The sequence below is a fragment of the Eumetopias jubatus genome, unplaced genomic scaffold, assembly GCF_037043125.1.
Source record: "Eumetopias jubatus isolate StellerSeaLion01/CBP00866 unplaced genomic scaffold, mEumJub1_p1.0 scaffold_3, whole genome shotgun sequence".
NCBI classification, from domain to species: Eukaryota; Metazoa; Chordata; class Mammalia; order Carnivora; family Otariidae; genus Eumetopias; species Eumetopias jubatus.
In genome coordinates, this window is record NW_028274809.1 from 84,465,002 (window position 1) to 84,537,090 (window position 72,089).

Sequence of the window (72,089 nt, forward strand, 5' to 3'; positions counted from 1 at the left end):
TTAATACAGGTTTTCATCACCTCTGCAAAAGACCCATTTTTTTTTCTCCCCAGTGAAAAAGATGGATTGGTAAGAGGTCCCACAGCCTATAAACTGTTTCCTTTTAATTCAGGCCCTAGCAGTTTGGCCTGGCTCACGTTCAGATAGTACTATAACTTGTCTGAACCCTTTCTAAAGGGCTTTCTGCTAGTGTATTTATGCCTGAGCACTTGGGCAAGCCTTGAAATAGCTTTCTCTAAAGAGTGATGGGATCTGTTTGCTCACCTCCAGTCTACATTGTAATGAAGCATGACACTTGCTTTTAAACTCCTGAGGTTCTGACCTCACCAGGTGAGGCTTTCCCTGGAAATGGCCCCCTGAGGCTATTCCTAACTGCAGTTTATGTGTAGGATACCAATAACGGTATTCACTCTTAAGGGTTTTCTTTCTCTTAACATTATCAGCTGCTTTCATGGACAGCCTTAAATCTCCACGTAGGAAGTATTAGGAGGAGATTTCTAAAACTCTGAAAACTCAACCTGTTCAAGTTTTCCTTTAACATTCACAATAGTCAGGATTTCTGGGCAAATTGCAAATTTTGCAATAGTGTGTTCATCTTAAGTGGGGTGGTAGAATATGCAAAAGAACAAAAAAATCATTTCATCATTAATGTCACAGCCAAGAAGAGGAACTAATGTCATTTGAGCTTTGATCTTGGTTTTCTTCCCCTCCCCCCATGGCTTAATTCAATTAGGGACCCTCGTTTACATAGTACAAGCACCACTCCTACACAACTCGTCCTTAATTACAGACCATTCAGGGATACTAGATGTCCTGAGAGGGAGCTGGTGTATTTCGGCATTGTTTTCTTCCAACCTCCACCAGGTACTGCATGTTCCAGAGAATTTTCTTTTTAAGGTCCCCAAATATCAGACTGCATTGATAATAGCTCATTCAGTAATCAGTAGATTATGAAGTGGTTGAAACGTGAATGAAAATTAATGGATAGATTGAGACAAGGGGCTACTTAGATTCCTCTGATGAGATGATACAGCAACTTACATCTAACCTAACTGCTACTCCCTGTCACCCAATTAACTATGCCATTGCAAATTTATAAAAACATTTCAAACTAAATTCATATCATACACCTTGTCAAATATAGTTTTTCAATCATTGTGGGCAAAAATTGAAGATTTTAAAGAAAATTAAAACTTCTTTCACCTTTCTACCTCACTTCTTTACCTAACACTTGCACTTGCATCAATTATTACACTCCTTTAGGAAAAAAACAAAAAAAGTAGACAGAGGTATGGATGGATAAGTTTAGTAAAGGGAAATGGCTGGCACATCATGATAGAGTTGGAAGTATGTCTCTGTGCTCTGCCTAGTACAGAGCAAACTAAACTCAAGAAGATTCCTGTCTTCTAGAAGTTTACCATCTGTCACTGGGGAAGGAAGAAGAAACAAATAAAAAAGCGGGGCACCTGGGTGGCTCAATCAGATAAGCTCCGACTCTTTATTTCGGCTCAGGTCATGATCTCAGGGTCATGAGATAAAGCCCTGCCTAAGGCTCTGAGCTCAGGGCAGAGTCTACTCCAGATTCTCTCTCTCCCTCTCCCTCTGGCCCCTCCCCACTCCTGTGCATGCTCTCATGCTCTCTCTCTCAAGTAAAAACTAAATCGTTAAAAAACAAAAACAAATGAGAAGGCATTAAGCAAGGATTTGTATAAGCCATTAGATGTAAAAAAGAAAAAAACAGGGAGAGATAGTAATAAAGTGTTAAAGGGAAAAGCTACCTGGAGAATCAATTGCAATTTCTCTTCCAGAGTGTTGTGGAAAAGGGGTTTTAATTGGGATGACGAAGTAGGAGCGTAATGAACCAAAGCTGGGAACTTCTTCCAGACATGCAGTCTTGTCTGAGAGGAAGACCAGAGGATGCACGGGTCAAGATGCGTCTTCCTTCTGGCACAGTGAGCCAACTTTATATTACCATTTTTGGTAGCAGTATTTTGATTTTCCTTTGGTTCAAAACATTTTCATAAATTGCAATTACTTCCCACAGTGTCGAATACATTTTCCTTGACAAAGGTGATTATTAGGTATTAAAGCCTAATCCCATAAGAAATTTGTGAATTGTTAAGCCTATTTCTTAACTAGTAAAGAGCAAATCCTTCTTTCTCATACTTTTCCATGCTAATGTTGCATGTTATCACCTGCATGTCAGGAGAAAATTCTTCAGGCAAAGACTTTTCCCTCCAGAAAAAAACAAGGGCAGTCACCTTGCTCTAAATATATCATGAGGGACTTTGATCTTTCAGTTCTTTTCACATAACTTTTATTTTTACCAAGAAAAATTGTCCATAAGTTCAATTGTAGGGATGAAAATACGAGTGCAAAACCAACATGTATTTGAAGGAAAAAGTAATCAGATTACAAAAGGCCATTTATACAGAAAAAGTGGACTTTACAATAAAGTTGTAAAAATGTCGTAAATCTTTATGTGCTAAATAAATAGTATTGAAAAACATTATTTAAAAAAATGGATAGAGACAGAACTTCTGTAGAAGACTTTGTTAAAAAAGAAAAAGCAAACCCAAAATGAAGTCATTTCCCTCCAAGACAGCAAATCAAGACTTAATTACAGTTTCAACCTATTCTAGGAATGTGACCTTTTAACAGTCAGTCTTAAATTTCCTGATAAGCACTTGTGGAGTTAGCTGCATGATAGAAACCCTACGGATCCCTTCTCCCCAGAAGAGGTGTCCTGGCCTGAGACAATCTTTTCTTTTGCTAATAACTTCTTGCCCCACTCTCCTATAAACACTTTCCATTGTGTACAACTCCCAGGAGTTTCCCCTCTACCTGCCAGATGAGATGCTCCCTGATCCATGAATCACTTAATAAAACCAATTAGATCTTCAAATTAATCCATTGGATTTTGTTTTTTTAACAACTTTAACACAGTTCTCTGTCTTTGATGTTTCTAGTAGTCAAGAAAAAATATAAATTGTTCAAAAAAATAATATGGTTGAATTAATAAATATATTTTAACAATAAACTCTGCAAAAATATAAAATATATAATATTCACGTAACATGTATAAAAAATAGTCATCTATAGTGTCACAAAATATTTCAATATATTCTACAAAGCATAAATTACTCAGCATACATTCTCTGACCACCATGCAATAATATAAGAAATAATAATAAAAAGCTAAAGAAACAAACAAAACCAGTAAAAATTCTAAATATTAGGAAATTTGCAGTAATCTTTCTAAATACATTTAGACCAAGAAGGAATAAAAATTAAGTTATAGATTATTTAGAAAATAAATCAGTATATTACTTTTAACTCTTATGAGATGCAGCCAAGGTGGTATCCAGAGACAAAATCACAGCCTTGGAATATTTTTATAATTACACAAGAAAAAAATGAAAATAAACCAAGCATTTAATTAAAGAAATTAGAAAAAGAAAACACACTTAAGGAAAATAGGAGAAATAAAACAGTGAAGATAAAGGCAGAAATTAATTTATTATAAAAGAGGAAGATAATATTATAAATAAATTCAAGAAGTATAAAAGAACAGAAAAAACTTCTTGCAAATAAAATGGAGAGGGAAATGATCATGATGATAACTATAATGATAAATAGCTAGGATGTATTGTGTACTCTCTCAGTAGCAGATTCTATCCTTAGAGTTTTGTATATTATCTCAGTTAATCCTTAAAACAAAAATTCTAAAATGCTTATTTATTTCCCTTTTTTTACAAATGCAGTTACTGAAGCTGTGGAATTAATGTACTATTATCGCAAAGCTCCATACATATCAAAGATGGATTTTAATGCAGCACTTCCTCGCTTTGACTTTGCCAAGACCTGTGCTCCTAACAACTATATTATTTCTAACAAAATCACTTGATAAAATGATTATAAAAGGCAAGAATGCATAATTCTTAATCAGTTTGATAAATTAGAAGAACTGGACAATTTTCTGGTACTATACACATTTTTCAATCATATCAGTTTTAAATAGGCAACCTATATATGCAAGTAACCATTGAATAAATTGGAAATGTTACAAAAAAAAAAAAAACACAACTCTAAAGATGGCTCTAGGCCAACATAATATTTTATTTTAACTAATGAGCACTTGTTTTTAGATTTTCAGAGAACAAAACCAGCTCTGTGTCATTTTTTCTAGAGGCTCTCAAGGATAAAAGGTAGTCTTTCAATTTTGAAAGTGAAATACCTAAAAATCAAAATCTGATAAGAATAACAATAAGGAAACTGTACACTTATTTCAGTTATATAGATGTGAAAATACCAAATACAAGTACCAGCAATCAAACTCACCATTATAAAGACATTCATTGGATAAATGCAATCTATTACTCATTAAGCATGGTATAGAATACCTTTAAATCATTAATCAGCTGTACCTTATTTTAAATTATTAGAGATAGTCCCATTAAACTGAGGAACAAAGGAAGACTACCCACCATCATCATTATTGCACAATATTGTTGGGAGGTCCTGGCTAATTAAAGAGCCAGTGAAATGGTTTACACAAAATAAACCAGAAAACCTTTGGAAAGGAGGAGACAAAGTTATCTCTCTGACTAGACCACACTGAAAACAAAACAAACAACTTAAAAACTCTTAAAATTAATGAATGCTGATAAGATGATCAAATGCAACAGAAAAATAATAAAGTCTTTAGCTTCTTAAATACTAGAAGTAGCCGATTGGAATAGTCCCATTTGCATGTAAGTATGCTGAAGATCAGAGAAGAGTGACGAGATACCTAGAAGGGGAACCTCCATGGCATACCACTGCCAGTCTGAAATATCTATGTCATTTCTATCATCCATAGATGGAATGTTATTGTGATCCAACTAGACACCAGGATCTGTCCAAATGCAGAGAAAATAACACTGGAAAAGTCCCGTAGGTTTCCATTCTTAGGGAGTTTATAATTTGAGTAGAGCAAGAGATTATTAAAAAATAAATACATAAGGAAGCATCTGAGAGTAAAAAGTGCTATAAGGAATAAAATAGACTGACGCTGGAGATTGCATGGGCTACTTTGGTTTGAGAGTTCAGCAGGTGACATTTAAGTTGAGACCTGAATGACAAGGGCCAGATATACGAAGGTCAGGTTGAAGAGAATTCCAGAATCTCCTGTTTTAACTTAAAACTAGTTAAGTTTTTATACTGGATTTTGTAACACACATATGCTTCTTTTAATGTAAATATGCTGTTTTTTTTCTCCCAATATTAATGTGATACTTATGAAGAAGTCTATTTGGACTTTGCCTTCTCAATTTAGTCGCTTTGACTTCAGTTCACTTTGACTCAGCTTATGAACTAAAAGTTAGATCGTGTCCTCCTCTCATACTATCTCTTCTTCCTCTTTCTTTTTTATCTTCTCTCTGACTCTTCACCCCCATCTGAACTCATTACTAAAATGAAGGACAGGGTGCTTCATTGACATATTATTATAATTTTTTTTAATTTTATTTATTTATTTGAAACAGAGAGAGACACAGCAAAAGCAGGAACACAAGCAGGGGGAGTGGCAGAGGGAGAAGCGGCCTCCCCGCTGAGCAGGGAGCCCGATGTGGGGCTCGATCCCAGGACCCTGGGATCATGACCTGAGCTGAAGGCAGATGCTTAATGAATGAGCCACCCAGGCACCCGACATATTATTATAATTTGTGATACCCAAATGGCCTCAATAAATTGTGTCCATACAAATTAAAGTAATATCAAATTGGCTATTTCAAATTGTTCTATTTTACCCCTTATCAGACTGGTATTTACCTCCAAAGGTGACTTCTTTTTTAAATATAAGAATATTAAAAATAAATCTGTTCTAGGATGCCTGGGTGGCTCAACATCTGCCTTCAGCTCAGGTCATGAATCCAGGGTCCTACGATCCAGTCCGCATCAGGCTCCCTGCTGAGCGGGGGAGCCTGCTTCTCCCTCTCCCCCTCCCCCGCTTAAGCTTACACTCTCTCTCTCGGACCAATAAATAAATAAAATCTTTAAAAAATAATACATAAAAAAGTAAAACTGTTCTAAATCTCATAGAGACATGGCTGGTGGTTAAATCTGAAACTTCCCTCCTCTCTTAGAAACTCCACAAGAAGGAAAACAATAAGAACGAAACCTATGACTTGCATTTCCAGGGAAATTAGGAGACAGATTTCAAATTGTGTAAGGGCTGATTAAGGCAACTGAGACTGGCAAGGCCTCTTGGTAATCAGTAATCCTTACAGAAAGAGGCAACACAAGTGGTAGTGAAGAGATGAAAAATGGGGCCAGGATAGCTAATGGTGACAAATCTCCAGAAGTGCCAGAAAAAGGAAGTCCTTCTAGGTATGGACTGTATCCATGGATGATGGTAGCCAAGCAGACACTAAAGAAAGACAGGAATGTCTGCAAAAGCAGTGAAGGAATGGGTTAGGTTCTGAGAGGGAGAGGAGGTGCAGACCCAGAAGGGGCACATATTAAGAAAATTCTCATCCATAGACAATATTTCTGAGACTTTTAAAGCTGTTGTTCCTCAGCAATGTCACAGGAAGCCTAAGATAAAGAAGGAACTAATCTCAAAGAGATTTGTGAACATGGCTTTTATCTAATAGAGTGGATGATTAATTGGTGGGTTTTTTTTTACTTTTTTTTTTAATTATTTATTCATTTGAGAGGGAGAGAGAACAAATGGGGAGAGGGACAGTGGGAGAGGGAGAAGCAGGCCTCCCGCGGAGCAGGGAGCCCGACGCGGGGCTGATCCCAGGACCCTGGGACCATGACCTGAGCCCAAGGCAGACGCTTAACGACTAAGCCACCCAGGCGCCCCGATAAATTTTTATTTTATTTTATTTATTTACTTACTTACTTACTTACTTACTTAAAGATTTTATTTATTTATTTGACAGAAAGAGACACAGCGAGAGAGGGAACACGAGCAGGGGGAGCGGGAGAGGGAGAAGCAGGCTTCCGGTGGAGCAGGGAACCCGATGCGGGGCTCGATCCCAGGACCCTGGGACCATGACCTGAGCCGAAGGCAGACTCTTAATGATTGAGCCACCCAGGTGCCCCCCAATAAATTTTTTTAAAACACTTTTTTAAAAGTAATTATATTAGATTGGACCGAAATGATAATGTACAAAACTGTACAAAATTAAAAGAGATCTTTGAACTTCAAAAATTCTATTGCTACAAAACATGTTGAGAAAGCTACATAGATACTAATATTGGTAATTTCTAATGAAAAAGGAAGGATGACTTGAAGGCCAGAACCAGGAACCCAGAGGGTATAGCCAAGACTCCAAAGGATCATTTTTTAGGGACTGAATTAGATTATGAAAACTGCTGGATTTCAGAATTACTGTGAACCATGAGATACATCCTATTCTCCTTTTTCAATTTGAGTGTCTATTGATTCTATCTCTAGTCTAACATTGTGTGTGAGGATGGGTGGAAGAGAGCACCTGGACCTAATTTAGAGGACAAAATCCTGGACTACATACTGATGCAATAAGGGGATGAGAGTTTTGCAAATCTTAGGAGAAGAAAGTATTTCATATGTTGTATAGAAAGTAAATAATTTGTGGCCCAAGTATGAATGGTGCAGACTAAAGATAGTCATGAATTATTTTCTACTCTTTTCATCGAAAGTTTGAGTATAATTTCCTCCCTTTACATCAGGCCTGACTCTGGTGATTTCCCTCCTCAATATAAGGAGGCTCAAGCTAGGTCATAAGATGCCTTTCAGCTTCTACCCAAGCCTCATGTCATAGTTATTATTTACACCATGAGTTGCCATATGTTTGACTACCCCACTGGAGATACCATTTGAAAAGGCCCTGAATGACATGGAGAAGGAGCGGATCCCAACTGAGTCCAAACTCCTGGCCATCTTCCATCAAACCACCAACATGTAAACTAAGCCATTTTGAAAACTTCAGATAGCCAAGCTATCAGGTGAATACCAACAAATGAAACCACTTGACAAAACATGGAGTAGAAGAATCACCGACCTGATCCCTACATGAATTTCTACCCACAAAATTGTGAGCTATAATAAAATACTGTTTCATGCCACTAAGTTTTAGGATGATTTGTTAGGCAGTGATAATCAGAATATCCATAGTATAAAAATATTATGCTGTCTAAAATAAGAGGGGACTAAGGGTCTTATAATGAGGTATAATTATAAAGTTAACCCCTGGAACACAAATACAAACCTTATGAAACATCAAGGCCCCAGTAAGGAAAAAAGCTAAGAAAACAGACCATACTGTGAAAGGTTAAAAATGCACATGCACGTGCACACACACACACTGTGATTCTGCAATGTACATATATTTCTGGGTAGCAATTTGTCAATATATATCAACTCTTAAAATTTACAATATATATTTTGATCTGGAAGTTACACCAGAGAAAAGAAATCTTCCAAAATATATCAGGAGAAATGTTTGTAAAATTGTATGTATAAAGTTGTTTATTGAATAATCATTTATGATGGTAGAACTTTGGGGTCATCATTAATGCTTCAAATGTGAAATAATTTAACAAAATCATGGTCCATCATATAACAGAATAATATGCAACCACTGAAAAGCATGTTTTTGAGAATATATAATAGCATGGAATCCACTCAAAATGTAATGCTAAGTGCAAAACAGCAGCAAAAACTAGAGAATGCCATTTTTAGGAAATAACACCATTTTATAGGAAAACAAAACACAAATGAATATATATATATATGTATAGCTTTTGAAAAAATAGAAAAATAAACCCAAATGTCAATAATGCTTAACTATGGTTAATGAGAATAAATGTTTATTTTATTCTAAAATTTTGGAGATTCCTCCTATATGTCGTTCATTTTATTAAAATTATAAAAAAATATTTGAAATTATCAAATATCTAAATTGTTAATCAAACTAAGGATCTGCCATCTTCTTCAGGGTGAAGCTCTCTACTCTCTTCTACGGTGATGGAGTAGATTCCAGAAGAGTTGATGGAAGAGCTAACACAATCAAAATTCACAATTTATTCCCTAAGGAGCTATTTCTGGAGCAAAATACTTAGGTACAACTTATTCCCTAGATTTCTGGAATACCTATTATTCCTGAGGTATCCATAGATGTCTAGTTAAAGAAAAAAATTTCTAGCTATATATCATTTTACAAGTATTTTTGCTTCCTCAAAATCAAAACCTTGTTCCTTGCTCCTAGAATCATCATTTAGCCTGGCAACATTTCCTGCAAGACATTGAAATTTGAACATGTATCACTCAACTACATATGACATGGAAATATTTTACCTCCGACAAACTATGTGGTATCTTTACTTAATGGTACCTAATAAAACCCAGGTACTTGGGATAATATCACCAAGATCTTTAAACATTAAAGAAGACAAAAAGAGAAAACACTATTCCCCTTTGTGTGTTTTTTTGTTTTGTTTCATTTATTTTTTTTAAAGATTTTATTTATTTATTTGGCAGAGAGAGAGAGCACAAGCAGGGGGATCAGCAGAGGGAGAGGGAGAAGCAGGCTCCCCGCTGAGCAGGGAGCCCAAAGTGGGGCTCCATCCCAGGACCCTGGGATCATAACTTGAGCCAAAGGCAGACATTTAACTGACTGAACCACCCAAGTGCCCTTGTTTTTTTTGGTTTTATTGTTGGTTCAGGTCCCTTTTTGTACACTAGGTAAGTTTGCAAGCTATATTAATTATTTTAGGAAGTTGGGTTACTCTTCCTCTTTTTTTTTTTCCTTTCCATTCCTTTGTCTCCTGGGATATGAAACAGTTAAATCTCCTCCAAAAATCGTCATATAAAAGCGACGTCCACAGCAGAAGCATCTGCTCATTATTAGATTATGTGGGCACTAGTCAGGGTAGAACTCTGAGCAGACTAAGTAATAGCGGTGGAAGCATAGTTGTGGAAAAGCAACCCACAACCTGAACTGCCAGGACACAAAATTACCCTTTGGTCTTGGCACAGAGATTGCCTCCATTTTTTTTTTTCTATGCTGCTCTTTTTACTTCACACACAAAAAAACATTTAAACTCATTAGTTTACATTACTTTCAGTCAAGGATCTGAAAATATGAAAAGATAAATTTTTAAATGTCTAGATATTCCATCTTCCTCCTAGTTTTCTCATACCCCACTTTCCCACCCAAAAAGGAAGAAGAAAGTGCCTGGTATTTAACTGGGCCTGAAATCAGAAGAGCCTGAGTACCACAAGAAAGTCCGCTGTTTTGATATTTTTGGCGAACACCAGGGCTGGATGTTCTAGAAACGTGGCCAAATTTTCAACCCTATTTTGCGGACTAACTTGTGAGGTTCAGAGCATTTGGAAGGAAGCAGATAAGCAGCTCAGCATCAGGTTTTATTTAAGTAGAACCTAGACACGAAGGATCTCTGGGTTCAACAAAGGTGACTTTTTTGCTGCTTGTACAGTCTGACTGCCTGACTCCATTGACCAGTCAGAGGCAAATTTGCAAGCAGGGCAGTTTCCCCATGTGAGGCACAGACATACCACAGAGCCAGAGAGGATTTCCTGGTGGCTCGATGAGTCTAGTAAATGATTCTCTGGTCACATCTAAACTCCACATCAGATGTTTGACAATCCTGCTCTATGCTTGCTTTCTTTGGGAACACAACTGTGAATATGACTTAACTTTTAACTGCAACTTTTCACTAAAGAAGTATATTCTTAGCAGAACACAAAGAAACAAAATGAACAGGAACTCTAGGAGTTTGTAGAGAAAATATTTCATTGATTATTTTTTTCTAAATAAAACAACAAAAAAATAATCCCCAAACACCGGGCAAATTATATGGTTAGCTTGAACTGAGGAAAAGAATGAGATAATCCTTTCATATACAAAAAGGGAAACACAATGTCGAAAGCTGGGTGACTACTTCCAGTGAGTTGAGGATGACTTTTCGGAGATCTACTCCAAACTATCTCCCCATCCACTTTGTCTTCATACCTAACTTCTCATAGAGAAATCATTCAACTTTTTTTTTCAGTAACTACTACGTGCTATAAAAAACTTCTTTTAAAAATAATATTTTGAGGGACGCCTGGGTGACTCAGTCGGTTAAGCATCTGCCTTCAGCTCAGGTCATGATCCCAGGGTCCTGGGATCAAATTCCACATCGGGCTCCCTGCTCAGCAAGGATCCTGCTTCTCCCTGCCCCTGCTGGTGCTCACTCTCTCTCTCTCTCTCTCTCTCTCTCAGACACACACAAATAAAAAAAATTAATGTAATATTTTGAAAGGGAGACTATTAGGCTGCTAGGTGTTTAACACATTGATTTGGACTTGTTTTTCAGATTAGTTAGCAGAACACTGAGGGAGTGGATGACAGAATAGATGAGGTTTTCATTTATGGGGAATAGGGCTCAGATGCTTTTTAGATCAAGGTGGTTTATTAGCTATAATAAGGGGAGACATGGTCAGGGAAGGCAAACTTTAGGTTGGCCCTGCATTCATATATTTATTTATGACTGTAAATGTCTTTGAGTTGAGCATACAAAAAAAATCAAATAAAAGATAGGTAGATTCAAAATAAAGATTCAAATAAAAAAACAGATATATTAGCAAAAGACCCAGAGAGTTTTTGGTGAAAGTTAACTGAATATAAAACAAATACAAGTACACTGAATTAAGAGCCAGGAACTGCCAATATTGACTCATACCTGTCCTCTTATGTTACTGAATTGTTTACCAAATACTTCCAATCTAGAAAGATGGAGCTAAAGAAAGAAATAAGGGATTAGAAGCCCCATCATAGATATCATGTGCTTCATCTTTTATTGTATTTTCAGTGAAACTAGTATAGTTAAAAGACCTTGGGGTTATTGTTACTATTATTATTCAAAATATCAATAGCATTTGGGGTGCCTGGGTGGCTCAGTCTGTTGAGCATTTGACTCTTGGTTTTGGCTCAGGTCATGATCTCAAGGTGGTGGGATTGAGCCCCGAGTCAAGCTCCATGCTCAGCAGGAGTCTGCTTGAGATTCTCTCTCTCTCCTTCTCCCTCTGCCCCTCCCCCCACTCACACTCTTCTCTCTAATAAATAAATAAATAATCCTAAAAACTATCAATAGCATCTAACATAACTGATTATCTTTCTTCCTTCTTTCTTCCTTCACACAGTATTTTTCCCTTGCTTTCTTTGACACTTCTCCCCCTCAGTTTTCCTTTTGCGTCCCTAAATACTCCTTCTCTGACGTTTCTTTTATTTACTGTGCTTCTACCCATGGTAGTGTCCAGGGGTCAATCCTTGGATCCTCTCTCTTCTCTAGGTGATTCTGTCTAGTTTCACGACTTCATATAACATCTCTTTGTTGACAACTCACAAGCAGGTCTACAATCCTGATCCCTCCCTAAACACCAGAGATGCATATACTATCACCTGTGAGCCATCTCCATGTGAATAATGAAGCCACTGAAAACCCAGCTCCTTAAAAACACACTTCAGACTGCCCTCTGACACCTGTGCCTTCTGCAGCCTGCTCCTAAGACCACAGCCACTCCGTTCTCCCGTTCTAATTGCTCTGACCAAAAACCGGACAGGTAGCCTTGCCTTCTTTCCTATGGATTTCATAACATCCAGTTTGTCAACAAATCCTATGGGTTCTACCTTCAAATTTATTCAGAAAATATCCACTTTTCTCTTCCTCCATTACTACCACACTCACACAAAACCTCCGTCGTGTCTTTTTTGGATTTTTTTGCAACTAACTCCTAACTGGTTTTCCTGCTTCCGCCTTCCTTCTTAGTCCTGCGCTTCTTAGCAGGCGTAGCCGTTTAAAATTCAAAGTAGATTATGGCATTTCCTGACCTAACTTTTCCAATGACTTCTCATCCTATTTGGAGTAAATGCCAAAGTTCTTCTGCTGTCCTATAAAACCTACAGGATGTGGCTCCCTATCCAACTATCTGAGCTCATCGCCTTGCATTTTCCAACTTCATGTCTCAGCCCCCAGTGTCTACACTAGCTTCTCAGGAACATCTCTAGCCTCAGGGCATTTTCACTCATAGACTGTCTCTCTCGGGGAAACTCCTCCTTCAAATAACTTACTGCCTTTAGGTCTCTGTTTTTCTGTCATATCATCAGAAGTCTTCCTTGACTACTCAATATAAAAATAGACTCTTCTCCTTCTAATTCTAACAAGGTTGCCAGATTAGAGGTGGAAGAGCGCACAGTTAGTTATATTTCTATTTCAGATAAAAAATTTTTCATTTTTTTGTATAAATATACTTCAAATATTGCAGAAGACATATTTATACTAAAACACATCCCAATATTGCATGGGACCTGCTTATACTAAAAAATTACTTGTTGTTTCTCTGAAATTAACATTTAACTTAATTCCCTTGCAAGTCTAAACCCATCCCAATACTTCCTCTTCTATTATAGTTTTCTCTGTAGTATATATCACCACTTGACTTATCCCATCTTTATTTGTTTCTTCTCTGTCTCTTGAATTAGACTGAGGGTAGGGACTTTGTTTCATTCAGTATTTTATCTTATCACCAAGAGCAATGCCTGGCAAGCAAAGATTTGTTGAATGGACGAATGTATGAAAGAATGAATTATTGAATAAATGGAGTGTTGATAATTACTATCTACTATTACTCTCTCCTGTACCAGTAGAGCTTGGAGATGTGGTCTATTTGCTCTCTGATGATCTCCCACAGTCTATCTTCTTTATCCCTACCCAGCTCCTACTTGTTCCTGACCAGGAAAGGGCCAGCATCTGAAGGCCTGGTTTGGCAGCTATGGGCTTCTAGGAAAATTCTGCCTTAAGCCTTCCCATTGCACTGTCTTCTTTACCAAACCTCAGCCAGCCAGTTTCAATTTCTCATGCTTGCCTGGTGTTTTACACAGGAACCAAAGAGGCAGAATAGTTTAGAGATTCTTAGTGGGCTGTGTTTTCGGAAGGAAAAACCCTGTTGGATAGCGAATGTCATTCTGAATTCTTTAGATGTCAGGGCAGAGCTCACAGAAAGTCATTGTTTATGTCTGAAACAAATCTTTATTATGTGATTGAAAATGTTCTCAGTTACTCTAACTTACTTTTATTAAAAAGTTTAATGTGTTTTTATTTCTTCCAGGCAGTAGATAAAAAGGTGTCATACAAATATTGATTTAAAATCCTAACAAGTTTGCCCTCTTTTCTAAATCTTTTCTTTTTCTCTTTGAAGACAAATATGTGCTTTCATGGACTTGTGTGTGTGTGTGTGTGTGTGTGTGTGTGTGTGTGTGTGTGTGTGTATGTTAAGACTATTTTATGTCAGGAAGCAAATCACTGTTCCCTTTATTTTTAGGGAAAATATTATTTTCCAGCCCTATATTAACAAATGAAATGTAGCAATGCAATGTATTACCTAATTTATTGAAATTAGTGTGAACAACTGCACATCATATAAAAGTGTGCATGAGTTCAACTATATCCCCTGGAAAAAAACCTGACAAGCAGCAGTTATAACACATGAAATTCTACAGCTTGAAAATTAACTAGAAACGAGATTAAAGTGAGAATATACTTGGTTTAATAGTGTCCGAACCATTTTAAAGGTAAGAAAACATAAGAGTTTGTAGAATAAACATAAAAATCTACTAAAATTCACAAAATTGCCCTAATTCTTAAATTATGAACTCCAAATTTCTCAAATCTCAAACCACAACTAGCACTTTAAAGTTAATGATTACAATTTAAAGTGCTAACAATGACATTTTGTGATAAATAATCCATTAATGATCATGTTCTAGATCAACCACTGAAGTAAAAACTCCACTATTTCATTCACGACTTTACAGACAGCCTGTTTCCTTGCCAAATATATTTTCCATATAGAGCTACCAATATTCTCCAATATGTTTTGTCTGGAAATTTCAAACATAGTTCTTGCCCTTGAGCATGTCTTGCTTTCATTCCTTACTGAGGGCTGTTACTCACTGTCTCTTCGAGCTTCCTGACTAACCTGATCCTCATCCCATCTCTAGGAACATCATTTCACTTCTTAACTTATAGACAATGAGGAATCATCCCTCCAAGTTTAGTTCTACCATGTGTAGGCTTCCATAATCGCTAGGCATGCTTCTCTCTTTCAATTTATTACAGCATATTGTCCTTATAATAAAAAATAAAATAAGTGAAAACTTACTAAGTAATTATTATGTACCAAGTCCTTTTCTATGCAGCTTACAAATAGTAACTCATTGAATCCTAACACAGCCTCCTCTATAGGTCCTATTCTTACCCCTATTCCTCACAAGAGTAGACTGAGGCCTAGAGACTGTAATCCAGCCAGAGCATAGCTCCAGAACCCTGGCTCTCACCCACCAGGGCACCTTCCCTGACCTCTGTCTATATGCGTCTCCCCACCTGACTGGGATATCCTTAAGTTCAGTGACTCTTCATTCATAAGGGCATCTCCAGTGTCAGGCATAGTTCTTGCATCATAGTAGGAATTAAATAGTTTCTTTCTAAATTAAATGAAAGGAAGAAAAGAAGGAAGAAAAGGAGGGAGGGAGAATTAGAGGAACACATTATTTTTTTTTAACAACTCACTTGTTATGTTAAACTGTCAGCATCTTCTGAGCCCTCACCCATTTATTCTACCAAAGACAGAGAAGTGAACAGACAACAAAATGAAACAAATCTTTAACACAACCAAAGCAAACAAACAGATGAACTAAGTCCTATTTATGTACAACTCATGTCTTCCCGGATATTGAACACCAGACAAACTGAAATTTAAAGGACTGTTCATTCAGTCAACCACTAATACAATAAATGTTTATTAAATACATATTTAGCTACCCAGTTCCCAGAGGCTTGCTGTGTTCTATTCCTTTCTTTCTTTCTTTGGAGGTAAAAAGTCATCTTCTAACATATAATTTACTTATTAATTATATTAATAGTTAACTATCTGTGTCACCCTTCTGGAATGTAGTAAGGTCCACTATTTTGCTTTATTCCGTGGAGTATCCTGAGCACATACAACCATGTCTGACACAGCCTAGAGATTCAACAGATACTTATTCAATGAATGGATCAATGTTGGGAAAAAAAGCATAAAGCTGAAGAGAGGATAGTGTATTTAGTAATGAAAAGTAATTGTCAGGATTGGGGTCAAACTGGACACTTTCAGGAAAATGTACATTCAAGAGGCATTGAGAAATCTGAATGATATTGCCAACAGCCAAATAGTTAATACAAGAAAAGAGAAAGTTTGGTGGGGAAAACTGGGAGTTAAATTTTGGTAAGGTTTAATTTGAGTTGCACATAGAACATCCATGTGAATTCGAGTAGGCAACCAAAAATTCCTAGCTACCTAAGAATTGCTTGTATGCAAAGCCATAAGGATCAAAGTATTCAATACCTCATGATGAAAGCCAATATTTGTGACTGAGTTCAGAGTTGATTTCTTGCTTTTTAGCCTTCTGTTGCAAAAAACATAAATAGGTTGGAATACAAGACTGAAATCAAAAATAAAATAAAATACAGTCTTTAGAACTTAGTGTGTATATATGTGTGTGTGTGTTCATCTGGTTAACAGTAAGATATCTGGAGTAATGATTTGAAGTGCCCTTCGTTTTACTGATAGGAAGATTGAAAGGAGCTGGTTAATGACAACTGTTTTGTCCTATACTTTAGGATTAAGTTCATTAGCTGAGAAATGGAAAGACTAGTATTGCAAGAGAGAAAAGATTGGTGAAATAGGTCCTATAATGAAGAGAATTATGGAATCTAGGAGCACGAGTGAAAATTTAAATTTTGGCAAGGAAGAGGGAAAACAGAGATGAGAGCAAATATATAGAAGTCCTTAAAGGAACAGAAGAAAAATAATGGAGCACAATTTTATGATATTGATATTTATGATATTTTATGATATTGATACTTATGATATTCTAGGACAAATATGAGACAAGTGTATTAGCCAGGGTTCTCCAGAGAAGCATTCTCATATTTCCATTTGTATGTGTCTATATCTATGTATTTCTAGGATAAAGTATACAGATATTTCTAGGTAGAATATACAGAAATGTATCTTACCCTATATCAAGAATTTTATTTTAAGGAATTGGCTCACATGATTGTAAGGGCTGGGAAGTCCAAAAGCCACAGGGTAGGCTAGAAGGCTAGAAACTCGGGCAGGAATTGATGCAGCAGTATTGAGACAATTTCTTTTTCTTCAGGAAATCTCAGTTTTTGCTTTTAAGGTCTTCAACTGATTAGATGAGGCGCATCCATATTATCAAGGGTAATCTGCTTTACTCAAAGCCAACTGATTATAGATGTTAACCACAGTCTAGCAATATCTAGATTTGGTTTTGATTAAATGACTAGGTACCATAGTCTCACCTAGTAGACACATAAGATGAACCATCACAGAAAGATTATATGCAATGTTCAGGTTGAACAAGAAGGCAAAGAATACAGCTGGTCCAAAGTAGCTCCCAGTATACATCTTCCCATTTGTTTAGGAATGTAGAGGAGGGAAGAATGTAAGAGTGGGAGACAGGACAAGACACTGAGAAGACAATGGCCTAGTTAGCATACAAAGCAGGACATAGGCATATACCAAGAAACTCACTGGGCCGGGAACCAGAACACCTGGTTCTCAACTTTGCATTTAGCAGTTGTTTTAATTTGGTCATACGTGACACCATTTCTCTGAGCCTGAATGGAAATATTAATACCTCCTTCACCCGCACCGAGAGATAATTTTTCGAGTCAAATGAAATAATGAATGTGAAAGACTTTAAAATATATTCGTCTTTACAGATACACATCTATTATTTCTATTATTGCCACTAAAAAAATTTTGTGAGCTGAAGTCTATGTTACTGCAATAGACATGTAGCTGAGTGAACATAGGAATCAAGAGATATAGCAAATTTAACATTGAATGGAGATTGTCACCAAATACCACTGTCCACTTTATGTTGCCTCTTTTGTTCCCTCGGTCCTATCTGTTGGAGTTGCACACTTAGAGACAACTATTGCTATAATAAAGCATCAATATCCTGTTTAAAGTCAAACTGTGATGTGAGTGAATATGTATTGCTTTTACTAGGTTATGGTGATCAATATGGAATTAAAATCTACAAGTTCAAATGAGACTCAGAGTTATTCTCTGAGTGAAGATTTAGCAACAAAGACTGTGGAGTATTTAATCAAAAAGGTGATTCATAGCTTTAATCCTATGTTATTATTCCTTCTTCTAGCTTTAGGAATGTTTCAGTAATCAAAATGTCTACATGGAAGACAAATAATTTGAAAGTCTTGAGTTATTGGATGTTCACAAATTATATAAGCAAACTGCATTTAAGCATAATTAATAGCATATATTGTATTGTGATTAATGGGTTGAGGGAACAGCAGAAGAAAAATCTTTTCTTTTTTTCCCAATAAAAAGAGAAATATCTATGTGTGTATACCTTTTACTTTAACAAATTTGTGGATCAAGAAAAAGCATTATCATTACTATGAAAATGGGAACACAGTTTCCAAGTCCAAATGAAGGGCACCAGCAATGAGTATTAAAATTTATATAAACCTTACATAACAAAACAATAATCCAAGATAAAAGTTATGAAAATATGCATGCTAGCAAGTAATTGTGCTTTGACCAGCAGAGAAATTATTTCATAATAAACAGTTCCTTTAAATAACTCTATTGTCAATACATTTGAGTATTTATTTACAGATGATTCTTTGGTAAAAAAGCTGGAAGATATACCAGGTGAGATGCTAAAGAATTAGAAGACTATGCCAACTGAAGTTTTATAACAAAATAATGATATAGCATTCCTGAAATTGAGATGTAAATCAATGAACAAAATATTGTTTAGAATAATTTGAATTACTCATAAAATTTCAGAAATCTCTTGATCGAGTAAAGCAAACTCTGCGTACCTATATTGATCCAAGAGAAATCTTCCTTAACTTGGGTTTTTCCAAAAAGCAGCCTCCTGAGAAGGGTCTGAGGGAAGATCCTTTATTTTGGGAAACTCCCCCCAAAGAACAACTAAGGGTGGGGACTGGAGAAAGCAAAACAGAAGAGGGGGGAAGAAAAGTAGCATTAAACTGATTACCATAGTGGATATTGGGGCTCAGTGTTTTGGGAGACCCTGAGAGAAATCATGTAGAATGAGTTCATCATGGGATTGCTTACCTGAGACCAGCATAGAGGGGAGTATTTCTTTACGGTTCCCATTCCCTATTAGTCAAAGTTCCCTTGAGGATGTGACTTGCCTACCCTTCCAGATGTTCCCAAGCCCAGCCTTTTACTCTGAGGTTGTAGAGAAGCCCTAGGGCAGAAAACAAGATACAGGATTCAGCTGACACCACATACCCCCAGGTGTACCTGGCTGGATGTCACAGCAATGGCAAGTAGGTATACTGTTAGAAGATGGGAGAGAAGGCACAATGTCTGTAAGATGTTTCCCTTCCTCAAATATTATTGACACAGTTTAAGGTCAACCTGAATGGCAATAGGATTTAGAAAAGCCCCCTTTTATTCCCAGAGAGATCTACTCCAATGTTTTCAGCAGAGTTAGGTAAAAAGATTCACAGAACTTGAGATGAAAAGGTCTTGGAAGTCTTCCTGTCAAGGCATCAGCTCTTCTATATTATGAAAAAGAAGTTCCTAGATGTTTTACTACCACATGACTCAGACCAGGACAAGACCTCTAAGTCTTTTTTTTTTTTCTAAATTAGAGCTTTCTGGTTTTTATTTCAATCATTTGTTCAACAATAATATTAAATGCATAACTCCACAAACTGCATACCTGTTTCTGTTTGTCTGTCTCAAGTTATAATGGCGTCATTAGAATTTTTTTAGTATCTATTACTACTACTGACAGAACCAATAAAGAAATATAAATTCAGTTTTGCCTCAGGATACATAGGGAGCTGAAGTCTATGTTACTCCAATAGACATGTAGCTGAGTGAACATAGGAATCAAGAGATATAGCAAATTTAACATTGAATGGAGATTGTCACCAAATACCACTGTCCACTTGATGTTGCCTCTTTTGTTCCCTCGGTCCTATCTATTAGAGCTGCACACTTAGAGACAACTGTTGCTATAATAAGGCATCAATATCCTGTTTAAAGTCAAACTGTGATGTGAGTGAATAGGATTGTCTAAGGAGAGGATATAGAGGGCAAAGAAGAGGGTGACACAACTTGCCCACAAAACTGCAATATTGAAATTATAAAGAAGAGGTAAAGGCTAAAACATCAAACCAATGATCAGGAAAGTAGGAGGAAAAGAAAAAATTATCATGGTATGAAAACTAAGGTAGGAGAATGTTTCAAGATGGAGGAAAATAAAAATGCAACTGATAATATTAGTTGATTATTATCATCCCATCATAAACAAATATGTGTTGACTCCTTTCTGCTCTCTTCTTGTTCACACCATCATTCCAATACAAACTCTCATACTCTTTCTTAGACTACTGTAGCAATCTCCTATCAAAAGTATTCATTTACAGTCAGTGTGGTTTCCCACACCACAGCCAGAATATTCTTTCCAAATGCAGATGCAAAATGCTGTATTTATCCCTTGGTCCTTTCCCCTTTCTCCTGATTAAAATGTCAGTGACTGCCCATTGCATTTAGCGTGAAGGCTAAAATCCACAGCCTGGCCTCCACCTGCTTCTCACAGCTCACATTGCCTCATCCTCAGGGCTAGGTCATCGCTCCTTCTTCCTGTCCCTCATCCTCCTCCAGGCAAGAACTCCTACTGTTCATTTCAATCTCAGTTCAGCTCTGATTTCCTCTGAGGGGTAATCCATGACCTCCCTCATTAGGCAATACTCATAATACTTTCTTCTTCTCCTTTAAAACACTTATGCCAACATAGTTTCATATTTTTATATACATCTCTGTAATCCTTTGAATAATGCTGTGTGGCTTCTAGAACACAGGCTGTAAAGGCAGGGGGTCTCTTTTACTTGAAGACATGCATGCATGTGCACACACACACAAACACACACACACACACCACACACACAGGCTCTCTTCTTACCTTCAGGCCTTCAGATCTCAGAAGAGTGTTAGGTACGGAATAGGCCCTTAAATACTTAAGTGATTTAATGAACAGTGTCCAGGCTGAATTCAACCCTGAATTTGACATCAGCTTGTTCTCCTCAACATTAAATGAGCTTTAAGTGAATTAGATTTTCTTCCCAGTGTATGTAAACGGTGCATATGAATGGAAGACATATATGCATTCAATGCGGCCCAAAAAGTAAACAAATATTTCCCAACATAAATCAAATATAGGTCTTTCTGATCACAGTCTTAATCAAATTTTTTAAAGTTAAATTAAAATAATTCATAAATGCAGGCATTTCTAGCACCATATATCACAGCTAAGAATATAGTCAACTTTGTTTAATGGGATTTGGTTAGATTTTAGCCAAAACAAATGTTCTCTACTTCCACTACATAGAAGACATACTGCATGGATCTTAGTGATCCTGTCGTAATTATCAATATGAATAACTGAATTTTATATCTTTGGGAAAAGGTCAAATGTATCTTGTAGCCTCTGGTTTCAATTTTCTCCCCATCTCTTCATAGCAAGAAAACATAAGTGCCACATGTTCAGAAGGTCGACTGACATTATTTAAATTCCACTTACACGTACACTAGAATGATCACAGATTCCTGGAGCCATGAGTACCGAAGACCAAAGTTCGGGTTGTTGCACACTTATAGAGCTGGGGTAGCAAGTGAAGAGAGAGAGAAGTGAAGAGTACAGGGGAAGGGAAAATCTTAAAAAGAAAAAGAAAGGTAATGAACAAATAAGTAGAGATTTCAAGACATTAGCAGGATGTGATTTGCCCAATTTTGATGATAACAATTGACAAGGCTCCACTCCAAAGATTAAGGCCTCTTTCCCTTGGAAGAGAAAGAATATGAGCACACCCAATTCACCGAGAATTTTATTTTTTATTTTTACAAGGTCAGCCTACAAAGTGATACTTACTTTCAGCTCATGGTAAGGGTTGCAGTTGTGTTCCCAAAATGATAATACTCTTATAGGCATGAAAACAAAAGAAAGAAATACAGAAAGGAGGGGAACATGCCTTATTAAAAAAAAAAAATCCCCATACACCTAAAATATATGCCTCAAAAACCACGGCTTTCTTCTTGGCTTTTCTCTTTCAAGATTTGAAAGGCAGGACAAACGCCCGTAACAATAGGGAACAGTTAGGAAACTACAATATAAAGATGTATTTTGTGGTCTTTGCTAAAACCTGCATTTTGAGTTATACTTCATGGTGACTGCTTTAGAAATGTCAATGCCACAACAGACTCAAACTTTTGAAATTTGATCTATTGCCCAAGACTGATGTGGCATTCATCTGTTTTTATTTCTTTTAATAAACTGTTACTGATTGCTTCTACAATTTAAAGAATTCCAAATATGAGTGAATAATTAGTATACTTTTCCCTTTTGAGTGACCAATGTGAGAAAGATATGCAGGAATTTAAAACAAAGTGCTATTTTCCCAACACTGAGAAGAAGCCTGTGGAATTATCCTTAACATATAAACATCAGTGGAAAAATCTAGGGAAGTTACTCCTTTGTATCTACTTAAGTTGAAGTAAAGCTATCAGGAATTAATTTAGAAGTAACCAAATCATGTTGACTGACTTCTATAAATTAAATATATTTGCCGAGTGCTCAATATCCACCTGATTTTTTTCTAGACATGAGCTTTCAACTATATCAAGGAACTATCAAAAAGATACTACCAAAAAGGAAAATGGAAACATGACTTAGTAATTAATACATGTTGACTAGCATACATGCATGTTCAATAAGTGTTTAATGTTTTTTCAAAGTTGCATTTTGCATTATTTGATAAAGTTATGCCTGGTTGACTAAATTGACATTTACTTTGAGAGGAATATCCAAATTAGATCCACAATAAAGGAGAGTAAGCAGCCATCATTTATGCCAGGTGATCTATTAGAAATATACCTCTCCTCTTTTGCTGCTATCTCTATGACTTTGATTCTAATCACATAGATTGCCCACAGACTGGCAGTCACACTTAACACACATACACATGCACACACGCATGCATGTGCAGTCTCTAGCAAGCCACCGGTCTATCTCTATGGAATAACTGACTAGAATGGAAATATTTGTTTCTGTTAACCTATGTGTTTTATACAGTTGGAAGGAGATATTCATTCTAGTTTTCAGTTTCCAGAATTGCAATACTTCTCTTGTAGGGAATAAAATATGTGGTTTAATGACTTCTGTATACACATGCACACACATACACACACATACACACACTTCTGTCACATACGAGAGAGATCTTCTGTGCAGTCTCAATTTCTCCTTTCAGCAACACATATTTAACTTCCATTTAGGTCGATGCAAACTACAGACAAACCAGACAGACAGGTACAAGGGCCTGAAGAGCAGGAATCTGTAGCAGGTAATTGTTGTGGAAACAGAGTTTAGAGAGCACCTCACGCAAGAATCAAAGGTGAGTTCACCTTAAATCTTTGCTTTGATCAAAGAATATAGTAAAAACCTTAAAACATTCTTAAAAACAAAAACCTTACTTTATACCTAAAACTCAAAACTAAGGACAAAGTAAACTTCCATGAGTCTTCTTACTTCAACCTTGTGCACCTTGTGCAGTTATACTCCAAATGTTCTAAGTACTCTGGGCCAATTTGCCAGAAATTCTCCATTAATTCAAATAATGACTTTCTTTTTTCATTTTTTAAAGATTTTATTTATTTATTTGACAGAAAGAGAGATAGTGAGAGCAGGAACACAAGCAGGGGGAGTGGGAAAGGGAGAAGCAGGCTTCCGGCCAAGCAGGGAGCCTGATGCGGGGCTCCATCCCAGGACCCTGGGATCATGACCTGAGCCAAAGGCAGATGCTTAATGACTGAGCCACCCAGGCGCCCCTCAAATAATGACTTTCTCTCTCTCTCATCGAGCTTATATTTCAGCAAGAGAGACAGCATTAAATGAAAGTGCACAAATAGTTGTGGTGGGGTATCTTGAAATGTTAACTCATATTTTCTATATATTTTCTTGGGGTCCTAGGGTTTTTCTAACTTAATCAGTTAAGGCCTTCTAGGGTTTTGCTTCTGGGACGGTATGCACAACTTAAAGAAAAAAACATAATAATGAAACCAAACAGTCTTTTCTTACATTGTTCCTCAGGAGGAAGCAGGTAAATAAACCTCAGATAACAGCAAATGTATTAATTAATGAGTTAGAACCAAGATATCATACTTCAGGTTGAAAGACAAAATTCCTTAGAGGTTCACACAGAGTATACTTTGAAAGCGAAGATATGAATGGGTGCCTAAGAAAGATTTCCAGCTCCCTGTGTCCTCCTCTACATGGTCCGTTTCCAGTCAGAAAAGAATGGAAATCCTAGAGTGGGCTGGGAATTGAGTGTGGGGAAACCAGTGCCCTCTCCAGGTGGAATCTGAGATGTCCGCAGACCACAGACTGAGAGGCGAGGCAAAGCAGGCGGACCCAGGTCAGCTCAGAGAGTTGTTTGCATCTCCCGACGGTAGACTAATTCTCATGTGTTTAAGGATAGCCAAAGCTATAGCAAAAGGCCTTTCAGAGACTCCCGTCATATGACCCCAGTGGGCTGTGGGACCAGCAGGATTTCGCTCAGGGATCTGAAAAAAGGCTGAAAAGAAGTTAGAAAGAGAAAGTCACCAATTCTAAATGGGCTTAGCAGGCAAGACTCAAGAAACCTGTGTGAACTTGGGGGATAAAGACAAGACACTGGACAGCTCAAAGGTTCTCCTCCTTGACATAACCCTGATCCTAGGGCCCTTGTCTGAAGCCTTGGATCTGTGTAAGCTTCTTGGGTTGTTGTCCCACATCCCCCCACCCCCTTCACACATCCCTCTTCCCATCCACCTAGAGTTAGCCAGAGTGACTGGGACACGAGTCTTTTTTCTTTTCTTGGGGACCCTTCTATCCTAATCTCTTAACGTTTATTTTCCAACTTTCTTCATGCCTCCAGCGCAACATAGTTTTATCTAATGGCCAGCAGAACAGTTTGGCTCTTTACTTGTTAGGTAGTTTTTCAAATATTTTGTTCAAGCCCTGAGTTGTTTCTGCTTCTCTCAAGGAGTAGGCTCTTGGAACTCTAAGGCTAAAACTTTACTCATTTTGCCTTTGCATTTTGATGTATTATTTCTTCCCTGATTTTCTGGAAAGGGCCAAGGCATATAATAAGGAAAAAGGAAAGCATGATTTAATAGTTCAAAACTTTAACCCACCACATTCTTATATACACACAATGTAATAAGCCATGAATATAATTACAGAATTTACAGGGGGTATAAACTAGGGTGAAACAAACTTAGTATATGAAAGAATTATAAAGAAAGAAAGAAGGAACAAAAAACAAAGAAAATAAGGAATAAAGTGTGTATCTGTGTTCAAATATGTGTGTGGAAGAGGTCTATGTTCTTTGGTATGACATGGAGTAAACATAATCGGTAGTATACACCATAAAGTAATCTGAGATAGAGCTCAGTATCTGATCCCATAGAAGTGCCCTATTGTGACCTCCGAGTGATTTTATTTATTTTTAAGCACTGAAATTTTATGATGTACATCAGTATTTCATATCACTACATAAAGACAACATTTTAACTTCAATTAGAAAAATCGCTGAATGCCAGAATAGACACTGTCACTTCTATAAGCTTCTAAAATACTTCCACTAAGAAAAATATCCCTCTGTCCCGATTCTAACCTTCTTCCTTCTGTTCTTCTTCCTTCCTCCTTCTTCCTTTGGTTCTTTCTCCAAAGCTCACTTAGTGTCTTGGTCACAGGATGTAGATGAGGAGTTAGTATACATAGAGTCAATAATGTTTCACTCATTTTCACTTTACCAAGTTCACTAGTTGTTAAGGTAGCAAGAGAAATGCAATGCCCAGCAAGAAAACACCAAAGGGTACAGCTAATTGTCCCTTGATAAACATAAGTCCTTGAAAATTTGTGTGAATAGATGACATTTTAAAAGGCAAAATCTTGACTATTCTTAGCTGACAAATTCTTTGGAAGCTTCTTAAAGGAATAAGCTGGCAATGCTCTCACATTTCAACTTTAAAATGAAAGGAATCTCTGAACTTTCCTTCTTTAGCAACAAACTCCCTTAACCCCTTCCCTCCCTTCCATAAACAAAACAAAACAAAAAACCCACAAAAAACAAACAGTATAAATTAAGATCCTTGGTCTGTGTGTGTATATATGTGTACATGCTCACGCACACGCACACACACACACACACACACACACACACACATCCGCCTCTTTGCCTAGAGCAAGATATAACCTGGAATCTACATTTACCCTTCATATCTCATTAGTAAAATTGAATACTTTTATTTTCCTCTTTCATTTAGTTTGCATTTTCTCATGACAAAAAATGGATAGTTGTGGCTTGGAAAATGGGAAACTGGATCAACTATGAACTAGAGCAAAGTTGAAGACAGCTAAATATTTCAAGAGTATTTTCGGTAATTCCATGAGCTTTCCTGACAGTTGGTCACTCTATCCTCACTGTATCCTGTGGTGTAATGTTACATACCCAAAGTCCATGATGCAACACAACACAAGTTCAAGGGTAGTAGTAGTTTTGCTTTTTGTTTTGTTTTGTTTTGTTTTTAACTAAATGGTTTCTCCAAGCAAGTCTAATATTTTAATGGTGTGTTGTATCTCTGGAGTTGTGAGTTCATTAAAGATATTTGGAGTACCGGTTCTGTGAAGCTTAGCTGCATGTGGCCATTGGATCACATATCCACTTCCCTGCCATGTAAGAAGAAAACATCTTGGAATATAACTATTAGTTGGCTTTGTGGTGTTGGGTTAGTGTGCCAGTCTGAGGTTAGAGGACAGATGAGATCCCTAGCCCTGGGCTTTGTATTATATAGTATTGTATTTTTGATGTTGTACTTAAGGGTCAATTACTGTTTCCATTATAAACCCTGTTTTTCAAAGGTTTATAACTCACCAATTTTCATTTTGGTATGCAAGCTGCATGAGTATACAGGTTTTAAAAATAGTTTAAATTGGGCAGTGCCATTTTTAGATATAAAGCAGTAAAATGCACTCTTCATTTGTTTCAGTTTGTTTTGGAAGTTTCCAATCTAAAAGTTTATTCTATCTTAAAATGCAACGATGCTTTTTTTCATATATTTTCATAACAGCTATTCAGAGGGAAGATGGTAAAAGAGGGCAGGGGAGATATCAAATGAAACTTCAGGGAGGAAAACAATTAAAAATATTTTTTCTTGTGAAGATTTATGGGTAGATGTCATTTTAGTGGAAGTTCTTAAAAATCAGTAAACTAATCAGTCAATACTCCCTCAACATGGGCAATATTTCATGCTACTATTGTGTCAGGTACTGTGAGGAATAAAAGAGCTCCCTGTCCCAATGTGCTTGAAATCCTGGTTAGAGAAAAATACAAAGACGGCAATATTAAGCATAATGGCAACATACATTGAAACATGAGAGTGATAATCATGTGGCTAAGACTTTCAGAGGCAGAAGCAAGGCCACTTACAGAGTTGTGCAACTCACTGGCATCCTGCAAAAAAAAAAAGCGAGAGATTCCAATGCATGGGCAATTGCCCAGATGTGGAAATTTACCCATCTAGGGTCATGCAAGATTTAGAATGCTTTACCTGATCATCAGAATTCAAAAATCCCTGCTTAAGGACAAAATTGTTTTCTCTGTCATTCTCAATGTTTCCAAATGATAAAAGCAAATTTCCCCCTGTGTTAATCTAAGTTAAACTTCTTAAAATGGTCGTCTACACTAGCTATTTTCACTCCGTCACTCAGCTCTCATGTCTCCATCGATTCCAGTCTGATTTCCAGCACCACTGCACTGCTCATACTGCTCTTGCCAAAGTCACAATGACCTCCTTGCTGCTGCTGCTGCCAATAAAGAAGTCTTTGCTTTTCTCTTTTATCCAAATTTATCTCAATCTATAAAACTACCAGTGTTTTCTAGCTTTTGTTTTATAATGATCTTTGTCATTTTTCATTCTACCCAGTACCTACTCCCTCCTCCTTCCTACTGGCATCTCTATTTCCCTTTCGGAGAATGCTCCATCGGTGTGGAGTTTGGGAGGTCATTGTTGCTTCCCATCACGGAAGTTGAAGGCATATAACCTTCTTTTCTTTTCCCCAGCACAGCGAGTAGTGCTGTAAGCAAGACTCAGCCAGCCAGACACTTTCTTCTGGGATTTTAAAACTTGATCAAGCCAGGGTGTAGGGGTGATTAAAAGTCTTATTCATGTAATGGCAGTGACAAAAGACACCCTCTGACACCACCACTAATTCAAGCTTATTCTAGCTTATGCTACCCAGCTCTCCAGATCTCACTTTGTTAATGCCCATTTTCTAAATCCGGTTCTCTGTGCTTTCTTCATTTCTGTTCTCTCCAGATATTTTTCAATAAATTTAAATTTTCCTTAAGATAGATAGTCTTCTATTGCTTATAAAAAGAATGTAGATCCTGTAATGTCTGTTCTTTGGCTGCTCTTTTTTATAGCTTTTGGAGATTCATTTTCCTCTGTCTATTCCTTATATGTTGCAAGTCTTCCAGATACTTGTTAATGTCCCTTCTCATTTCATCCTAAACTATCCACCTGGATTATTTCAACTACTTCCTTGACTTCAACTGTAACCCACATGCTACTGACTTCAAAATCCATCCAGCCATTCCAGATCTCTCCTCTGATCCTCATAGTTCTTTATTTATGCCACTTGTACTTTTGTCTATTCTATAAATATTGAGTGAACTTTGACTATGCAGCAGATATGATAGGCAATAGGGTAACAATAAGAAACAAAGTATGAGTTTTTCCATTTCCTGGTGCTTAGTCTAGTGGACTCCGTAATCCTGTGAACTCCATAATCCAATAAAAGTTTAATCTAATGGATGTCATAGTCCAGTGGATCTCATAGGTGCCAGTAATATTCAATATCTCCACCTGGATATCTCAAAAAGAGTGAATTCATTATGTACCCCTGACATCTGCACTTGTATATTCCTCCTACTGGGCTCCCTGTTTCAATGAAAATATTCAGTTGCTTATGCCAGGAACCTGAGCCTCAAACTAACTTTTCCTCTTCATTCCATCCCCATCTCTGCACCAATCATTAAATCCCAGTTGGGCAACTTTCTCACTATCTCTAGAATTTGCTCACCATCATCACGTCAGCTGCTGTCCTATCTATACAGGTCTCCATCTCCCTTCTCTAGAATCAACACAACACTAGTGTCACCATTTGTGTCCGAATTGTTGCCAGAATGATCTTGAGAAAATTTGAACTGATTTGTGATTATATGTTGATCAAAAGCCTTCAAAAACCCAAATCTCAAAATTATGTATGTAAATGAACCAGCAAACGAATTGTGGTCTCTCTTAACTCTCCTTCTATTTGACATATCCTCCCAGTTTCAGAGGAATGCCAACCAGACCAGGTCCACTCATTCTTTAGGTCATTTCATTTTCCCTAGGAAGCCCTACTCTTCCTATAAGACTATTATGTCCCCTTTTATGAGTTCTTAAAACATCTTGTCTCTCCACATCCTAACATTCATTACACTGTAGCATTAATTGCCATGGTGTATAAGTAGATTTCATTAGACTGCAAGACATTTGAAAACTGAAATCATATGCCTTTCTACACTGCTTTTTTTTTTTTTTTTTTTTTGCTCAGGAGAGAAGAGTTTTTCTTCCTCCAAGACTCTATTTATTTACTGGAGAGAGAGGAGGAGAGAGAGCATGAGAAGGGGGAAGGGGGCCAGAGGGAGAAGCAGGCTCCCCACCAAACAGGGACCCCGATGTAGGACTCAATCCTGGGACTCCAGGATCATGACATGAGCTGAAGCCAGTCGCCCAAACAACTGAGCCACCCAGGTGCCCCTCTACACTGCTTTATCTGTAGCACACAGCAGATCAGTAAATATGGGATAAAACAAATGAATTTTAGCTTTCACATTATCAAAAACCCAATATCAAACTGTGAAAATTCTTATACTGCTTTTTTTTAGGTTTTAAATACTTTGGGTAGATTGGTTTGGTTGTTGACAGATAGTTACATCTATGTGATAATTATGACACTTATGTATATAAGCTCTGTTATATGGCATCATTTATCAGATGATGAAACAGAAATCCAGAATCCCAGGTATGTGATTTTGTTCCTCATATGGATCCCAAGAGGCTATTTTTCCTCCATTCCCTTTTTCTTCTCCTCTTCTTCCTTAACCTTCTTCAAAGGTAAACAGAAGTGACCTATAGGAGATCCAGAATAAGATAATGTTCTCTCTGCTCACTCAGGAATACATAAAAGATCATCAAGGGGGTGCCTGAGTGGCTTAGTTGGTTAAGCATCGGACTCCTGATTTTGGCTCAGGTCATGGTCTCGGGGTTATGAGATGGATTCTGCTCAGCGTAAAGTCTGCTTAAGATTCTCTCTCTCTCTCTCTCTCCCTCTGCCCCTCCCCCACTCATGCACACACACGCTCTCTCTGCATGCACTCTCTCTAAAATAAATAAATAAATAAATAAATAAATAAATAATATCTTAAAAAAAAGATCATCAGGATCTGTAGCTATCTGAACTCTGAAGCACACATCTGAAAGATTTTCTTTGAGGAGGAAAAGAATATTGGGAAAGAAATTATACTGAGTACCTTGTAGGTTTCAAGTGTTTCACTGAACTCATCATTTGAGGGAAGGTAGATAGACATATGAATTCAGAACATTATAGACCAACCTTGTGATACATGGAACTTCTTGAGGGTTTCTGAGACTCTTTCAGGGGGTCTGCAGAACCAAAGCATTTGCCTCAGATTGTTAAGACATTTTTGCCTTTTTTACTCTCATTCTCTCATGAGCCTACAATGGGGTTCTCCAAAGGCTGCATAATATTTGATATGACAACTAATTAAATGAAGAAGCATATAGGAGAACCTAGGTATGAAAACGTAGCTATCTTTCAGGAAAAACCTGTTTATGGTAAAGTAATAGATTTATTATTGTTTTAAAAAACAAATTGGTAAATATTTTTTAATCTCAGTTTTAATTTTTGGTAGGGTCAATATTGATAGATCTAATACCCAGCTATTGAATGTCTTTAATAATTTTTGTGTGGAATAGGGTTCTGGGACCAAAATTTTGAGAACTGCTGACATAGACAGTGAAATAATCAAAAGAGGAGGCATCTATTCATCAATAATATTGCACCGAACATCACTGGAGCTAAAACAAGTCCAGGTGTGGGTAATGGCCAGGTGTGGTTGAGGCCGCATTCTGCCATGTGTCAGTCTTCTAGGACCGTGGTACTAAGCTAAGGAGAGGCTCATAACCAGGACATGCATGTAAATTATCAGCAATAGGCTTTCTCTGAGTGATTGAGGACATGCCTTGCAGGACATTCTGTTGCCTCTTTTTTCTCTGATCATTGATTCAGACAGCATCATGGTTTGATTCCTATGAAAGGCCACATTATTGGGCATATCTCTACGGTGCAGTAAATTTTAGTTGAAGAATGACAAAAATGAGGAAAGTCTTTGAGTACTTATGGTTCTTCAATCTGTTTGCAGGTACTCTGCTTCAGGTAACTCTCACCAAACTATAGTTTGGGTGTCATGACAAGCAGGTGTGTGATCAATGTTTATAAAGTTACCGACTGATTGATTGATTATCTTGCTGAAAGACCTGCAGAAAGCCTTACTTCATTCTTGGTGGTCTAGTCTATTAACCATGTGGCAAATTACTTCTATGAATGGAAGTATTCAACTACTCTCTTATTCAATGTAAATGTCTCATATTCTGAAAGAATGAATACAAGGTCAGTGTAAGTGTCCTCAGCGCCTTGGGAGAGGATTTTAGGGTTGCTCTTTTTAATAGACTTGCTAAGAGTAGCAAAGGCACCATAAAAAGAACAGTTAATGAAACTTGTTTTCTTCATTACCAAACTTAATATAAATACTTCAACATGAATGTTCTCTTTTTTCTTTTTTAAATTATTCATGAAGCCTTTGCTTGGGTTGGGGAGTGGTGATATTCAAAAATAATCTCAGAAATGATTGCAATAGGAAAGTGGTAATATATTTTTGAACCCCAACTAATATAAGGATGATTCATAATTCAAAAAATACAATACAATAAAACTAAGAATGCAGGTTAGTCCTTAATTTGACCTACATTAAATAATTATGATGTAGAGGTAAACTCATAGATAATTTCAAGGACTCCAAAAGGCTTCAGCTTAAGTAAATGAGATCGTAGATTTTACACTCTGACATCCCTTGCTTTTATTTTTCCCTCAGGTGCAAACTCACATCAGGGTCCCTTTCCTGTGCAATTAGCAAGGTAACTGCCTTACCTAGCTGGCATTGCCCCTTTTCATTTTGGGGTCCGCAAACATTTGCCACTTGCACTCAGATCATGTTTTTGTGAGAGACCACAGAGTGACTTTCTTTAAAGCTATCAAAGCCTTCCTCATTATCCTTTATGGGCTAGGCAGAAAACATCTCAACTATTAGACATTTAACTGAGTGCAGTAGAATGGGTTTTCTGGCCCCCTCCAACTCCTTGGGTAAAAGCTCTGTTCATAATCAGTTTCTGGTTTTTTAAATGACCCTCAAGAGGTTCCTTCCGGTCCACTTCAGTTCCCTTTTTAGTGTCCCATTGATTTTCCAGACTTTAGGAACGTGTCCTTAACTGCCTGCTTTTCCATTGGCTTTCTCTACTGAATGCTAAAGGAACACTTTGTTACTTCATACACCAAGACAGGAATATCTTGAAAACTAACACACCATTTATAATGGTACAGTTTACAATAGCATTTCCTGCAGAAAGAAGGTGCCTTTCTCAGAAAAAAAAGAAGGATGATTTCTGCACCCCATTTAGTTTCAAAACTACAAGCAACACCATTGTTTCTTGTCAATAAAAAGGAAGATAGAATAGAGTACCAATCACAATACATAAATGATATTATTTGTCCCTAGAGTACCTACCAAGTAGTAATTCACTCAAAGAGCTTGCATGAATTATAAATGGCAGGAAAGCACAGAGAGGGAACCTCAGTTCAGACCCACTCCACACTGCTCTTACATGAACAGTTTAAAGTCAGACAAGCTACACAAACTATACAATGAGATTGTGAAGGTATATAATTTACTTTTGATTCCCTTCCTGCTCTAAATCTCATTTTAAATAATATAGGGATGCTGTAGAAGCTGAGAATTCAAAGATACAACACTGATTAAATTTTAAATCGAATAAGCTAATCAATATAGGATCTGAAAAACCTCTTGGGAGTGATGGGACTTTCAAAAAGATGTCCCCTTGACTCCACCCACCCCTGAAATAAAAACAAAAACAAAGACAGCAAGAGAAGAACAAGAGAAAACCTTAGGTCCTAAACCACACACAGACGTGGAAGACAGAAATATAAGCTTGCAGAAAACTTGGGCATTTATGTAGCATTTGATAATGCAATGGTGTTCACTGAAGGGCTCTGCTTTGACTTGAAACTTGGGGGCAAAGCCATTATTGTTTCTGTTGCTGAGAAAAAAGAGTATTCATGTTGTAATATAACATATTGTTATATTGTCCAGTTCTTTTTTAGCCTCCAAAATAAAAACAAATGTCATTTTCCAAAGAAGAGTCATAAAATGATCATATCCTAAGCTCTATAAATAAAAATATGCCAGAGACCCTCAGTCTTGTCTCGGAGTACAGTATTCATGAGTCCTATTTTCTTATTTTTTCCTCCAGCATTTTCCTTGAGGTTTCTTTGAACAAAATAATCAGGGGTAATTGGGAAGGTAAAAGCGAAAGAAATCTTTTCCTCTTGCAAAAAAGAATAATTGTATAGAAGAATCTCTTACAAACACACACACACACACACACACACACACACACACACACCCCAAAAAGCAATAGCTGAGTTGAAACAGAATTGTTATCAGAAATCCTGTGTAAGAGAAAAAGATATAAAGGCAAAGACTCATCTGAATGACCCTAGTTAAGGGTCTTACTAAAGAGACAGCTGAAGTTATCTTTGAAAACTGGTAAGTCGCCCTGCTTGGCTGAGTTTGAATTGAATGTTCGTTCCCAAAGTAACATTTCACAAACAGGGATACCCTTCCATTTCACACTGCTCTTTCTTGAAATAGCAACACCATCTAGCAATATTTCATATCAAGACAATTACATTGTAGAATTATTATAGTCTTAGTGCTTCATTAAAATTAAAAAAAGTTAAATCCTTGTTTTGTTGAACACAAGAAATGAATAGTAAATATTGATTTAGAATGAATGCAAACATTTCCCTAGGAGTGGATAATTACTGCCTTTCTATGCAAAACACTTATATTTGAAGAAGCACTTCACTTACTTTGCCATGCGGTATACATTCTTTAGTACATTGTAAATTATACGTTGTCCTGGACAGTGTCTGCTCTATAATTTCTTGTGTCTCTACACCAGAGTCAGTATGTAATTTTAAACTACAAAGTTTCTGCCAACTAGGAGAACAGGCTTAACTCTTTCCCTTTGCTGGATTCTCAAGTCCTTACCCGAGGAGATCTGGAAAGCAAGAGGACAGATGTTCTCAGATCTGGGGCAGTTTGGTCTCTTTAGACTAACAGAAATGCCACTAGTTAACTGGCCACAGATTTACAAAGTAGAGACTAAATGGAATTTAGAACGTATGTACCTAAGCCAGAGTATAGCCTATCTAGACGACATGAATTAAATAATTAACATTAGAAATTCTGAATGAGGGCGCCTGGGTGGCTCAAATGGTTAAGCATCTGCCTTCAGCTCAGGTCATGATCCCGGGGTCCTGGGATCGAGTCCCGCATCGGGCTCCCTGCTCCTTGGGAGCCTGCTTCTCCCTCTGCTTCTCTCTCTCTCTCTGTCTCTCATGAATAAATAAAATTAAAAAAAGAAATTTTGAATGAAGCATGAGTGTTTTAAATATTTGTTGCAGAAAGGTGTAGTTAAATAAGGGACATTAGAATATATCACACTTTAGAATATATATTTTGTTAAAACTTTGATCTTCATAGTTTTATCCCTCTGCCAAAGATATTTGCAGCATAGCACTATTTAAATTATATAAAGGACTATATATTTTAACCACTCCAAAATCACCCATGTGTATATTGATTTAATTCAGAAGTTCTTTTTTATTATGTTATGTTAATCACCATACATTACATCATTAATTTTTGATGTAGTGTTCCATGATTCATTATTTGCGTATAACACCCAGTGCTCCATGCAGAACGTGCCCTCTTTAATACCCATCACCAGCCTAACCCATCCCCCCACCCCCGTCCCCTCTAGAACCCTCAGTTTTGTTTTTCAGAGTCCATAGTCTCTCATGGTTCATCTCCGTCTCTGATTTCTCCCCCCTTCATTCTTCCCCTCCTGCTATCTTCTTTTTTTTTTTAACATATAATGTATTATTTGTTTCAGATGTTAGAATACTTCTAATTGGATTCCTTAACATAGAAATATTCAATAGTAAAAATTATAAATGATCATGTACATCATGATATTCGTCATTTTTACCTATAATATTACCCTTCTCTGAAGTAATACAATGCTTGCAAAATTGCCTCAGATTAAGAAGAATAAAGTACTCACCATTCAATTCTCTGTTTCTAGAAAATTATTTTTGTTTGTTTGTTTGTTTATTCCACATGTAAGTGATACCATACAGTGTTTGTCTTTCTCTGTCTGGCTTATTTCACCTACCATAACGCTCTCAGAATGATGGTTGTCAGGGGCTACGGTGAGGGGAAAATGGGAAGATGTAGGTCAAAATGTACAAACTTTCAGTTATAAGAAGAATAAGTTCTGAGGATCTAATGTACAGCATGGCAATCATAGTTAATAATATATGGTACTGTATACTTAAAAGCTACTGAGAGTGGATCTTAAGTGTTCTCTCACTACACACACACACACAAAGAGTTAACTGTGTGAGAAGATCTGTTAATTATCTTGATCTTGGTAATAATTCCACTGCATATATTATACATAACATATATATTATACTCATATATATAATCAGGCTGTACACTTTAAATATATATAGTTATGGTTGTCGATCATTCCTCAATAAAGTTAGAAAATATATAAATAATTTTTTTAAAGAAAGATTAAAGTATATGAAGAAATAAAAGCAAAGAAACGCTAGATTTGGAGTAAAGTTACTCTTCAGGAGACAAATGAGATGAAACCAAGTGATTGTTTATATTTATGGAGGCAGCAGTTTATCTCACTTGCATAGAATCCTCACATTGAGATCCTTTGGGATTTAGTCATTTATTCTCTCTGGTTTCAAACTGCATATAACTTTCTAGCTTTTGGATATATTACGGCTTGCAATATAAGAAGGATAAACTGTAAGAGGAACATTTCAATAAGATTATACCATCTGTAAATGTATTTGAAGAAGGTAGATCAAAGTTGTACCCCTTTGCATGTCATGTAGTATCTTGCGGCATCCACTGTGCTCTCTTATGTTTATATACCCTCTCCCGTTACTGGCTTATTTTAGACCAACTTGCCTGGTCATAAGAACTGCCTGGGGAGTTCATTAAAGAACAATTCTCAAGACCTTATTTCAGAGAGTCTGACCCGATGAGTCTGGAACAGGGCCCAGGAAACTTTTTTTTTTTTTTTTTTATGCTCCAGATACTTTTTATGATTAAGTTTAATAAGTATGGTTCTAGACCTTCATCTAACCTATCCTCTAAACTCAATTTTATTCTTAATCAGTGTGAGCAGTATTTTCACTAGGTGTACTTCAGCGGAAAAGGGTAAAAGTCTTCTCTCCAGCACGCTCACTGAGAAATACCTTGCCTAACTGTGTCAGCATGAAAAGAAAGCACAACTAAGATTGACTTTAAGTTATACCAAAGTAAAACCAATTGATACCAGATCTGTTCCTTAAAGAAGGTATTGACAGAGGTGTGTGTTAAGAAACAGGAAGATATGAGTTACTCAAGTGCAGACTGAAAAGAAAGTGGGCACAGTAAATGGACACAGAATCAAGGGGGTTGGATGGACAGGAAACTGCTAAGTCAACCATGTCATAAATGAGTCTAAGCTCTGCTCCTTGCAAATAAACTAAATCCAACAGTTTTCTGAGATTAGATTTAGTCTGCAAAAGATGATGTGGATTTTGTGGATGTTAATTTTTTAAATGCAAATGACAACTTAATACTTCCATAGAAATTACAAATAGAGACCATGTTGATGAATTCACTAGCACATAAAAAACTTTTAAATGCCAGATTTAATCATAATCATGTGAATCAAATCCAACCTTGACTGTGACTCTACAAGGGTATCAAGAGGTATTTTGGAAGAGGGTGGGTAGATGTCCTAGATGATGTCAAAACTAATGTAAATGACATTAGTGAACATCAAAGGTTTTTATAATAGTAAATAGTCAAATTTTACACACTATGAAGATAATAAACAGGTATGTTAATGTGTTTGACTTTGTCGACTTTGTCCCTCCACATTCCTAGCCACTCTAAACAGTGACTATTAAAGAATTTTTTGCCTTCTTTAAGGTACTTGTTAGCACCATAGGCAGTAGAGGAGGTGTGGGTAACACCTTAAGCCTCTTACTAAAAGGAAAACAAAACAAAACGAAAAGCCCAGAACAGGGTCTAGAATCCAGCCCTTCACAACCCTTGACTTCATGCATTCACTGGCTTTAGGAACATTTCAGAAATGTTAAAAGGTGAATAAGAATGTGCGTCTTAGAATCAATAATATGTAGAGCTCTTAAAGTGAAACAAAGCCTCCTAAGGTTTTATTTTTTTTTTTTTTTACTTTTTTATTATGTTAATCACCATACATTACATCATTAGTTTTTGATGTAGTGTTCCATGATTCATTGTTTGTGTATAACACCTGGTGCTCCATGAAGAATGTGCTATCTTTAATACCCATCACCGGGCTAACCCATCCCCCCACAGCCCTCCCCTCTAGAACCTTCAGTTTGTTTTTCAGAGTCCATAGTCTCTCATGGTTCGTCTCCCCCTCCGATTTCCTCCCTTCATCCTTCCCTCCTGCTATCTTCGTCTTCTTTTTTTTTTTAACATATAATGTATTATTTGCTTCAGAGGTACAGATCTATGATTCAACAGTCTTGCACAATTCACAGCGCTCACCATAGCACATTAAATGTTTATCAAAGAAACTCAGAGACCAATAAATAAAGGTGGGGAATGGCCAATCCCCAAGTCATTCCCCAGGGCACTGAGGCCATGTCAGGATGACATGAGTTGCTTAAAGTCACTTTGTCACAGCAGGAGAACCTTTGCCCTCTCAGATGAGGCTATGAAAGACAATGGACAAAAAGCATCTCAGAGCCAGACTGGTGACTGTGGAACACATTCCACCACCAGAAGGAAGAGATCCTGCCACTCTAGTCCGACAGAATATGCTATATCCCCCAAACTCTTGGCCACTATAAGTTGTTTCTCCTTCTCCCCTTTCCTGAATAGTAATCTTAGTGCATTTATCTCCTCATTCCGCCTCCATTGTCCATGGAGGTGACAATTGAAAATACCATGTAGCATTTGGTGCTTATGAAATTGCCACATCTGCATCAGACTCAAGGCAAATATACCTCCATCAAAGACCCTGAACTTGCACTGGGATGCAGTAACAAAGTAAGATATGGGTTTATATCTGTTTTGAAAGAGGTGAATGTGTTTATAGTATAGAGGAAGGTTGCGTTATTTTAAGCAAAGGCATTACAAAATTGCGCACATATAAAAAAGGAGCATATGTAGAGAAAAATGAACCACAAGTGGTACCTGGTAAGTGTATATCCACTAGAGATATTTGGGAGAAAATCTAGCCTTCGCTATGAGAGTTATCTCTCTGCCACATCATTTTATCATTTTGCTATGTATCCTCTGGGAATTCTGTCAGATCAGCTATGCTGGGAGGGCACATTTGCCATCATGTGCAGCTTGCCTAAAATGAAACCATCACAGAAGAAAGTAAATGCTGGAGAAGGAAGGGAGAGAGTACAAATGAGGGGGGTGGGCAGGAGGGAAAAGGAGATAACAGGAACCCACAGATCAGAATTCCTAGAAACATGAAAAAATATAAGAAAAAGTTCAAGTTGGTTTTCTGTCACGGTCAATTGAAAAAGTCCTCATTAATACAGAAAGAATTGGCTTTTGATTCAAATTTCATAATAGCTTTGCAAAGGTGGGGTCACATAAGAACACTCTTATTGACTCCCTGTCATTAAGTCAGTGAGAGTAGAAAGAGGAAGCAGATTTTGTATCTCGCTTCCGCAGAGAAACGGAATCTAATTTTACCAGGATATACAACCAGGAACTATCCTGCTCCTGAGGTCAATACCAAACAGCCATAATAACTAACACTTATTGAATTCTTATTATGTGCCAATCATTATACTACAACATGAATGATATATTCCTATTCACCTTCCCATCCCCGCAACAACCAAATGAAACCATTATACTTGCTCCATTGTACAGACGAGAAGACAGACTTCGAGGAGACAGACAATTTGCCCAAGGCCACACAGCGGCTAGGACTGGAACCCGGGCTCCTTGCCCTTACCTGCCTATCCCCTTAACAACCATGCCCAACTTGGGACAAGTATACCAAATGGAATACTTCCCAAATACCAATGAAATTCTTTGATTTATCTTTATCTCCTAAGTCCAGAATGAGAGAAAAAAAAGTGTTTTCCCTCTGCCAACAATACCACTACCATTGCTACATTGACATTATTCAGCAAACAGCTTTCGCTTAGTAATCATGGTGAGAACTCTCCGCCTGAACATTATAGACTGTTTTCCAGCAAGCACAAATCCAATTAGAAATAGACCCCAAATTTCAAAAGTAGTAAAAGATGTGGCATGAAATTGGTATTAAGTCCACTTCGAGATTTGCTTCAAGACCCGACTGACTGTTGGATGCTAGAACAGAATTTAATTTGCTTGGCTGTTACTCAGCATTGATGCTCGAACTTACCCTACTTCAGTCCTTGCGGCAGGACACCATTTCAGAAAGCTGAGTTCAAAGGCATGTGACTTCTGTAAACAGAATTCTTAATGTCAGAGGATAAAGCATCACGGTTGTGGGGAAAGTTGTGCATCTACTAGGAAAATATTCATCAGCCTACCCGGTTGGTCTTTCCCTTTCCCTTTTGGTTTATCTGGGCATATTTTAGTCTGTATTAAAATATCCATGAGATCTCCACTCTTAATCATAAAGCTTGAGGAAAAAAAAATGTCCAGGGAAAGTTATTTTCAGGTACAAAATTAAAATCTCCTTTTAACTCCTTTGCCTCAAGATTTGCATAACCGTGAGGGCCAAGAAATCAAATGATAAAAATACCAGATACTACAGATTAGAAATGAAAAGTAAACCAGCCACATGCCAGTTTCTCGCTACAAGTTCCAGCCGAGACCAAAATCAACGTGACTGAGAGAAGATGTAGTGTAGAGAGAAAATCTCCCAGGATAATCAAGGGATATATTTCCAAGTCTATTTCCCCCCACAGAACTGTTTTGTTTTCTCACATCAATGAGCTAGAATAAAATGTGGATCCCATGATCAAGCTGGCAGAAGTCATGCTCCCTACCTGGATGCTCGCAAATTGTAAATCACAACTTTACAAGGATTTAACTTTTCCCTTTCCAAAATAATCAAATGTTGTGGTGAGGGGGCCACTAATCATGACAAAAAATATACTGCAAATTCTTTCTTTTGGTGCCAAGTCCAATAAGTTCTGTGAGTGAATTTAAATGCACGATCTTATTCCAAACCACAGCTTCCCTCGGGGATGTTCAAATCTCAAGTGGGGGCTGAAAGGCCAGTTGTATCAAAGCCCAGGGTTACACCCATTTTTTCAAGTTGTTTTTTTTTTTTCCCTTTTTAAACTACTGCCTGTAGTGTAAATGGCTCAGGCCCCTGTGCTTTCCAGCCCATATAGTTAGATCAGTTAGATCAGCACTTCATACTTTCCATACTCTGCCACCAAAAAAAAGTGGGCCAGTCCCTGACTTCTCTTAGTTTCTCACAGTTTTTGTTTATTTTAAGAGATTCTCTGTTGAACTCCAGGGACGTGGGGGGGTGGGGTGAGGTGGGGGAGAGACAGAAATCTGTTATGGTATAAACAATGACTGGCTCCATCTCTTAGATCTGCAATATCACAGGAATTAGAGATGGAAAAGACCCATTAGGTCATCCTGTGCACCCTATGCCAACACAGCACTATTCCCTACCGTAGATTATCTCTTCTGAGAGTTTTTAATATGTTTAAAGGGTAGCCAATGATAACATAGCTTCATTTTATTTCTTTTACCGCTTTGTTCCGTCCCGTCTACAACAAGTCATCTCTAAGAATGGCTGCAGGGTGACTTCTCAGAGGACATTCGACTGCCCGGGAAGAATGAAAACAATATTTGTGCTATCCAACAACTATGTTCCATAAGTTCAGCATGGAAGCATCCATAAAGACAAATTTTAAAGAGCCAGCATTTAGTCCCAGGGATGGAATGGTGACAGAAAAAGCAATGTGGCCATAGACATATTCTATATATCTAGTACGTTATACCCCAAATGCAGTGTGTCAGTGTGCATGTATGTTCACACGAAGTGCATACAGATACTCATCATTACCTTAGAGTGTTTCTGTTTCCTGAAGTTTGTGCAAAATGCTGCATAGTTCATGAAAGTGTGATCCAAAATATTCAAGGTTATATTTCTCACAATTTTCTTCTTATCTCTCTTAAGTCACACATTTTAAATGTCAACTTGTATAGAGAAATATTTAATTTCAAGGATACTCCGCCATCAAGAAACTCTTTAACTCTTCTCTAAGTAGTTTTGTTTTTTTCTTCTTTGTTCTTATACCAAGATAATGTAGTGTTTCAGTTTCTTTGTACATGTCAAACCCCGGTGTCCTACGTTATTAAACTACCAGTCCCATGCATCAGAAAAAGAGATACAATGTGAGGGAAACTTAGAATGAAGAATGGACACAGTGTGTGTTCTTGAATGGCTACCATCTCAATCCACTGTCCTTGAAGCTAATTGTAGGAGATCAATTCAATGTTAGTATTTGAAAGTATACCATCTTATGCAAAGATTATAATCAACACTGATAGAATATATATTTTTATTATGTCACAGTCTGTTTTATAGTGTTTTCTAGGCATAATGCAGGATGCATTTAATTTTTAATGCGTATAATATGTTGCCCATCTTTGATACTGGAGTAGAAAAAAAGCAATTTCTCACTGTTCTACTAAAAGGCAGGATAGCTTAGCAAATAAGAGTCTGGAGTATGGACCTTTTCAAGTTCTGTGATTGTGGGCCCTACCAGTTACTTTCTATGTGAATTTGGTCATTATACATCATATTTTATTGGCTCTAAGATGTCATGGACTCTAACACTGAGGATTATTTTATGTGTGATAAAGAAAATAAAAGTAGGGCACCTGGGTGGCTCAGTTGGTTAAGCGACAGCCTTCGGCTCAGGTCATGATCCTGGAGTCCCAGGATCGAGTCCCACATCGGGCTCCCTGCTCAGCAGGGAGTCTGCTTCTCCCTCTGACCCTCCTCCCTCTCGTGCTCTCTATCTCTCATTCTCTCTCTCTCAAATAAATAAATAAAATCTTTAAAAAAAAAAGAAAATAAAAGTAATGCTAATTAAATGATGACATGATGCTCAGAATTTTTTTTTAACACAGTAGCATGACACATGCCAGCAGAATACTGATGCTGTTTCAGTTCTTTAAGAGTGCTATACCATTGTCTCTATTTTTTTTTCCAAATCACTTGAAATTATTCTCCAAGTTTTGATTTTATGTTTTGTTTTCTTTATCTGATCACAAGGAGTCAACAGCAAGTTTTGAGACAATAATCAAGAAAACATTTTAGAAAGCAATGACAAGGGGGTGGGAGAAATAGGTGAAATGGATGAAGAGGTACAAACTTCCAGTTATTAAATAAGTAAGTCATGTGGATATAATGTACAGCATAGGGAAGAGAGTGAACAGTATTGCAATAACTTTGTATGGTGACAGATGATAATTAGACTTATTGTGGTAATCATTTGTAATGTATAAAAATATCAAATCAGTATGATATACACCTGAAACTAATAGGATATTGTACATCAATTATACTTCAACAACAAAAAAAGAAGCAATTAAACATATGCATTTGCAACAATCCATATATAACTGAAACAACAATATAATTATCTATGACCAAGTACATTCATAATAAACAATGAAAACTATGCCATGACTGGCTTATAAAATGCTATCAATTATAAGACCCACCCTGAGATCAGAGATGTATATGTAACAACAACAACAAAGAGGAGGCCCTAACCCTACTGAGGTTTCCTAAGCTGTCCTAGGAAGCTCCCGTCATTAAGTAAGGCCCTACTTTGTTTCCACCCTCAGGTGGTCTTCTTAACAAAGAAATAATGAAATTGTCCCTGAGACAGAGGAGTGGCTGGATGGTAGCCAAGGATTTTGGTTGCATCTCCAGCGGTGTTTGACATTAATCAGTTGACTTTCTTATCACCTGGAGTAATGTTAAGTTCGATTTGTATAGTCAGAACAACAAAACAAGTAAACAAATTTTTTAAACATCAGACTATTCAGCAAATTAACAGGGGAAATTATGGGAAGAAAAGAGTTGAGCAATTTTTGGAATCATGCAAACAATTTTTTTTTTTTTAATTCAGGGCTTGCTACTAACTAGTAGAGTGGTCTTAGGCAAATTTAACCTCCCTGACCTCAATGTGTTAAATTATTTAATGATACAACTTATCGAAGAGTGATATTTAAATGAAATAACATATACAAGGGTGTTCCCCTGAAGCTTGATACATAGTAAACACTAAACTAAACATTTTAGTTGTTTTTCCCATTAAAGTGCCAAGGATCAGGGGAGGTCGTTTTTAGCAAACACCATTATTATAAAGGTGGGAGAAGCAAGTGAGGTGATATAAACAACAAAATAAAAGGAGCAGAGATTAAGGACAAAACCTAATAGTTTCTACAAAGGCCTTTATTAAAAGGCAAAGGTCTGTTTATAAAATCACTGATTGATGGTTTATATAGTATTTCTCAAGAAACAGAGCCTCACTTACTCCCAAATGTATATGATAGAGGGATTCAATCTACATTTTATAATTTCAAGAGTAGAATTAAATTGGAGAACTTTAGAAGAAGAAAGTTTGGGCTCCATCAGATTCTTCCCCACTCTTGTTAGGGAAGCCATTGAGCTTGTTCTTCTCTGGACAAAGCTATTCTGATGGCTGGTTCCTTCAAAGTCCTCCCTGACCACTGTGGCTAGTGGGGCTCATTAAGCCTTTTGTAGAACTCTGCTCCTTTGCTTCATAGCTCTAATAAGAATCAATTATTGTGTTGTTCATTTATTTGTTTAGCTGGCGACTTAGAGTGCAATGGAGTTATGGTGAAGAGCGTAGACTCTAAAGCCATCACACCCGGCTTAAATCCCTGCTCTGCCACTTATTAGCTGCATCTTTTTCTCAAGTTATACTCTCTTCCTTACCTGTAAATGGGGAAAATAACAGCTCCTACTTCAAAGGCTTGTTATGAGGAATAAATGAGTTAATATGTATAAAGCACATGGTAACTAACCTGTAATGTCGTTCCAATAAATATTAGGTGCTGTTGTTTTGTATTTTTTCCTTTGTGTTCCAAAGCCCAGCTTAATACCTGGCACATAATTGGCACTAAATAAATGTGTATTAAAGAAATGAAAGAATGAATATTCTGAAGAATGTTCCTAAGGGGAGACTTCCAAAGATGGAATTCATTGCTCTCTGACATCCTAGTCCCTGTCAGTCAACAGAATTGCTGAAATAATTCTCAGAAGGGTTTTGGATGCCGCTCTATAATTGTGTGGGGGATGTAATTAGTTAATCACTACGGTCTCTTCCAAATGGAGGATTCTGATATTGATCTAAGATAGTGCTCTTATCTTTTCCCCTGTTTGGGTCCTAGTTTTCTCAAAGACAAAATAAAGCTTTTTGAGTAGATAATCTCTGGTATCCATCCTATTCCAAAATTCTATGATCCTATATGTGAGCCAGTTGAACTTGTTATTATATTTTTCCTTCAAAAACTCACATAGGAGATGAATTTTTCATTTGGCAACACAAATAACTTGGTTCAGTTCAGTTAGCACCTGGGACAGAGTTTTTCTACCCAGGGGCAGGGAGCCCAGCAACTCGTGACTGGCTGTAGTCGCTGCCACTTGGTGACAGGAACATAAACAGTCCATTCCCCATGCCTCCTCTTTCCACTACTGGATGCTCCTTCACTTCCCACCTTCCAAAGCCATACAGCCTCGCCTTATACAAGCAGCTCCAAAGCAGAGGAATTCCACCCACACAGCACGGCAGAAATCAGAGCCAGAAAACTTCTATTAGGTCACGCAAGCCACACCCCTTCCAGAACAAGAACATCCACTTCAACTGACATTTCAGCTCCTCTTCTGGCTCCAAAATAAGGCCGTGCTTCAGTGGTTCCTGTACATGGTTTGAATAACAGTTTATAAGCATTCTGGGATCCTTTGAAAATAAAGGTTCCATATAAAGTGATATTGTTATTTTGTTTATTATGAAGGTTTGCACACGCGCGCGCGCGTGTGTGTGTGTGTGTGTGTGTGTGTTTGGCTTCTCTTCCTGGAAATAGTCACAAGATTTCTCAAAGAGGAAACTGTACAGCAAGCCTCTGACCTGATTTCTGTCAAACCTCTGATAGTCAGCCATTCAGAACCTAGCTGATTAATGCCCCGATTGCCTTGCTGTGAATGTACAATAGAAAAATTAGTTTTGTAAACAATTAAAATATTATTTAAAGTACTACATGTTAATTATTGCTAATATATTTGCTCACATTCTTCTCAACTTAAAGTATATATTTATTTATTGTCAATGTAAATTCTGTTTAATTTTAATTGTATAACAATACTTCATTGCCTTTGGAAATGAAGGCTTATAACTGTTAATTTGCTGAACATTCAACATTTTAAAAATCTGTTTGCTTGTTTCATTGTGCTGAACATACAAATTCAACTTAGCATTACTCCAGGTGACAAGAAAGTCAACTGATAACACAAATGTCAAACACCACTGCGATGCAACCTAAATCCTTGGCTACCATCCAGCCACTCTTCTGTCTCAGGGATGATTTCATTATTTCTTTGTTAGGAAGGGAACATGAGAGTGGTAAACAGAGTCTGAGATGACACAGTATGTACTACTTTGCATGCTACTTATGGCTTTCTTCTCTTGAAGAACTTAAAGCAAATAGTCTAGGAAAGTGTTTCTTTTTAGCACAAGCACAAACAAAATTAGCAATACTGTACCCATTTTACAGAGATGAAAACTTGATTGTGGAGAAATAGGGTCACTGGTCATTGATTGTAACCTAAATCATAGTGAGAGAGACAGGGAAGGGCTAAACTCTGTCTCCTAAGTCCTAACCCATAATTATACCCCAAAGACCACATTTTCTTGAAAACCACTAGAAATAGAAACTACAAAGCATTTTATAACATGTAAAGTGCTACTAAAAGACATAATAGTAATAAAGTTCTGAGCTGGGACAGTTTATTTCCTCCATCTGAAAGTATATGAAAAAGAAGAATTATTGTAAGGAATAATGCTAAACTCAATACATTCTTAAGAAATTGCTATTATTTTAGATGATGCAATAAGTTACATATTTATCAGGGAAGTTTTGTCAACTAAAGATAATTTCCTGATTTCCAAGGACTGCTATTCACATTGGAAAGCTCTGGATAACTGCTGTCTACTCTGACACATAACTAATAATGCAGAGAAACCCAACATGACCCATCGTTGGGAATGAACCTCAACTTCTAAAACATTCCAACTGAACAGAGTTCAGAGAGAGATATAGACAGATATACACTACTTGGAGATTTCAAATTTCAAATTGTGAACGAAGTGGAACAAGTCTTCAAAAGAATAAACAGGAAAAGGGGGACTCAAGGGATAAATAGCTATCAAAGAGAACACTGGGAACACAATTCTTGGATCAGTTTAGAAGAATGCAGACAGGGTATAAACTAGCAGAAAGTACTTTAAGGTTATACTGAATAAGAGGCCAAGTGAGCAATGAAAAGAAAACAATAGGTTCAGCAGTTTTAAAACCATATCAATAAATAAATGAGCCAGTGTGAAAGGATATCAAGATTCCCCTAGGGGCACCTGGGTGGTTCAGTTGGTTAAGTGTCTGCCGTCGGCTAGGGTCGTGATCCCAGGGTTCTGGGATGGAGCCCCACATCAGGCTCCTTGCTCAGCGGGGAGCCTGCTTCTCCCTCTGTCCACCGCTCCCCCTGCTTGTGCTCTCTCTCTCTGACAAATAAATAAATAAAATCTTAAAAATATTTTAAAAATAAAAAAAAAGATTTCCCTAAAAGGAAGTATTCCTCACAGGAATATAGTCATTGAAGGAAATATTAAAACACCAGCATCTGTACCATACTCACCAAAATATGAATTATTTTATCCATTTCTCCATTTAACACATCTGTGCATTTAAACTTAGATAGTGCCTCAAGGTGGAAAACCATTAATCCACTTTAGGGACCATCAAGGGGCTCACAGAGATACCAAATGAGCCTCATTTCAAGTTCACTTTGAGTAAGGAGGATCACAGAAAGGCTGCTCAGGTCACTGCATTGAGAATTCAAAGGCCTCATATTGGCTCAGCAGGAAGAGTCTGTAATCAATTATTGCTGCCTGTCATGGCCATGGGAGTGGGGAATCCAAACCCACCTGCCATTTGTTTGGTTTTCTGATCCAGTCCAACCCTCTTAACTTACAGATGAGGAATCTGAGACATAGGGAACTTACATTTAAGAACAAAGAGCTGAAGTAATTGGCCTAAGGGTAGACAGATATTAGGTTGTTATTCTTTATTGAATGCAGGTACACTGATGTTGAGTTCCCTAACTTCCTTTCTTCCATTGCATTACAAATGCTGATTATTTGGAATTCTATAGGAGATATAAATCATACATAGTTATACCTCTGTAATGATATAGTCTTAGTTCATTCTACCATAAAAATCTTAATATTTAAATATATTTTTAATTTTTTTCAAGCTCCTAATATCTACCTTTCTGGAAAAAATAACTTCTTACTAAAACTTAATTTCTCTCTCTAGGACATTTAATCTAATAAGTGTACCGATTTTCCTAGGCCCCATTCCTTATTTCTTTTTTTCTTTCTTCCTCTCTGTGTAAAGAGTTTATAAATCTAACTGACTTAATCCCATTCAGTGTGATACTAAAACTAGTAATGAAGTGTAGAGGAACCATTAATATACCAACTTCCTCTAAAATGCACACCAAGATACCCTTAAGTAATCTCAAATTTCTAGCCATATTCCCTTGAAGCCTACAGCAAGAATGGAATATCCATTGGCCCAGTGTTTACTTTCTATAACCACACCCAATATGGAATTACATTTCAGAAATCCAAGTGAAATGTTATGGGTAACCAAATCATTATTATAATGGTAATAATTGGATATCTAATATCCATACCAACATAAAATAAGCCAGCACTAACAGGTGTTGTTCATCACTTAAATTTCCCTGCATCATTTGGGTTTTTTTTTTTTCACCTTGTGTACAGGTATATTTATTCTAAAATTTACTTGAGTGCAACTTGCAAAGACAAGAAGACAAATGTCTCTACAAAAGGATCCTGGTGAGAAAACACACAAAATCCATGAAGATGGCTTGTAATGGAAGTGCCTTATGCCCACTTGGATTTTTTCAGCATTTTTCCAAACTATCTATATTAGGTGGTCATTAGGAAGTTAATGGCAAGTCTCTGGTATGTGGCCTCAGTCTGAAAAATCCTTTAAACCAGGCTCCCCTTTAAAAACTATAGCTGGGGATAGGATAGGCATAGAACATATTTTATGACTGTTACTGCTTTGCCTCTCCAGCTGCCCACTGAAGAGATATTTTGGCTTAGGTTTACCTATCATGGCAGCATGGGCCCATTGGGACCCATGGAAGGTTGTAATGAAGAGCTCCATCAACCAGTTTCATTATTTCAGAAGGCCCAAGGGAATAACACACTCACCAATAATAAGGCTGCTAAAGCTAGAGTGTCAAATTACTTTGCTTTGGGGTAAAATCTTATCAATTTCATATGAAAACTCTTATTACCTCATGCTGATCAGAGTCTCCGATTGGCAACTGTCTATGTGTTTGATTAATAAAATGTGAAATAAAAACAAATAAATTATTTTGTTTGAACATTAAAATATTTCAAAACACAGAATCTTAGACAAAGAAGATAATCAGAGAAGACTACATTAGAGGCTTAACATCAGTCTAATATGTTTCATAATGATGATGATTGCAATGAAATAGCTAAAACTTTCACAGCATTTACTAAGTCTCAGGCACTCTTCTACGCATTACACATACACTAATTCATTCAATCATCACAATGACCATATCAGTTATTAGCCCACAGTAGGCCTATAAAGTAAGAAGTGAGCAAACACACAGGGACCAACAAAGGACATGCCTACAGTCATACAGAAAATAAGTGCTGAAGCAAGCATTTGAACCCACGCAGTGTGGCCTTGGAATCCATGCTCTCAGTTCCTCCTTTCAGGAAATACTCTGTCTGGGGTCTTATTGTTAATTACAACAACCATAACATAGTATAGTGGCTTCCTTATATGTAAAATTAGGGATCTTAATAATAGTTTTCTCAAGAGTTGTTGATAAGATTTAGTAAGTTATTTTTTGTAAGATTATAGAGCAATACTTGGCACAAGGTAACATCTGTTAGATGTTTGCCAATATTAATAATAATACTTTTTATACTACAGAGTTTTTTTTTTCTTCCCTGAGCACAAATCAACCTTCTTACCTGAGTTCAGTATGGGTAACAAATTAACTTTTTTTTTAAGATTTTTATTCATTTAAGGGAGAGAGTGCATGAGAGGAGAGAGGGTCAGAGGGAGAAGCAGACTCCCCACTGAGCTGCGAGCCCAATGTGGGACTCGATCCCAGGACTCCGGGATCATGACTTGAGCTGAAGGCAGTTGCTTAACCAACTGAGCCACCCAGGCGCCCAACAAATTAACTTTTAAAATGACTTTGCTTGGGGCGCCTGGGTGGCTCAATAGGTTAAGCGTCCAACTCTTGATTTCGGCTCAGTTTATGATCTCGTGGTCCTGGGATCAAGCCCCAAGTAGGGCTCTGCACTCAGCAGGGAGTCAGCTTCAGGGTTCTCTCTCCCTCTGTCCCTTCCCCTCCCCCAAATAAATAAATCTTTAAAAATAAATAAATAAATAAATAAAATGACTGCTTTTCTCTAACTACCAATATGCAAGGAAATTTGATTGGCTGCCTAAAAAGAAACCATTAACTCATCATATGGCCAAAGCTCAGGTGAACACTCCCTTTGCAAACAGGGAGGGGCCGGAGGGAGGGGAGAGGAGACTACATGTCTCCGGTAGAGGTGCATGGAATCGGGGGCCTGAGTCCCACCAAGGACTCTTGTTGAGTTTTGTTTCTTCTTTTCTACCTCATCACAAACACTCCTGTGAGACTGTAATTTACCATCAAATATGTGTGCCTAGAAACAAATTTTAAAACTATAACATCCACTGCATGATTTATACATTCTTTGGACTAGCATATCATGGCATAATATTACTCAGTTTTAATAAAACTCCATCCTTTGAAGCTCTGCTGTAGAGGAGAGTAATTCCACAGGAGCTTTGAAGTATACTCCCTTAAACAGAGTAAGAGAAAAAGCCATTGTTTATTTCACTACTATTTAAGAGTTAATGAGAGATTTGCACCTGTACAGCTGTTGTGGACTGAAACTAGTTCATGGAGTGAATGTGTTTTCTGCTTGAGACAGTTGTAAATGCCTTGAGTAAAAACACTGAGGACTGCTAATGGATAGGTTTATTTTAAAGCATGCCATCTGCTATCAATCATAGAGAAGTATAGGAAGCAAGTTTGGCTGGGCTCCCTCCTTGCGAGCCTGATAAAGACAGGGCTCCAGGACTCGGGAACATTGAGTCCTCAAGAGAATAAAACATCAAACCTACTCAGCAGCTCCACTAACAATAATAAAAATGCCTCTGCCTAAAGGTGACATTCTGAATTTACGATTATTTGTGTCTATAAAGTGTATTCTTTGGCTCCTGACTCATTCTGACTGTCTCACTCCGAGAACAATACATTAAGCCTGCCTGGAGTAAATGGAAATCCTATCCTTTTATTAAACCAGCAGCCAGTACCTGAGACGATCTAATGCCCCGTATGATCTCGGGAAGATTTTCAGCTCTGTTCTGTTCATTTTTTCATGATTTTTAGTAAGAAAGTTACAAATGAAATCTATGTTAATGCACTAAAATACATAAATAATGTAGGCGATTTATGTTCCCTAAAAGACAAAATAAAATGCGATAAAATAAAAGAGTGAATTGGAACAAATCCTACTCTTCTTCTATCATATGCCCCTACTACAATGACATTGGAAAATTACATATTAGAGATATGTGTTAGTAAAATTGAGAACCGGTTGCTTAGAGTCATTAAGTTCTGTATGCCGTGTGGACAAGTACGTTTTCAAGAGGACAAAACATTATTTCCTCGGAAATCTTCCAGCTGTGGAATCATAACCAATATTGCCTTCAAAAATGGATCCCAAAGTATTCCTTGAAAAATGCCGAGCCTGGCTTATTAAAAGTGCTGCCTGCTGAAATCCTCAGTGGATAAAATGAGTTGTGGTGGCACTGGAAACTTCCATAGCTTATAATGTTAGATTCTGCCACAAATCTGCAGCTTAACTTAATTCTACTGTTAGCCTAGAAAATGGAGTTGTGAGTATTTAGGGAAAACCCACCTGGCCGGCAAACTCATGAGCCTAATTAAAGTTAATAGAGAAATTAAAAGAGAAAAACATTGGCTCAGCAGTGGTAAGAAGAAATGTATAAGGCAATAGAAATTCAGGGCAGGAACTAACATTTTTGTGTTATGCATGTGTTTAGGAAGTATTTCTTCCTAAACACATGAAGGAGGAATTGATATTATTTGACTTACTATGCATTATGGGTGATATGCTACAGTTCAATAAATAATTTTCATACTGAAAGACATTAATGTTTTAGGTTAAATAGTGAAGAAGTGGAAATACTGACACAGTCAATGAGTACACTTGCAGATCTGCTATGCACTCAGTGCTCAACTAGGTTCAGTAATATTAGGAATTTTAGTAAATTAACACCAGTTTATTAGTAGTAATATGAGTAAAAATATTAGTATTATATGTAATATTGGTAAAGGGCATTATCCTTGCCCGTTGTGGAGAAAAATGTCTGACTTCGAATTGGATTGAATTCCAGAGCAATATTACAGTGCCAATTGTAAGAACTAAATTCTTAGAGATAAAACATGTCATAAGACTTCAGGAAAGAGGGAGAAAAGCAAAATCTGCAGTAGCCCGGAAAAGCTGGTTAGGAAACCTTGTATTATTTCCTTAAAAATAGAGGAAAGACGTAAAATGAGTATAAAGAGCCTATAATTTACACATAAAAGGGTATAAAAGGGAATTACCTACTGAAATTTCAGCATACTTTCCAATGCAATATGGGGTTAAATGTTGAGTCAAGTTACAAATATACCTGGGGCAGAAGGCAGCACTGACAATGCTTTAGTCCTTTGACAGTGGTCAAAAAAAAAAATCAAATGTCCACACTGATGAAGCTGGAAATGAGTTAATGTCTGAGTAAACAGGCTAGGTCAGAGTTGGAGCCCGGCCGGTAAAGGGCACCTGCCTCATCTCAATAGGCAGGTGCCTCTACCCAGGATGCACCAATCAGTGCCACGAGAGGAAGAGAACCCAGGGTTACGAGACCCTGCAACTTACCAAAGGAAGTTTTAAGTAATACTTCCCAATTTGTTCAAAACTTCCATGGTCAAACTAAACACCTTACCACTGTAGGACAGTTCCAGCAATCCTGCTCTGGGCATTTCAACAGTCCACGACATTCAGAGATGCCTGCATGGTTAATTCTAAGAATCCTGAACATCAGTCTAAATGCTACTAAAAGCTCCTGTATTACATTTGAAGTCCTTCTACCTGGTGGACTCACCTATCTTTTCTTGCGGCCAACTCTATGAATTATTTTAGAGGAGCCAGTCTGTTTCAGAAAGAGCTGAAGGTTAGAGTTTCTTACATCAAATCTCAAGTCTCTGACAAATAACTCTGTGGCACACCGATGAAACCAGCACCACGATGAGGCCTGTTTTGCCACAGTAAGACGTGGGTGGTCATATCAGGAAGAGAAATACCTGAAGATTAGCACAGTAATTTGTTTCTTTAAACCTGAATCATTTAACCTCTTTTCCTGAGAAAACAGTGGTCTATGAATACGGTAAAAGAATTATAATCGCATTTATAAAGTGATTTCTAAAAGATTTTAATGTTTTCAATAAAAAGAATGGGTCATTAAAATATAGTTAATAAATATCATTCAGAACTCATTAACTTAAATACCCCTACTTAGAAATTATAAATACTCACTGACTGAATTGTAAGGAAGTTATAATACCAGGTAGGTATTATGTGATGTTTTCACAGTTAATATTTGCAACATAAGATCTACACATTGAGAAAGGGAAGCATTTAAACCAAAATGAAGCCTCTCTGTTCTTCAGGAAGTCTTCTTTTATAATACTATTTAAGGAAAGACCTATGTGAATTATTTAAACAGTACTGCCAATTCTAACTACATATAATTCCATGCCATAGGGAAAATGTTTCTGAAAACTTTGTGTGTTTATTAATTTGGTCACCAACTATTTATTTAATTCTTACAAGTTTCCATACTTGATGCAGAAAAAAATACCTTACTAAAGGAACTTTGTGTTACTGGATTGGAAATCATTTCTTTTACTTTATTTCCCTTGCATTTTTTATTAATCTCAAATTCAAAGTCATCCACGTGAAAAGTCAGATGCATAAATAGCAACAGATTCAAAGACAGAAGCTCTTGCTGCATACCAACACTTATCAAACATTGTCTACACAACATGTAGGGCTATTATTAATATTGCGACAATCTTCTCCAATCTAGAATGTCAAACCATGCACCATATCAAGAAACAGGTGACCAGTTGGGAGGTAAATATGCCAACCAAATAATCCAAACTTAATCAAAATCAATGGCCTACATGTAAACAAAGAAAGAACAACATTAACAATAAAATGCCATCTCTTGCATACCGAAATGAACTAAGGGCTAAGACTTGTTCTAGTTTGATCACAAAGTTATTATGACCATAATAAAAGAAATACCACCTCTCTGTGCTTCTTGTTTCTCCCCTGGGAAAACAGAAAGAGGAAGTAGGTGGTCTCTTAGCCCTCTGCTCTACCTAGGATTTCCTATTTGTTTTAAACTATTTTTATTTCTGTGATGGTTATGCCTATGAAATGCTTCTTTTTTACTTTGAGATGGATATTTTCATAACTTATATTATTTACAGATTAGGTAAATATTTTCCTTTTTTGTATCTAACAAAGTGCATTTTCCTTCTTACAAAAACAGTTTTACGTGTATCTACTTAATTATCTATCTATTCATCCATCCATCCATCCATCCATCCTAGCTGGAATGGCAAGCTACAGAAAAAATCACTGCTACAACTTTGGTGTATCTCCTATTAGTCATTTACTTATGCAGTTATGCATACATATTTATACAAAGCTGTCATTAAACAGTGTCAGTTTCTTATTCTTCTTTTTCCTTCACCCTACAGTATGTTAAAGACCTTGCCTCATATCTTTGTATATTCTTTTAAAACACAACTACAGAATCTTCCATTAGATGGACACATCACCATTTCCCAAATGTTAGACATTTGTTTTCACTTTTTATTTTGCAGTGAAAATCCTTTCTAATAAATCTTAGTGTACACTCGTGAATACTTCCTTAAGATAAATTCCTAAGTACAGATAGATGATTTTTAAAACTTTGACTTGTAATGTTACCATGCTACTCAGAAAGGTTGTGTCAATTCACTCTGCCACCAGTGTAGAAGATTGTCTATCTTTGATTAACACAGTGGTGTGTATTGCATCAATATTATAGGTGAACCATAACAAGAGATTTTACACTGCTTCCTAGGGAGCAACAGGGGAAGGAGTACCATCTTAATCTCTAATTTTCTCAATCACAGTTTTTGAGTATTCTTGAAAGCTTAAAACTGGGCTCTGTGCCCACCCCTTACACAAACACACACACACACACACACACACACACACACACACAGCTCCTGTGGTCATACATGTAAGATGAACCTTCTGATGACAGCAAACAGACTCCTGCTGACATACACAATCAGGGAAAGGGAGGACGTTTCTGAGACCACTTGGTTATAAGCCAGCTGTCAAGAGGCCATGGAGAGCGAGAGTGAGTCTTCAGGGGATCCTGCCTGGTTGAGAAAACAGTTTCTAAGATGATAGGAGTGTTATATGGTGTAGATGGAAAAGATCTTTCCCTTTATCTGCTAAAGAAAGAAAACTGTTGCCAGGAAATGAAGTATTTTCAAAACCCAACAACAACAACCAAAAGAAAAATTTGTGAATTTTGCCAGCTAGCACAAGGAACTCGGCCGCCAGTCAAAAGGTTTCGTGTCCAACTCAGTGTTGGATCCACTTGAACAAAAATTTCCCTCGTCAGCCACCTAAGTGTCTGTTGAATTAGGCAAGACGCCAAGCTGGGGTAGAAATAGTCACTCACATGAAATGTCCGTTTCCATTTGGATCTCTGTGGCCCTTTCCCATGTCATGGTGAAAAAATGCTTCCTCTGCTTGGATGTTTTCAGGATGCCTTGGTTTGAGGAGGAAGTCAGGTCTGCTGTTCAGAAGGCATCCACAGGAGGGGAAGCCACAGCTCTGTACACTCAGACCAAGCTATCCATGCTTAGAAAAGAAAGAGAGAAAAGAAAGGATAGGACAGGAACAGAGAAGAGAGGAGAAGAGAAGAAAAGAAAAAAGAAAAGAAAAGAAAAGAAAAGAAAAGAAAAGAAAAGAAAAGAAAAGAAAAGAAAAAAAGAAAATGATTCCTCGCCCACTCCTACCCATGGTTTTGATGTTGAAAGAAACCTGTTGTGGTTTAAATGACTCGGTCAGTTCTTTTGGGATTTTCCAAAGTTTCCTATAAAAAGAAATCTGTGGGAAATGAATGATTGTATAATCACTAACATATGCCAATTTCTCAAAACCTGTTATCTTTTTGGTGTTTTGAATTGTATTGTCCCAACTAGTGAATTGCTGTCTTCTAATAGTTTTAAGTAGTGATGCAGACTGGATAGTCCCTCTCTCTCTCTTTTTTTTAACCTTTGAAGGGTGCTAGTTAAAGAAAAAGCAAATACCACAAAAGGGAAAGCCAGGTTGTTTATGCAGTAAAATAAGGGAACAGGGTGATGAGGGATGGAGGGGTAAGGAATGAGGCAATTATCTAGATATATAGTGGGTGGAGGGAAAACCTGATTTCTTCAATTACCTATATACTATAAACAATATTATATTTAGCCTGACTTAAAAGAATGCATGTCTCTATTTTCTTCTTTGGTAAGAGTAGACCTGGCTAACTAGTAAGATTATTGGGGTCTTTTTTATCCATAGTAGACATGGAATTTGTCCATTTTTGCTTAAAAATAATTAAAGTGCCTGAGCCCAGAAAACAATCTTTAAAATTAAAGAAAAGCTGGGGATAAAACATAAAGGTAAAGACATCACATGGAAAGGGGCTGGTGAAGGAAATAAAATGGATGCTATTCACCTTCTACAAGGATGAAGATCATTGATGCCTGGTATTCAGTTTATTACATGAGTTCTAGATAACGAATTCCAGAGGCTGTTGCTATTCCTGGCGGCTGCATCACAGAACCCGCAGTCTTCTAATTTACTGCTGGGACCATGAAAATGAATGTTAAAAGCAAACCCAGTCTTTTTTCAAACTTCTTTATTACCGTTCTTTGTGAAAAGTTGAAGACCCAATGAGGTATTGATGTTGGCCAGAGGGACAGGTGTCGATACCTCTACACTAAGGATCCCCTGCAGGCATTCAGATAAAGGGGGAACCATGGTTCTCAACCCTGGCTGTACAATGGAATTACCCCAAGGAACTTTAAAACTACTAATGCCTCAGGTCTATTCTACACCAGGTAAATCAGAACTTGGGCATGAGTTTTGGTGTTGTTTGTTTTAAATCCTTGGGTGATTCCAATCTGCTGCCAGGGAAGGGAGCCATCCACATGCTCTTATGGCATCTAGGACTTCTCTCTCTTAAACCATACCTGACTTGACTCTGGATACATTTTTAAATGTACTATCTTTACATCTTTAAATGTACTATCTTTACAGATGATAAATGAATGATTATAAGACAACATTTGTAAACAGCGAATGATTATTTTAGAAGTGCTGAATACATGAGGAGAGGAAAGCTTTAGCATAGGACATATGTTCAGAGAAAACTTTATGAAAATGCGGAATCTTTGTTGGGCGTTGAAGACAGTATGAAACATGGTATATGAAGAACTGCATGAGCAGAGATTGAAAAGCCAGTGCTAAGCATTTGGTCAGATGAGGAAACTAAATCCCCACTAAGTATCTAGTACTGCCCTCTGCATTCATGCCAGAATATCTGAGTATGCGTGAATCTACCCAATTTTTTTTTTTAAATCTAGAAAATACCAAAAGCTAAATGTGTTAGAAAATATCATTCATGATCACATAAAAAAAGGAAAAGACGGCTAGAAGTTAGCAAATAGCCACAAGTAATAAGTAACATTTCAATAGCCTAACTTCATTTTGCAGAACTGTTTCTAGTTTGGGAGATTAGGCAAAAGCAAAAGAATACTTTATCTTTATTCCCATCAGAAATTATACATCATGTCTTCATTGATAAAATGGAGATTAGGGTTAAATCATGGTACAGTTAAGGGGAGTTGTATCTTGTTAAAGGTTTCACATTTTATTTGTAGGATAATAATACCATGCAGTCAAAATTGTCTTTGAAATTGTTTTTAGTATGTTTGTCTCGGTAAGAACAACACAGCCAGTTTTTCCTGCAGCTATGGAAATAATCATTTTTTCTGTGATTGAGCATTATATGAAGTAGTTGGCTCATGTTTACAAACCATATTGTATATCGCCCCAAATCTTTAAAAACCAGAATCACACTCAGCCTGATGAAATGATCAAATACAGAACTTTATGAACACTTGGAATCCCATGAGAACTACAACCACAAAACATACATCACTTGAGCAGAATGAAGGGGAGGAGAGACTCCATTATGTACAGTGTTTTCTCTTTCTCTCTACCTCTCTCAGTTCTCTAAAATTGCCCTTATTGGCATCATGTAGAAAACATAATGCACTACATCTGTGTCTTTGGGGTAAATACCCAGCAGTGCAATTGCTGGGTCATAGGGTAGCTTTATTTTTAATTTTCTGAGGCACCTCCACACTGTTTTCCAAAGTGGCTGTAACCAACTTACATTCCCACCAACAGTGTAAGAGGGTTCCCCTTTCTCCACAACCTCTCCAACATTTGTTGTTTCTTGCCTTGTCAATTTTTGCCATTCTAGCTGGTGTAACGTGGCATCAGTGTGGTTTTGATTTGAATTTCCCTGATGGCTAATGACGATGAACATTTTTTCATGTGTCTGTTAGCCATTTGTATGTCTTCTTTAGAGAAGTGTCTGTTCATGTCTTCTGCCCATTTTTTGACTTGATTATTTGTTTTTTGGGTGTTGAGTTTGAGAAGTTCTTTATAGATCTTGGATACCAGCTCTTTATCTGTAGTGTCATTTGCAAATATCTTCTCCCACTGACGTAGTGAAAAGAAAGGCCATATGCACCCCAATGTTTATAGCAGCAATGTCTGCAATGGCCAAACTGTGGAAAGATCCCAGATGCCCTTCAGTAGACGAGTGGATAAAGAAGATGTGATCCATATATACAATGGAATATTACTCAGCCATTAGAAAGGATGAACACCCAACTTTTACATCAACATGGATTTTGTTTTACTGGAGGAGATAATGCTAAGTGGAATAAGTCAAGCAGAGAAAGTCAATTATCATATGGTTTCACTTATTTGTGGAACATAAGGCATAGCATGGAGGACATTAAGAGAAGGAAAGGAAAAATGAAGGGGGGGAATCTGAGGGGGAGATGAGAGAGAGGGGGAGTCATGAGAGACTATGGACTCTGAGAAACAAACTGAGGGTTTTAGAGGGGAGGGGGGTGGGGGGATAAATGAGCCCAGTGATGGGTATTAAGGAGGGCATGTATTGCATGGAGCATTGGGTGTTATATGCAAACAATGAATCATGGATCACTATGTCAAAAACTAATGATGTAATGTATGGTGACTAACATAACATAATAAAATAAAATTAAAAAAAAAGAAAATATAATGCAATTAACTTATGTTAGGTTTGTTTCTGATGAAATGTAAATATAGGCTTTTGATAATTATCAAGCTGAGAAGAACTATAGTTGATATGGTATACATGGGGTTCTGTTCTTTTACTTCTGCTCAAAGTTTTTGTGAATGGCTTAGATTAGGAGATACAGAAGGAAGTCTATCCATTTTTATGATAACATAAAGCTTGGAGGAGAGTTAATATTTTGGAATACAGAGTCAATATGCAAACAGATCTCTCTAATATAGAATTGCCAAGGAATATAACATTTAACAGCAAACTATAAACCTGTGGATTTAAGGTCCAATATTGGTTAGGTTCAGTATAACAAATACCGAAATTTATATCAAAAAGACCATTTGTTGATGATCTTAGAACAGATACTGTTCTAAGTGTTTTACATTTATTATCTCATTTAAATGTCTGTTGAATATGAGCCCCAAATCAAGAACTATGGTGGTAAGAACTATTAAAACAATAATTATGTATAGGCTAATAAAAAACAACTACACAGTAGGAAAGCATTTTTTTAGATTTTATGTTTAATTATACATTTAGAAAAGTAGTGATAAGGTATAATAAAAAATAAATCTGAATCCCCTGTTCCAATTATATATATATCCAAATTATATATATATAATTATATACATATCCAAATTATATATATATATATCCAAATCTCCAAATATTTTTAACAAAATAAAATTTTAGCAAAATAAATTGAACCAATGATTGCCTGATGGCATTTATCAAGGAAAATGAGTGCATTGCAGGGTGACTTGGAACACCTTGAAAGGAGTTTAAGAGCTAGTAGCCTTCACAGTTGTTTCACATGATTTAGATAAAACACAACAAGGGACATTTTATTGTGGAGAAATGAAATGATTCACCTGCACTGATCTGGATTCACCTTCTAATGGTAGAACTTTAGATTTGGAAAGGACTATCGAAACCATCTGGTCTGAATTCCGTCTCAATGAAATACTTCTTTGATAGTATATGGAATCCGAGAAGGAAAGAAATCTTACAAGTTTATTAATACATTATCAGTAAGGCATTTGACTCTCCTTTAAAACATATCCACTAAGTACTCAATAGCCGATTAGCTAAGTCACTATTTAACCATGAATTTGAAAGATGGACTCTTAACTTTTGGAAAATTCTAGTGATTCAAATTGACATATTCAGTCTCGATCTGTCTTTTGAACTCCAGACTTCAATAGTCAAGTGTGAACTAACCATTTCCTCTTACCATATCCAAAACTGAATTCCAATTTTCACTCTTTCTTATCTGTTCCTACTGTAGGATTTTCTTTTTAATTTATATTGTTAACCATGCTGTCATCTGAGTTTTAAATGGACTACTTAGTCCATATAAAGTAATTACTGGGGGTGCCTGGGGGGCGCAGGCTGTCAAGTGTCCAGCTCTTGGTTTCCACTCAGGTCATGACCTTGGGGTCCTGAGATTGAGCCCACAAAGTCTCCAACCTCAGTGTGGAGTCTGCTTGGTTTCTCTCTCTCTCTCCCTCTGCCCCTCCCACTCATGCTCTCTCTCTTTAAAATAAATAAATATTTTTTTTAAATAAAGTAATTACTAGTATTTGGGCTTATGTCTGCCATCATCTTATTTGTTTTCTATTTGAATCACTGGTTTTATACTTTTTCCTTGATTTTTCTTTTTAATTAATCAAAATTTTTCATCATTTTCGTTTAGCTTCTACTAACGTGTTAGCTATACATTTTCTAGCTTTCCCTTTAGTGGATTCCATGTAGATTACAACATGCATCTTTGACTTATTACTGTCTATTACAGATTTCCTTGTCTTCATAAATGGTGATTCTATTTTTATAGCTACACAAGCCCAACCTTTGGAGTCCTCCTTGACTCTTTTCTTTCTTTCTCCCACAAATACAACCAATCAGGAAAACCCTTTGGTTCAACTTCAAAGTACGTTCAAAATTCAACCATTTCTAACCACCTCCACTTTAGTCCTGTAGTATAAATTATTACCAGCTTCAACTTAGCCTCTTTGAGCTGCTTCCTCACCAGTCTTTCTCCCTTGTAGCCCCACTAGAATCTGTTCTACTTACCATCAGAGGGATCCTTTAAAATATAAAACCAGATGGCCTCAGTACTATGCTCAAAACTCTACAAAGACTGGCCATCTCACTTAAACTCCTAAATCCTTGCCTTACCCTCCAAGATCCAGCACAACCTGACCCCAATCCCCTCTGTAGCCTCACCTCCTACAGCTCTCCCCTGTTCCTCACTCCTCTCTAGTTTCACTGGTCCCATGTGTTTCCTCAGATACATACCACACAGCCCCTGCCTCAGACAAGTGAACATCTACTACCATGGTCTGGTACAGTCTTCCCACAGTTACCATTTGATTTGCTCTCTCACCTTCAGCCATGTCTCTGTTCAATTGTCACCTCCTCCAAAGGGGATTCCTTAAACATATTTTCTAAATTAACACTCCCTCCCTCCTTATCCCCTTGCTCTACTTTGTCTTTCTTCATAGAAAAACCTGATGCACTAACCATTTGTCTACATGTTTATCATCTTTGTATTCCCCTTCCTATGCAAATGTCAGAGAGACATAGGTTTTGTTTCTTTGGTTCCCTTTTTACTGTCTAGAAAAAGGCATGTTGAATGGACATCAATGGAAGCTCAATGGATATTTATGGAATTAAAGAATGATTTAATAAGTGATTTCCAATGGTTAGAGAGTTACATCTCTCCCATGTATTCTCATTTCTCCATTCATGTTCTCTTTTTCACAGTTTTTCCAAAGAACTCCACACACTGAATTATCCAAATCTACGTCTTCCCCGGAATGTACATTCCTGGAGAATGTGGTCTACACCATCCAGGGCTGACTACCCCTTATGCACAGTCCTCAGGCCAGGCAAGGATATCTTCTCACATGCATCCCAGCTGAAACGCCATGTCTCCTCTTGTCATTATTGGTCTAGCCACCCAAGAGATGCTTGCTCTGGGATCTTGCTTTATTACCTACCATCTCAGAATTGCTACCTACCTACCCTGTTTTTAAATGAAATTCACACACAGTCAAAACTATGCTGCTGAAATTAAGAGCTGTACAGCCGAAATTAAGAGCTGTAATATATTATTTTCTCAAAGTAGTCACATGTTTCTCTCTCTCTTCCTTTCTCTCTCTTTTGCTCTCGCTCTCTTTTTTCTTTCCCAGACAGAACAGAGCTGTCCAATGGGAATAAAATGCAAGCCACAGATGCAAGTCACTTAGGTTATTTTAAATTTTCTAGTAACCATATAGTGAATCATGGAACACATCAAAAACTAATGATGTAATGTATGGTGATTAACATAACATAATAAAATTAAATTAAATTAAAATTAAAAAGAAAAAGGGAAATTGGGATAATATATTTTATTTAATAAAATATATATCTGAGCATTATGAGTCCAACATGTAATCAATATGATGATATACGTTTTTATGAGCTATGCAGGGGTTGTAACAGTCTGGCTACATCATGAATCTTTTAAGGTGTTAAGCTAAAGCATGGGTCATTCCCACGCAGAATGTTCAAAACTGATTCTCAAGGTCGTGAGGGCAGAGTGAGGGAATGAAGGGTGTGAGTCGGAATCATCTTAAAGATCTTTAGAAATATTCATTTGGAGAGAAAAAGCATACGTGATTTGAAAAAATGCCCCAAACAGTTTAGGAGTCACCCCATTTCTTCTCTCAATTTGAGAACTAGGGTGAAAAAGAGAATTCTTTCAATGGGAATAGGTAATGATTAATAGAGACTCTTTCACTTCCAATGTTGGAAGATCATATATGTGAAAGCTTGGCATCCTCCCAGCCCTCTCCTAAATCATTGCATATCACACAACACTCATTTTTCCAAATAGAGGTGAAAGACTACATCCTTAATGTCCATTTTAGCTAACTATATCCCTTTTGGCCTAATGTGTAAAACATATCTAGATTGATGATCAAAGGCTATGAAGCAAATCACTGCTACCTTCCCTTTACCACTCTCTCTCTCTCTGCTAGCTTTTCTCTAGCACAGGATTTTTCACTGGATAACACCTGGTCTCTGTCCTTTTAACTGGGGCTTTTAACCTCTCTGTGTTGAAGTAAAAGGGGTGGCATATTAGAACAAAAAGTTATTGAGAAAGCCAAAATGAAATATCAAAAAGTAGTCATGCCAATGCAAGACAATTCTGAGTTTTATTTGCTTTTCCACACCATTTTATATCCCATGGTAGAGCTGTCATGTACGGGGAAGTATTCCAGGAAGTTGGCCAATGATCTGTGCATTCACCTTAATTCTCCCCTGTGACTTGATCCCTCCCTCTAAGATTTACATTGTAACAACAATAGTCTAGAACTTACCTAGCTGTTCCATAAAGACATAAAATATATATATGTAAACAAACATTTTCAAAATGCTTTGGAAAAATAATTTAAAAATCACCAAAAGGATTTTTTTTATCATCAGATGCTTTCTCATTTTCAGATGATAAGCACAATGACAGAGATTCAGTGTTCTTGAAAGTTTTTTAATATGCAAACTGCTTGATTTGAGATTAAGAGTTTAGTGGCACACAACAGCCTGTGTAACTTTAAATGCCTTCATTATTTCAAATCCAAATCTAAAATTCAGACACCTAATGTTACTTAAATGTACCCAGGTTTTTGTGGTTTAATAATAACATCTGTTTTGGTTTTTCAACCACAAAAGTGCGTTTAATCTGTTCTTCCTTTAGTTGAACTTTTCACATCTGCTTCGGCTTGGTTCCCATAAGCTAAAGACCAGATCTTTTCCAAAAGTAGGAAGTCTACCTGTACCACTGTTGTTCCAGCTCAAAAGATCTGTTTTTAATACCAGCTGAATATTTCAAAAGAATAACAAAAATAAACTGCTTACCCATAATGCACTTCTTATGCTTTTTGGCTTACAAATCACTGTGTGGTCATTTTATGAATACAACGTTGGGCAGAAATTTTAAATTAAAACTGTGAATTGTCTGATCACACATACCCAGGTAATTCCCCATCCCCCAACTTTTTTAATCATGGAAAAAGAGTGTATCTTATGAAGTTGATGATTTGTGAGAAAGTTACACCAAGGATGGACAGTGGCTTAAAAACCCCAGTGGTTTATTTTGGACACATACCTAATGCTTATCTAAAGCCCCTGGGTCCTGAAAAATAGGCCGGAAAATGTTGCAAGGACAACATTACTTCACAGATTTTCCACAATTGTTTGCTGCTTCCAATTCTCCTTCTGTCCTGTTTATAACCAACCCTGAGACACACACCTAAAATCCGACTCTGAAACAAAATCCTTGGAAGCACCTTTGAAAAACAACCAAGGCACTGAGAAGAAAAATTTTTCTTCACTTATGAATTTGGTTGAGAAAGTTCTTGAATAAATGAGTGCCTGGGTTAGATATGTGTTAATTGTTTTTCTCAAGTGGAAGGATTAACTCTCTTTATCAGCATTTACATGAGATTGAACAAAGCTGAATGTTCCGTCTTTATTTGGACAAGATTTAATTGATATCATGTTAGTCTAATTATTTTATTTTAGAAATTTATTTTGACTATGTGAGATGCACATAATTACATATTTTTCCTGACACATGATTATGTAATTATATTTGGTCCTGTTTCCAGGACAGAGTAACACAGCACACTGCAATTAGTAGGTGTTCAACCCATGTTTGGTGAATGAGGCCTAATGAGGCAATATAATGGGGAGAGCCTGGTACAGTACCTTTGTCTATGCAAACAAGATGATTTCGTGATTTGAATAATTTTCCAATGTCTAACATAAATAGTGGCTGTCAGTGGGGATGATTCAACTTAATTCAAAAAAATATTTATTGGTTGTATGATATGTGCAAGTCACTATGATAGTCACAGTAAGGAAAACAAGGATGAGTAGGAGCTTTACAAGGTTAAAGCAGCAGAGAAGGATGCAAATTATTAAAAAGCCTTCAAGGAAAAAAACCAAGCCCTCCTATGGTACAGCTAACATTTGAGGCAGGCCTTGAAAGAAAAGTAATCAAAATATTTGAGAGTTTTAAATAGGACATGGGCAGGAAATGAAAAGCGAGAAGGGAAGTGATCTGGTAAGAAAGCAAAAGATTTCAGTTCTAGAGAACAGTATTAGGAAAAGTAGGGAATGACAGCAATCTAGTTTGTCTGGAGCACAGGCTTAGAGAGCAAGGATTAGAGGAGGATAAAGATAGAAAAGTGGCTCAGTGGCATGCCGTGGATGCTTTAAACACCATGCCAGATAACTTGTACATCATTCAGTAGGAAATGAGAACCCAGATCTTCAAATCAGGTTTTCTTAATGTTATATTCAAATAATTACCACAAAAGTTGAATCATTTTGCCAGCATAGACACAACCAAAGAATTAACATTCTTTTCCAAACTTGGTCATATACATTTGGTATAGTTCTTCAAATTCATTTTTTGTTTAAAAGAGAATTCATGAGTGTGTGTGTGTGTGTGTGTGTGTGTGTGTGTCTATGGGGGGGGGGCATCAGTTCTATTTCCTGATCCTTAGATTAGTTACTGGGCTTGGAGATAAAGCAGAGAAGGCTCTTTTAAAGTTTCTGAAGCAAAAACACACATTCCCTGACAGAGAGAAGGAAATCCTAAAAATATATGAGTAGAAAAACCATGCTTGGAACTTCTTGCTCCTAAACACTCAAAATTAAATGCCTGTCATGATCTATTAGATTATTGGCAACTGTAAGACGCTCTGTATATAAATCAGTAGTCAAAAGACAGTAAACACAATATTCTTAAAAAGACAAGAAACAAAGAGAATTCAAATTCTTTTCACTTTGTTAAGAGTCATAAAAACAACTATATAAATCTTAATTGAGAAAAGCTTCACGATATAAAAAATAGGAGTGATGGCATGTTAAGAAATATAAAATTTTGCTTTTGTATCATGATGCTATATATATGTGTGTGTGTGTGTGTGTGTGTGTGTGTGTGTGATTTTATGTATTTGTATAAAGGATGTAGATCATACCCTCACTAATTAATTGATTTACCTTTTACTGAGATATAACTATGTAAATTGAGTCTAGAATATAAAGGTGAAAAAGATTCAACATGTCTCAACTGTCTCAAGACAAATTACTATTCTTATTCCCATTTTCTCCACCCCCAGCCTGGCCCACTTCCAATGTTTTCTCCCATCTTCTGAATAATCCAAACAGCACTCATAATCCCACTCTCTCTTCCTCCCTCATACCCACCTCATCATCATGTATTTTTTTTAAAGTTTTTATTTATTTATTTGACAGAGACAGACACAGCAAGAGTGGGAACACAAGCAGGGGGAGTGGGAGAGGGAGAAGCAGGCTTCCCACTGAGCAGGGAGCCCGATGCGGGGCTCGATGTGGAGCTTGATCCCAAGACCCTGGGATCATGACCTGAGCCGAAGGCAGACGCTTAACGACTGAGCCACCCAGGCGCCCCGCTCATCATCATGTCTTACAACTTTCTCATGAGGTGTTTTTCAACCCCGGTCCCATCACCAATTCTACCGTCCCACTCCAAACCACCATAACACCGTATGTAGACAATTCAATAGTATACCATCTCATAGCCTTGCCCTTCTCCAATTCATTCTCCATGCAGCAGGCAGATTGATATGAACTTGTCACCACCTTCTACCCTGGTCTCTATCCTTCCCCCTTGATTTTAGGATTTTACTCACTGTTGTACCTCTAACATTCAGCTATCAGTAAAATCTAATCTAATTTAATCAAAGAGGTGGTCACTATAAAGGAGGTAATTAGAAATGAGGAAAGGTTGGGAATTTTGCTCTTACTCCCAGAGGTAACTAAATTTCACATGAAAAATGAAGCATTCTCTTTCTTCCACAAGGCAACACGATCTTTGTTTCTTCATAGGGTTCCCATGATTACTCATCAGTTTGGTATTCTGGAGGGGACTTGATTCAGAGGATGAGAAACCAAATTCTTTAGAAGTCAAAAGTAAGTTTTAAAAACTTAATTCATGAAAAAATTCCCAAATATTTTATAGCCTTCCTTAAAAGTCTTCCACATTTCATTGGGTACGGTATTTCCAGAACTATGTTATTACCTCAGATTTGGGGTAGGGCTACTATTGAGGAGGCTACCCAGACTCAATTCTTAACTTATATTTCAGAATTCTACAATGCATTTTCACTTCTCATAAAGGATTAAAACCACACCATGATAGAACAATCTGTAAGAGTCATAATGCTTTTAACAAGTAAGAAATGGATTAAAAAGCACTTTATGTCTTGTTAAAGAAATCCCCCGTTCCTCTGAAGCCCTTTTTAGCATCTTATTAGTAGCATTTGATCTGACTGACATATTGACCAGCAATTTGAACAGAAGATGGATCATTTCCACATATATCACAAAGGGAATATAAATTTGTGACTGTAAATTCAAGAGGGACAACTTCCAAAGAATTTCTTTAGAATAACCCATCTTACCCTAAAACAGCTTTTAAAGTTGTTTTAGATTCTTCCTCAGATCCCTTAATAAATCAGTGTCTGAAGCTACACTTGATACTAACCTATTTTTATTTGGATTTGCAAATAGACCAAAGTAGAATTGCTCTTAATGTGAAAGTGTCTTAAAATACCAACCCTCTCCTGGCATCAATAGGAGATTAGTATATTAGTAGCCATACCATTACTGGGGAGTGTTTTGTTGTTCTTTATCTTGTGTTTTTATTCTTCCATGTTTGTTATTTTGTACTACTCACACATTAACACTAATTGGCTTTTGGTTCCATATTCTCATTGATTAATGACTCCTCAAGTTGGAGATGCCACAGCTATCACATCTTTTTCTACAATTCCTAAGATAAACAGCCAAATAAGTCTGACTGTAACACAATAGTAAATGTCTCATCATTTCACTGTTGTGTGAAACACTGAGCTGTGAGTCAGCCGAGCATCTACGGAACATATTCAAGTATTTCCTTTCAACCACACTATTAAAGTCTCTCAGTATCTAGAATTACTACCAATATAATTACTGAATATTATTTAGTTTTGTTTTCATTGTTTACAGAACAAGGAAGGAATTCATTGTAGGCATGTGAAAAAAACATATACGCATATGTGCATTTTGAAAGGGTTTTTTGGTTTTTTTTTTTTATTTCTAATTCCATCCAAGTAAAATCGCACAGTTCAGATCATGGATGTTGTATGACTACTTTGAAGGATCCAACCTGATTTTCTGGAAATGTAACCACACAAAAAGTAATTTCTTTATGGCACTTATGGATTTATTACCTAAACATATAAGTTCATGCATTTCCAGTGTATTGATCTTTATTTTGCAAATGTTTCAGCAGCATTTACTATCACTGAAGTAGTGGCAACATGTTCTACTTAAGATCAAACAATCTCCCAAAATCTGGCAAGATTTAACAGAAATTTAAAACAATACTTTCCAGGGAAAACGTTAACCATCTGCAACTGTTATTGTTAACACTATTCTTCTCTCTTTTTTCTTCCTATATTATTTATACTTCCTGTTGCTCTCAAAGCTTTCTATCTATCATTAGCAATTAATTGTAAACAAATGGTTGAAAAGGATGTTTACATTTACAATTTTTTTTCCTAAGTCAAAGAAATACAGTATCCTGTTTCAGTCACATAAATTTCCGATCTATAGACAGGTCTACCTGAGCTCAGCTAAGAAAAATCCATGGCCAAACACAGAAATAATTCCTTTCAGAGAGGAGGGACATTACCTAAAATCGTGTTCTTGGTGTACTCATGATAGTTGGATGGATTTCTTTTTAAAAGGAAAAAGACCTAAACATGTTGATAAGGACTTCTTTAAATTAATAAAGTTAGTGCTATTTAGAGTAGAAAACACACTTAGATACATTCGCACATAAAAAGAAATTGAAAACATCAGGATATACCCGGTTGTTTCCTGTTACTTTGTCCTGAGCACATAAGCCCAGCTACACTGGAGGAAGTGGTCTTAAACCAAATTATGTCCCCATTTCTTAGTTCTTGTCCTGACCATTGGGCTACATCGTCTAATGCCACCCACTTGTATCTCTGCCAGAGCGAGCGCACAGTGACTCGTTCAGTGCTGCAATAGGGTTGTCTCTTTGATGTTGCTCAGCCACCATTTCCTTTCCCTTCACTTTTATCTCCGTCCTGGCTCTCATTCCTGCAGCATCCTCCTCTCCAGATGGTCTCCATCTCCCCTTCAGAAGTGCCCAAAATACTCCAGCTTCCTCCTCTTGATCTTCCCTACCGACAGCCATGTTATCCTTCAGGATTTTAATACCGACTTATCCCCTGCTTTAATTATTTTATTCACAGATTATTTTTACAGGGAGAAAAGGGCCACAAGAAAAGATCACAAAATCCTTAGCAGAATTGTTGCATTATTAGGATTACTTCTCAACTATTTTCTGAGACTTTTGATACCTTGTTTGTATCAAGTAACTATTATTTATCAGGAACAGCATTGGGTACTGGGGATTCAGATATAAATAAAACACGGTTAATGAGAGAAGATAAATGAGGTCTGGACAAAGTATGGGGGATGGGTACTAAAATCTCAAAGGGAGAACAACCAGTTTTGCATATTATCATAGAAAAGTTCATGTAGTTGGGTCTTCTAGGATGATTAGGAGTCCACCAGGTTGATCATGGGGAAAGGCTACTCCCAGTAAGGAAACAGTGTGGAGATACAGATTTAAAGCACTATGCCAAGTTTAGAGAATTGTGAGTAGTGTGTATGACTATAGTGAATCTTCTAAAAGCAGGTGGTGAAAATCCAATAGATAAATTTTGAGAAATAGATACCCTAAAAAAGGGCCTTTCATGCCCTGATATTCTAACTTGTCTGGAAGGCAACAGCAAACATTAAAAGTTTTTAAATATATAAAATACATGATAATATCTGCAGTTTTAAATAATTCCTGTGACTGCAGTGTGGTGAATGAATGGAAGAGAAAAAAAGTGGACAGAGAAAGCTGATAAAACACCAATATAATAGCTCCAGTGTGAAGTGCTGAAAGTCTAAACTAAAGTAATATGGATGGATTATGCAAGAGGAGAGAAGGTACAGTCTAAGATTTAGGATACATTAGAGCCTAGGGCCATGTTAGGAGGATAACACAGAAAAAAGAATCTGGAAAGCTTCCAAATCCCTGATTTGGGAAGTAGGGGAAGAGAAGCCATTGGTTCCAGTTTGAACACATTGAACCTGATGTGCCAGTAAGTGTCTGAGTAAATTTGACCAGAAGGCAGGTACGGTTTAGGAGCAAACTTGACTACAGGCAATAATTGGGGAAATATAAGTTATCTGATGGTTGTATAACTCAAATGTATCATTTAGGAGCCTGGGAAAAAGTGTAAAGAGGAGAAGAGGCCAAGCCTCAGTTCCCAGAAAACACTAAAGACTTATGTTCACTGCAAGCTGGGGAGCCTGCAGTGAATATTAGGAATGACTGAGAACTAATTTCTACAAGGCAGGATGCAGTTGACAAGGTCAGGTGCCACTGAGAAGTATTTTGAAAAAATGACTAGTGATTGTTGATTGAGAATTAGAAAAATAAAGATGGTAAGTAATGAAATAGTATGATATATTACTCCTGAACTTGAAGGAAAAAAAGATGATAAAAGATGATCATTATCATGGGTCAACTATTTTTTAAGATGGGAGGAACTGTCACATCAGGAATGGAAGGAATCAGAATTTAATGGAGGACAAGGACATACAAAACAATTACCAATTAACATGAGTGCTATGATAGAAAAATAGAACTGTGGGAGCATTGTTAGGAGAACCACAATCACCTCCCCTTCTTCCATGAATGTGAAAGTCAGGAATATTTTAACACTGAATTTACCGAATACATTTGAATGACTTATTTTCTGAAACAAGGTCATTCATAGAATGTTTGAACAGAAAGACGTATTAAACATAGTGCAGTTACATTCTCTCATTCAATCAGATGAAGAAGAGGAAGGCCTGCAGAGTTCCATGGCACACCAAAGTCAGTCAGAACACCAGGGGTAGAGTTGCCTTTGAATACTGCGATTTGTACTATACCAGGTTTATCATCATGACCTGTTGCCTTACCTTTTAAAAGTCTAAGTTTTAAGTATACAAATCAGATATAAAGAAGAAATTCATTATGATTTGGATTTATCACAGGAACCCTGATAACAGACTGGTTCTTTGCTGGTTAAGTATCACATTATCTCATTTGAAGAGACACTTTTCAGAATGTCAAGTTTTAACCCGATTGAGCTATATTACTTATTATTAAATATGTCTTGCCTATCATAAGT